The 72,089-nt window shown below is 34.7% G+C and overlaps 1 protein-coding gene across 1 annotated transcript; it reads left to right on the top strand.

Moving 5' to 3' along the window:
- The first annotated feature begins 22,436 nt into the window (after positions 1 to 22,436).
- EMB (embigin) lies at positions 22,437 to 59,735 on the top strand. The gene is made up of 9 exons (XM_039869911.1): positions 22,437 to 22,715; positions 33,195 to 33,284; positions 43,269 to 43,455; positions 43,675 to 43,763; positions 51,911 to 52,038; positions 54,477 to 54,753; positions 55,537 to 55,570; positions 58,608 to 58,662; positions 59,245 to 59,735. The coding sequence occupies exons 1-9, from the start codon at positions 22,634 to 22,636 to the stop codon at positions 59,260 to 59,262; spliced, it is 960 nt and encodes a 319-aa protein (XP_039725845.1). The 5' UTR covers positions 22,437 to 22,633; the 3' UTR covers positions 59,263 to 59,735.
- Positions 59,736 to 72,089: the final 12,354 nt, after the last annotated feature.

Here is a 72,089-nt window from a genome sequence, read left to right as displayed (position 1 = left end):
AGTGATACAGGACAGTGCTTGTGCACTTTGGATGAATGCAGGAAGACCAGGGACCCCAGCTTGTCCTTCAGCCATACTGGTGTTGTAAAGAGGGTGCAAATGAAAATAGAAAGGCTGAGCCTTGATTGTTAAACCAAAAGCTCTTTGTGCACCATCACATGTTTAAACTCACCAGTTAAACACAAATTAAGGCCTTAATCTTAACCCCTCCCCTGCACATACGACTTGTCAAGGTAACTGATACATCAATATCAGAGCACATTAAAAAATCAGAGACTGTCACATCGGTGCTATAAAAGAAAGATAATAGGATTAGTGGACCAGACAGAATAAGGGTCTAAAATAAGTGTGGTCAATATTTTCAGGGAAATGCGATCTTATTTTCAATCAGAATTTAATCAGGCATTTTTGGAGGAACTTAACAATTATATTCAAAATATACATGGAAGAATAAAGATCCATGAATACTTTAGTTATTCTTACTGAAAGAAGAGTGAAGAATGGGGACATCTCCTGCTAGGTATGGCATAGTACAAAGCCATCGTAATAATGATGATGAAAGCAGTCTGGTATTCATCACAGATCGACAGAAGACTACATAATGGAGAGCCCAGGAATATATATACACACACAATTACAATCACATATATGAATCAGTTATATGATAAAGTTGAACTATAAGTTAGTATGAAAAAGATTTTTTGTTACGTGGCATTGAGAAACTGGTACAAATTTAAAAATTAAGTTGGAGATGTACCTCATATCATAAATAAGATATTCCAAATGTGTTAAACATGGTAATGAAAAGAACAAATCCAGAAGAACATATGTGTTACCTTGGGGGTAGTGGAAAATCATATTGATTAAAATTCCAAGAAGGCAAACCATAAAGGAGAGAGAGAGAGAATATATGGATTCCATTACAGAAAGAGCTATTTTAATAAATGGTTGATGAACTGGGAGAAGATGTTTACAATGTGTAAAATAAAATTAAAAAAAGTTTGGCATCTAAAATATGTAATGGATTTCTGAAAATCAACATGAAAAAGACAAAAAAATCCAGTAAAAAAAATTGGCAAAGGAGAATAATTGGCAATTTCCATCCAGAGAAAACTGCAAAGCTGAGAATTCTGTGGAGAGCTGCTTAACTTCCCTTGTAATGAAGATGGGCAAGTCAAATCAACAGTGAGATGCGACTTTATTCCTTTCGGTTTGACAACATGTGGCGAGCTGGATATCAGCAAGTACCCGCACAGAGATGGGAAGGGAAGTGTGAACTTGTATAGTCTTTGTGAAGAGCAAGGTGACCATACAGAGTAGAGAATTAAAACTGTGTAAAACTCATGTCCTAGCAATCTGACTCCTGGGTGTTTCCCAGATAGCTTTCTACACAGATCCATAAGGCAACATATATCAAGACATGTGTACATTATCACATTTTTTAAAGCAAGATATAAGTTACAAGCTTACTGTCCTTATCAAGAGAATGAATAAAAAAGATGATGAAAGCATACTAGTTTTATTAGTGTAGCAGAAAGAAGCAATGAGCTAGCAGAGCATGGATAGATTTTTAAAATAATGTTGACTGAAAAAAAGTAAAAAACAGCCAGATCAATAGAATACAGTCATTTAGTTCAGGGATCCCCAACCCACAGGCCGTGGATCAATATCCGTCAGTGGCCTGTTAGGAACTGGGCTGCACAGCAGAGGTGAGTGGCGGGTGAGTGAGCAAAGCTTTCATCTGGATTTGCAGCCACTTCCCAGCACTAGCATCACCATCTCAACTGCACCTCAGATCATCAGGCATTAGATTCTCATAGGAGCATTGGTCTCTGGTGCCAAACAGGTTGGAGACTGCTGATTTAGTTAATTCAAAATACCTACACTCCCAAAATACAATACAATTTTGCAGAGTATAGGGGAGGAAAACTGGTTTCCCTTTTCTCATCTTAGGTTCATTGGCAGGGGTCCTATGAATTAGAATAACAAAAGATAGATTGATAAGAGGAAAACAAACATTTATTAACATATACGTTGAGTTCAGTAACAAAAGAAAAGGACTTTGAGTTTCTAGGGACACAAATGGTGGGAAGCCAAATATATGTGGAAACTAATGGCAAATGAAGCCTAGTTATAGTAAGGTTTTTTATATAGATTATTCAGGTGCTGTCTTCAGGCCGATAAGGCTATAGAGTTGTCTCCTGTGATTAACTCTTTTTCTTTCTGGCAGAGAGGGAGGAGGGGACATCTTTATAAATTTATATCTTGCTTTCAGGCAAATAGAGGAAAGGCAGAGAACTTGTATCTGTTTCCTTCAGCTCAAAATAATCCTTATGCTAAAGTGACATATTTTGGAGTGGCATATTCTATGACCCTTCAGGTGATTATATGCATTTTAGAACAGATACCCAGCAAAGTGCTTAGGCAGTGAGGTGATGGAGAGGGGAAGGTAATGGAGACAGGACCCAGAGATAAAAGGGAAAAGTAAATATAAAATAGGAGAAGTCATGTATGTGCTGATAATAGTTTTCAAAGTAAAATTAACTTAATTATCTGCAACAAAGTTTTGTTTTTTCTTTGCAATGAAAGTTTTTAAAAGTAAAAATATATGACAGTTCGAAAGAGGATATGGAAGCTCTGACTGGAGATTTTGTTTTTATGTGTAACTTAAATTCACATTGCTATGTTTATAAATATGTAGACTATTATTAATTTATTTTGAAAATCTATGACTGTTGAGGAAGTCCTTTGAATAGGAAATGTCCAAAGAGGCCTTAGATTATGAGTCAATAACAAGATGTTTTGTATAACTGTGGGAAGCTAGAGAGCATGGCAGACACTGTGGCGATGTCTTTTTCGACATGTGATTTCTAAGTCAATATACTGAAATCTGAATTAAAAAAAATATTTTTAGGTATACATTCTTTATTTGCAAATTAAAGAAACCAGAAAAAATAAAACGAACAAAACTTTAAAGTGCCTGATCTACCCTGAAGTTTTTAGAAAGGCCTTTGAAGGCCATTAACTCTTCTCTTGCACATCCTATAGATGCCTCAAAAACACCAAGATTATTTTATTTACATTGAAAACGTTTTTAATTAATAAAAGCATCCAATTTATCTGTCAAAAGTCAACATGAACCAATACAAGAAATTGATTTTAACTTTGTTACTCGTAAGTACTTTCCAACATTTATTAAGCAAATTTAAAAATTAACAAGAGGCAATCAAGGGTAGGAAAAAGAGAAGGAACTAATTCATTAAAAAAAAAAAAAAAAAGCATTTCAGAATCCTTGAGTTTTAAGAGACTTTGTTGGTATTGTCCTGGCCCAGGACAGGCAACTCCAAAATATCACACAATGGCAGATCGATTAATTTGAATCACAGTTATTTGACAAGCAGCAGGTGCCAGAAAGGCACCTTGACCCTCCCTTGTCTCTTTGAATGCAGGAAACAAATCCCCCCTGTGAAAGGCGCCCTCTCAGCTTGAGGAAGGCTGAGAAAGACAAGTTTACCCAGAGCTAAGAGATCCAGAGCCAAAGAGTCTGTATAAAACAACTTGTTGCCTCTTTTCTAATTTACTACCCAAGCCCAAACCTTCCTTAGATTCCTTTTTAATGAGCATTAACTTTTTTTTTTTGTCCTACCAATTGTTCACAATTTTATTGTTTCTTTGTTTAAAAGTATAACATGCTGATTGGTCATCATTTCTCTGAATATCATTCAAGACTCTCCAATACACACGTATTAATATTTTCTCCTGATAATCTGGCCTTACTATTTGTCCAACCATCAAACTTTAAAAAAGATAGAGGAGGGGAATTCTCACCTTCCCTGACAGTACTTTCATTGCATCCCTAGGTCACCAAGAAGAAGAAAGGCTCCTCATCATACAAACATTGGCTACACACACACACACACACACATTGCTCCAAAGATGCCACGTCCCTGTATGTAAAACCATAAACATTTTAAGTGACCACTATTTTGTATCCTCAATGTTTTTAATCTGTGAAGTAGTATTAGTCACATTCAAATAAATGATGACTTCTAAACCACTGAAAGTAAATAAAAAATGAAATCATATTTTTGTTCTTTTATCTCTTTTGGAACTAATAGAGAAAATGGAAACCTTTATTTACCCTTCATCTAGTTTTATAATTCAATAGACACATTCAAGCTGCCCAAGGAAGTATACAATACTTTTAGTTATTGTGCTACTTTTATTATTTTATTAAACTGTAATTTCTCAAAGATCTAAGATTTTATAAATCCTTACGGAGCGTATTTATATTTTTAACCTTTCCTGTTATCTGATTTTTATAACCTTGAAAGAACATATGCTTATGAAGAGATGGTATGCTTACTATACTATGATACAATAGAATCATGAAATATATATATAGTCCATTTCGTAGTTAGCTTGTTCAATTTTATTTGTTAGAAAATTGTCTTAGTTGTCCATTAACTAATTCATTAATCTGTAAAACATTTTTTTATCACTTTACACATATGTAGAAATGTACTGAGCACCGAAAATTAAAAGCATTTGCACGTAAATACACACACACACACACACACACACACACACAATATTCTCTGTCTTTGTAGAGCTTGACGTCTAGAGGGGTTTTTAGACTTTAAATTGAATTTTAATATCTACCTTTCTGTGACATTTTAACTGATCCTCTGCAGCAAACCAAATAAACTTATAACTTTCTACATGAGAGCTCTTCAAAAATCTTAAGAATCACCAGAACCTTCCTTATATAGTTATTATGAGTGCATCTTCATATCACATTTCATTTTCTTCAGTACCCTCTTAAAATGCAATGCCCAGAACTGAATAAGGATATTGTCTACCAATTACAATAAAATTATTAAGTATGAGAAGACAGATGGCATGTAATTTTAAAGTAGCCTGGTATGTCAATAGTATGTCATTATTTAGGCTTTGTAATTTGTCAGTTTGGCTATGCTGAACTACATTTTCCATAATTCCCTTTCTTGTACATTAGGGTAGACCATAGGGAAGATACCTGGGAGATTTGGAGGGCAGAGGAGAAGCAACAGCTCTTTTGTAGCTCACACACATTGTTTCTAATCTGCTGACTCACCTCTTTGGAGTGAAGTAGCAGCTGGGCATGCAACTGCCCTAGCTTGCCCTGGATCTAAGTTCAGCTTCTTTTACTCCCGGGTCAGGTGTGTCTGTTAGCTCAGTGACGAAGGACCCCAGAATTTCTGCAGGTATCCTTGTCACCAAAGTCTGAGGTAACAACAATTGATGTGGATTTCAGTCCATCCTCTTGGGGTTCCAAGCTTGTGTTTATGGGTTCTGACCTTCCCTCGATCTCTCCAACTTTACGTCCATCTTCTCTTCCCACCGGCCTCCCTAGTGGACTTCGTGCTCCAGCATTAGAAGTAGAGGCAGCTGCCTTACTCACAGTGCTTAACCAGCTCCCACAATCACCCAATTCCCTGTAAGAAACTATAGCATTCCTTTGCTTTTCAAAAAGTTTTAATGTATATATTATTTAATTTTGCACATTTCTGAATTTTAAATAAATGGCATAATTTTAGACGGCCATATGTAACGGTGACTCCTAAAAATTACTTACATCTGTATATCTTTTGTTAAAAAATATTTTTTAGATAGGTGTCTTTCATCCCATATTACCTTTTCCCCTTGTTAAATTTGATTACTTTGATGCTGGATCGTCAGCCTAGACCGTTGACATTAGTTTGGGCCTTGGTTCAACTCCCTAGCATATTAGATTCCCCTGTCTCTTTGTTTCTCCTCAGATCTTGCGAAGAATATTTTCTGTTTTTATTCAAATGATAAAAATAGTAAGAGGAGAGGCTCAAAGACAAGGTACAGATACATGCTACTATGAGCCTCACCTCAGAATGGCTTTGTAGTTCAATTTATATGTTGTTTTTCTGTGTTACCAAAGTGTTCTCAGCATCATTCTTGTCACACCTTGCTGTAATTGTTTATTTACTTACCACTCTCAGTAGCTAGACAGTAATATCCTTGTGAGGGGACAAGGCTTAATCCAATTTTGTATTCTTTGTGCAATAACAATTTTGTCATGTATATGAATTTGAAATGATATATGTAAATAAGCACTAAATAATTATTTACTGAATGTACAAGCTTCACTTAGAAGGATAAATAGGAATTCAAGAGATGAATAAGGTACGAAGGGGTGTTTTAAGCAGTGGATGCAATAAAGGAGAAAGGTAAACGGCAAAACTAGGGACAAGCTTGGTACTGCTAAATTTCCTTTAAGGAATTCTTATTATAGAAACATAGGTAGGCAAATAAACCAACCCTCAGACTGGGCCTTTAGCTGAAGCATCTCCAGAAGTTTCAAAAAAATATTACAGGAAAATGATAGTGGGGACCCCTGACAATTGAAAGAAACACTTTTATTTTAAAGGCATGAAATGAGGGCTCTTTTTTGGTCTTATATCTATCTTTGAACAGTTTGGTGTGATTTTTAAATAAGCTGGATTGACCATGGTATTTTTCATTTGAAAAAGAAACTTGGAGCTAAGATATTTGAATATTTGGTTTGTTTTCTTAAGCCAGAATTTTTTTGATATAGAGTTGTTCTTTATTATTTCTTTCTCTCTTTCATCTTACACCAACGGTTTTTGTCCTTGTAAATATGGTTGAAGGGAGAGAGTGGGAGGAGAGGAGGGAAGGAGACAAAAGAGAAGGGAAGAAAGGAGGGAAAAGTTTTGTAGGTTTTCTTCCCAAAGATTCGGATTCAACAGATCTGAATTGGACTATACTGTAAAACTGCATTTTTAGACATTTTCAGAACTGATGATGCTATTCAAGGTTTGAGAACCACCATCTAAGGGATAAGAAATCGAACTGAAAGACAAATGAACACAAAGCCACAAAATATCATCTATAATATGAGTATAGTGTAAGCTCCTGATCATTATTAGAATATTAGTGACACCTACAGTTAGAATTGTGTCAACAAATATCTGTTCTGGTTCTGGATCACATTTTACTGCTGTCTTCCTGGATCATCAGTAAATCAAACACCAATAAATTTTCTGACTTGATCTATGTGCAACAAACTGACCATTTCTTTGAAAAGATGTTGATATCTCATTTTCAGTTTCTCGATACATAGTTTCATCAGCAATAAGAATAATTCTGAGACATTAGAGTTTTTCAATGATATTTCTATTGATCTATTATTTTCTGCATTAATTAGATTATAGGTTTATAAATTCAATAGTCTATATGAGAGAAATATAGCAATAGGAGATGCCTGTAAGAAAAAAAAAATTGTGGAGACTGGGTGGGTGCAGTAGATTATGACAGGAAGAATGTCTCCAAGGAGAAATAAGATGACTCAAAATTAGAAGCTCATCTCATTCAAGTGCATTCTCACATCAGAATCATATGGAATATTATTCTAAATTATTCCATAATGAAATATTGGAGATAGGAGAAGCCTAAGACAAACAACTACACAGAATATGAAGCCATAAAAAACAGTCAAAGCTGACTCGAGTACAATATAGATTAAAGGAGAAATTATATAGTTAGAGTTCTGATTTTTAAACCAACTGAACTACAATTGATTATAATGTTAAAATTGTACTTTGCTGGGGGATATGGAAAAAATTTAATTTTATATTCCAAGTCTATTTATATATAATACAGAACATAGCAACATAGCTATCTGATAAATATTTATAATATTGAAAAGTTAAATATTATAATTTTGATAAAATAGTTTTGCATTTACTCTCCTTGAAATTGATGTTAGATATATAAGGTATGGATCTTACTTCATAGAGAGTAATCAGTAATTGCCTATATTACACACACGTATACTTATTTTTAGTAAAGGTACATACATATATTACACACACAGACACACATAACTATACGTATTTAGGACCAGACTCTAGTTAGAACTTTGGGAAATTTAAATTTTAGAGAAAAATTAGTCTATTTTTGTCAAATAAACAGTAACTCTGAGTGTAGTGATGCTAACTCAGTCATGTACTAAGTCTAATGGAAATGTATATAAAGTTAGAGCATAGTTGAAATTACAGAAGAAAGTAAACTCAATCAAGGAGTTTCTTTAGTAACAGATTGGCAAGAGTCCATCTTCTCTCCTGCCTTTCTCTTTCTTTGTGTATGGAAGATGTTGTCCATCTTCCCATCTATAAAACTGAATGATTAGATAAGGAAAACTGAAAGACATGTCTAGAATTTCAATTCCTTGAGGAGCAATGATACCTGGTCTTAAACTACTCTATTTCAAAGGCTTTTGTGGAAATAGAAAACACAGGTAGTATAAGGCCACTGATGGATACAATTATTATTTAAAAATATTACAGAATTGCAAAGTACTGAAGCTTTTAAATGAGATAGGGGCTAAAAAATATTTGCTATATATTTGTAGATCTGTTTCTGATAATATTTTAAAGTAAAAATGCTTACTTAACTTTAAATATAAAACATTTTCTTTATAGCTTCTAAAATTTTATTATATTATATATTTTTTACTAAAAATAAAATATTCTGTAAAGAAATGATAGTATTTTATGAATAATACATATAATAATCATAAACAAAAGATAAATTTAATCCTGTCAACCTATGAGAAATTTAAATTAGTCTTGCAAAATGCATTCATTTTCAGTTTTGGAGAAAAAGTTGAATAAGTACATGAGAGTGGGTGTGTGTGTGGGTGTGTGTGTGTATCCACATGGGTTTCCAGAATGTACTTTTCTTAGTACTCACTCTCATATATATGACATGAATCATTCATCAGCATATTTAACTCTACTCATAAGTAACTTTTCTTAAGAGATTTCTTTAAGATCTTTTGACTCATATCTATTTGGAAAATAATTCAATATTGAAATATAATATATATTTATTGTATATACATTATAATCCTTTAAAAATTAATTTACTAAGAAATCAGTAATAAATGCTGGGTGAAATCAATACATGTAAACTATCCATCCTCATCTGTCACTTACATGGAAAATGACATAGAGGGGAAGGTAGGGCAACCCTTAGCTCCTTTTCCTTTTAGTCCTTCCTTACTCATCATTAAGCCGAAGGTAGAAAGTGCTGGGAGAAAGTGCTGTGTCAAGCAGCAAAATATGAACAGCTGAATTACTTTTGCGTAGCATTTCCACTTATTTTATAAGAACAAAATACATACGCCTGTATAAGCTATGAAATATGAATTGTGTAATTTTAGGGATTTTCCATACAAGTTAAATGCTCTTATATTTGCATTTAAGCTGGTATTGCACATTATAAAGATGAATGGTAAAATTCTTTCTAGTAATTAAATCGTTTTCTTTACTTAGAACATTATATTGCAAATGAAAAAGATATGACTAGTCAAGAGAAAGACCACAGAAGAAAGGTAAAAACTTAATAGTTTAGTACTTGTAATGGAACTTCCTCTTGCTTTTTGAACGAGAAGTCCCACGTTTGGCTTCTGCACCAGATCATGAAAATTGTAGCGCTATCTCTGCCTAGTTTATTGAGGTCTTGGAGAGGATACCACAGTGGCAGAGGGGTCAGCGACTGTCTTCCAGGTGCTGCAGCACATACTCTGAATATGTCTTGACTCTACCATTGTGGCAACCCTCTCCAGATTCTCCTTGCCAGCTTGTTGGGGCCAACAACCTCAGACCCATATCATTGCCCTGGTTTGCTCTGTTTACTTTCTTAGCCAAAAAAAGGGGCCAGCAATGCTAAAATGTTTTTTCAAACATGCCAAGACAACAGAGCTCTTTTTCTTGGGTTCTGGAGCCCTGCCCAGCAATAAACAGATGGAGAATGTAAGTCAGCCCCTCAAAGGTCTGGAAAATGCCGAGATCCTGCAGTACTTGCTTTGCATCTGGCTCTTCCACAGACCCCATGATCTGAACTTGCTTGTTACTTTTCAGGCTGTTTCTGCGCCAGTGACTTTGCTGATGGTTCTCTGTCCTTTTTATTTCTGGTCCATGTGGTAGCTTATTATAGAAGCCACAAACCGAGATTTGTGGTGTTTAGAGCTTAGCAAAGAAAACGGAGACACTGCAATAGACTCCGTTACCCAGATTTTAAAGACTAAGCCTAATCCATCCAGATATTTACCCAAATGCATCTCATCCCATTTTTTCAAGTGATGCCTTAACTTTTGTATTGATTTGTTGGTGCTCTTTTAATATTAAAATTATTAATCCTTTTTAGATGATGCACTACATATTTTCTTCCAATCTGCTTTTTTTTAATTTTGTGGTGTCTTTCATCATGTATATTCTTTTAAATTTTATGTAATCAAAAATTTCAGTCTTTTTCTGTATTCTTAAAATTTTATGCGTACCAAAGCCCTTTTAATAATCTATCCCCAAAATAATTTTCAAGTTTTTATATGGCTTTTAAACAATTTTGTAGTTTAATCTTTAGAAATCTGACTAATTTATTGCTTAATATGATATGTAGGAGAGGGATCTAAATTTATCTATAAAAATGGATAACATATCATTCTCAAGTTTATTGAATTATCTTTCTCTTTTTCACTATTTTAAAATATATGTGCTGTATGCCAAATATGAATATGTGTCTTTTGTCTCTATTCTTCTTCATTAGATTATTTGTCTTTTCCTGTACTACCACTCTGTAGCTTTGTAGTATATTGTGATAGCTAGTAAGACAAATTCTCTTTTAATTGTCTTCAAAATTTCCTTGGTTACTGTTTTGATTTATACTTCATAGATACTCTTGAATCAACTATTTATGATCAGTTCCTTTTTAAAGTAGAATTTAAATAGAAATTCCACTGAATTTGTAGATTAATTTGAGGAAGTTTGGCATCTTTGCAATGTTGAGTTCTCCCTTTTTTTTTGCACCTCTCCATTGTATTGAGTCTTAGAAATTTTTAACTTTCCCTTCCCGTAGGTTTACACAATTTTAGTTGAGTACGTTCATATAAGTATATCATTATTTTGTTTTTATTGTAGTCTTTGTCATAGGTATTTTCAAATAAATGCTTGTAACCTGTTATTTCTGTAATTAAAAAAAAAGTTTTAACATACATTAGCTTGTACCTGGCCACTTTACTAAATTATCTGTTTCATTCTAATAGTTTTTCTTTTGACTTTCCATAATTTCCTATGTAAAAAATCATAAAAAATGCAACTAATGGGTGGTTTTGTTTCTCTTCCAATATTTATTTCTCTTATTTAATTTTTTGTTTTATCACATTTGTTAGGACTTCCATGTAATGTCATGGTACTTAATTTCAAACAACAGAATAAATCAGAGTCTGGTTAATTTTAACAACAACAAAAAAAATTTTCAAGGGAAAACTAGAGAATCATATTTGGAAAACAGGTTGGTTAAGAAGCCAGAATCAAGTGCAAAATAAATCCATCTGGTGGACATATTAGTGCTGTTGCTATTGAATAGTGGAACCACAGCTTGCTTGACCAGCACCAGGACAGCACTAGACACTGGGAACTTCTACTGGGACTACTATCATCTTGTTCTCTGGGAAACCAGAGTGGCTTCTCATCTGTCTTTGCTTCATTGCATTAATTTCTGACTCAAGATTTTGTGTGAGTATATCTGATTGGCTAAGCCTATGTCATATGCACATTCCATAGTGGCAAGCAAAGTTGGGAAAAAGAGCATTTCTTGACAGTTTCCAGTTCCTCAATTAGTGGGAAGTTTCCAAATCATAAGGATTGGGGTTTAGATGTTGGGCAGAAAAAAAAAGTCACACACATATAAATTCTCATACTCAGTATCAAAACGTACTGAATAATAGCAATGAAAGTGTAATTTATTTTGTTTCTTACTGAATTGAAATTCCTACAGTGTTTTGCTGTTTAATACATTTTTGTTGCTGAAAGAGACCCATAACTATACAAAAGAAGATTCCTGTTAGTCCTAGCTTACTGAAAGTTTTTTGTTGCTATTTTAATGAAAAATGGGTTTTGAGTTTTTATCAAATACCTTTTGAGTATATATAGAGGTAATTGTATATTTTTCCATTAATATATAATAGTAAAATATGTGAGTAAATTTCCTAATGTCGAATTATTCTCATATTTCAAAATACCCTATTTGACCTGCACTTTTATTGCTAAATCAATATTCAATGTTTATATTATTAGGCCTAGGTAAGTATATTTCTCAGCTGCTAATTTTAGCATATTATGAATATTTTTATTTTCCTTCCCTTTTTATTTTTCTCTTTTGTGTGTGTGTCTCCATTGCTATTTCCCTCAACCATCTATCAGAAGCCTCTAAGTACTATTTTCAACAAGGTCAATCCATTCGATTTTTCTAGACCTTCATAGACATTTCCATTATTTTCCTGTAAAGAGTCCTTCTGGAGACTGTCTTTTTCTTCTTTTTCTTTTTCTTTCTTTCTTTTTTTTTTGGTCTGCACTGCTATACTCGGCCTGAAGCACACATTTTTCCTTCATACTTTAATTCTCTTTGCCTTTCTTCTGGCTTCTAACTATTGCTTATGGGCCCCATTTGACCTTTTTGACCTTAATAGACATTTCCATTATTTTCCTGGGAAAAGCCATCCTGGAGACCCCTCCTTTTTCATTTTCTTTTTTCTTTTTTTGGTCTAGGCTGTTTGCACTCTGGGCCTGAAGCACACTCTTTTCCTTCACACTTTGAATTCCCCTTGCCTTTCTTCTGGTTTCTATCTATTGCTTATGGACCCCTCTTCCTCTTATTTATTGCAGAGGAATGGGATGAGAGCCTGGAACAAGTCACGCTACTCCAATTTGAGCTGACTGTGCTCTATACAGGTGCCTGTATATCATCCGACATCATCCTGTTGATTCCTGGTCTCGTATTTTCCCCTTTAATTTGATCTACTCTCTTGATTTTGAGGAGGACTTTCTTCATTAGCTTGCTGAGAAAAATTACGTGAGAGATAAATTTTTTGAGACAGTTCATACTTTAATATGATTTTATTACATCTTCATATTTAATTGGCATGTCAACAGGTCCTAGAATTCTAAGTTGGAAACATTTTCTTTCAGAATTTTGGAGTCATTTTTTCCTGTTAAGAATGTTAAAGCCATTCTATTTACTTACCATATCTTTTTCTCCTTCTAAGAAATCTATAGAATTTTCTCCTTGTTCACAGTGTTCTGAAATTTAACAATGATGTGCCTTGTTATGGGTCTATTCTCGTTCATTTGACTAGGCACTTGGTGTAAGACTTTGGCCTGCATGTCCTTCAGTTTTAGTTAATTTTTGGATTATTTCATTGTTGATTTTCTCCCTCTGTTTTCTCTGTTCTATTTTACTCTTAGTTGGATGTTGGGCCTCCTGCACTAATCATTCAATATTATCTTTTTTCTATCTCCTTACAGCCATCTCTGTCTTTCTGCTCTACATTCTCTGAGATTTTTCGCCTTTATTTTCCAAAACTTCTTTCATTTCTTTAATCGTGTTTTTAAATCAGACCTCCTTTTTCTTTCATAAATGTTCCTTTTCAAAATAGCTTGTTCTTTTTTTCATAGATGCAATATCGTCTTTTAATCTGAGAATTTTTATAATAAACTTCTATAGAAATTTCTTCTCTTTGTATATTTTTTACTTATGTTATATTTTTTATTTTGGTTTCTTTCCCTAGTAAATCTTTTCCTTGGGTGTTTGGTGATCTTTAGTTGTTTATTCCTGTTTAAGATTGTGGGGATTAAAAGTTTATTTTAATCACTCTGAGCATGTGCATACAACTTTTTTTTGACTTTGGGCTTCACTCAAATATTATCTTAAATCATATGTTTTTGGGGACCCTTGTGCTGGTCATATATACCTGAAAATATTTTTTCAATCTCCTATCTGGCAAGTAAAGAATATGGCTCATTCTGTACAGGGTTCTCAGCATTCAGCATTCAGCATGTGTGTTGACACTGATCTTCCTATTTCCAGTAAGTACCCATGTAACCAGCTATATGGGGGCAGACCAACTTTACAGTCATACTGAGCCCTGAGAAAGGCCCCACATTTGGTTTCATTTTTTACTGTAGTCTTCTTGAAATTAGTAATTTTGAACAGTAGGCCTGCATTTTAATTTTGCTCTGGGCCCCTCAAATTACGTATTCAGCCCTGGTACCCAAACCTTCATGTCTGCAGATCCAAGACCACTCTGAGAGTGGGAGGGGACATTTGCCAAAAACGTAATTTATGTGGGAATCTAGGGCTCTATTTATTTCTAAATTGAACTTTATACAATTCTCTAGCACCGTCTTTCTCACTCTTGTCTCTCTTAAAATGTAGCTGTGCCTAAATCTAGCTCTCCATGGACACCATGCTCATAGAATGCTGGCTGCTGATTTTTCTTTACCAACTCCTGCATGTGGTTTGCCACCCAAATCCAGACTGCCTGTTGATAAGCGATCTTTTATTCCTCCACCAAAAAGATTGTTGTTTATCAATAGTGGGGTAAGGTCCTTCTCCTGAATATTAAACTGCATTGTGTGTCCAGTGGAGCACCCTAGCCTTAGCATGACTCTCTGTGTGGTAATTGGATGTACTAGGGGACTTGTACCTTTCTTTCTAGTGATCACGTACCTTTTAAGTTTCTCTAGTAAAATCTGTTCCTTAACCCATTAGAATGACTTGGTAGTATTCTTTCTGAATTCCAGTGTATAACAAGGCACAGCTCCAAATAGATGCATTTTGCACAAAATTGTCTCAAGAAAAATATGTTACTTTTGTGAAATCTATAATGATAATAATAGTAATAACAAAAGTCACTACAACAAACATTCACATATTTTGTTTTATCGTGTGTAATGCTGTTAAAACTTTTATTTTTATCTATATAACATTGGCAGATATATGTTATTTCCCTATTTTATAAGAAAGGAAACTGAAGCTTGGAGTGATTAAGTGCTTATTCTCAAATTCACGAAAAGATGAACTGGTATTGCTCAAAAATAGAAGCCATTTTTTTTTTTTTTTAAAGAATGGTTTATCTGACTATATAACAATTTTTGGTGATAATGTCACAAGACAAAAGGCATACTGGGCAAAGTTATTACTTAAAACTAAATTAAATAGACAGTGACAAGTAATCTAATCAGATTTGGTTTCTTTTGAGGCCTTGTTCCTTGGCCTGTATACAGCCGCCTTCCCTGTGTCCTCTCATGGCCTTTTCTCTGCATGTGTGCTTCCTTGGTGTCTTTTTCTCTCTTATAAGGACTCTATATTGAGATGAGTCATATTAGATTCTGGGACCGCTTGTATGACCTCATTTAACCTTAGTTATCTCTTTAAAGACCCTATCTCCAAATACAGTCATATTCTAAGGTGCTGGGGGTTAAAGCTTCCCAACATATGTGTTTTGGGGGAACACAATTCAGTCTACAACATCTTTGATCTGACAAAGGCATCCTTTTCCTTCCCTATCAACTTACTTCTGGTGGCAAGTGACAATAGGGTATCAAGATTGGTCTTTTACTCTTCACTTGTATATTGAGATGCCCAGAGAGTTAACTCAGTGCTGGCAGAGTCCCACAGCAGGGAATCTGCATACCTTTAAGGCATTTATAAACTGGGTGGCTAGCAACAATCTGTCTCTGTACCAAAGGGACTATAAAACACAAAACTGTAAGTGTATCTTTAATTCAGCTTCCTCATAGCAAGACCCCCAAAATATCACAGCATGCCTTCTGACATTTGGGAAAGTATGATACAAGAGAAGAAATAAATGATCATATTAAGTAGTTCCAGTTAAAAATAGATTAATTTAGCAAATTAAAAAAAAAAAACATGAAAAATTAACATATTACTAGCTCTGTCCCAGGGCCTTAGAATGCATCTGTACAAGACAGGGACCTAATTTTTCTATCTAATGAAACAATCCTCTTTCTGGGATTGGATGGGGTGTCCTCAATTGAAATGAGTATAAGGTGTATTAAATTGGGGGGAACATCTGCTTTTGTTTCAAAGAATAAATATAAAGAAAGGTTGCCCGCCAACAGTGGGGAGTACTGGAGTTGTTATATGGCATATTCAGGACCTCTTATCTTATTTTGAAAACCCTTCTATATTTGAGAAAACTTTTGCATTATGAACCCTGCCTTCTACCATATCGAGATCAGAACTCAAATACTCAGCCTCTCGTGTAGCTAGCACTCAGGCACGTGCCCTAGCCTTTGACACACCCAAGTGAGTGGGAGTGAATAAGATAAGCAGAGTGGCGCTCCCATTTATACTGAGCAGTCTTCCCATTTGGCTGGTTTAAGTGACAGCAGGAATTACGAGAGCAAGTTCCTGATGCATAGGCAGCATCAGGGGTAAAGGCAGTAGTGAGTGTGGGGCGTTGTGTCTCTGGCATTTCATGTTTGTTGGAGGAGGCATCCGTGGTATCTATGCCAGGCTGGTTTACCGTTTGGGGGGCTCCTGGAAGCTTATCCTTGAGTCTGTTTCTTCGACAGTCCTAAATCTTTTATTATCTAATAATCTTTGAGATTTTTTTTTTTTCTGGTTAAACTAGCCAGACTGGATTTTGTTGTTTGCAACATTTGTACGCAACATTTTAACATATAAAAAAATGCTCACCCTGACTTATAATAAAAGAAATACAATTAAATTGTAAATGCATGCCATTTTTTAACTGTCGGTTTAACAAAGATCAAGAATTTGACTAGTTGGCATTTACATAGAGAAACAATTCTGCTCATTGTTGATGAGAATGTAAACTAATATAACTTAAAAGAAAAACAATGGGATAATACCTATCCAAGTTTAAAGCACAAATATCTTTCGACGAAGAAATATTATTTCCACGATTATATTCACCATGTATACTCTTGTATGAACCATTAAAGAAATGTACAATAATATTGATTTTTTTTTTTTTTGTAAATGAAAAGGATCAAAACAATATAAATATAGTCAATTGAGACCTGGTAAATACCTGGCTGAACATCCATAGAAGGAATACTATTTAGCTATTTAAAGGAGAAAGCTCCAACTAGAGGAAGTAGATATTGTTGAAGTAGAAAAGCTTGGTGTGGGACAGTGAGCACAAAATGCCACCATCTGTGTGAAAGGCACAGGCATCCAGAAACATTTTGCCCAGCTTTGAAATATCCCTAGGAGAAGGCAGCAACTGATAACTATTATCGCTGGGAAAGGAGTCTGGGTGGAGAACACTCTAAGAGATGGTTACTTTTCAAAAAATATCCATTTATAGCTTTTGAGTTTCACTTTTTCATTTGTTTCTGCAACAACAGTGTGCTGGGTATTGTGGCACATAGGATGCAAATGTAAACAAGACATTGTTTCAGTATTTAGGGAGCTAAAGGATGAAAATAAAATAGATTACAGCATAATCCACTCAGATTTGGGATAAGGGTGTACATGAGAAGTTGTGGGAGCTAGAGAAGAGACTCTAGCTCCCACAATCAGAGAGAAATTTTTGGAGAAGAGGGCACAGAGAAATTCAAGTGAGGATTAGGTCGTAGAGCTATAGGCAATGATATTCCGAATATTAAAAGAAAAAAAAAAAAGGAAGGAAGGAAGAAGGGAAGGGAAAGACAAAGAGGCCGCCAGATGGGAAGGGGATTGAGGGGCTGGGTGAAAAAGATGAAGGGATTAAGTAGTACAAACTGGTTACAAAATAGTCATAAGGATGTAAAGTACAGCATAAGGAATATAGTTAATAATATTGTAATAACTATGTGTGGTGCCAGGTGGTTATTAGACTTAATGGGGGGATTACTTCATAAATTATATAAATGTCTAATCACTATGCCATACAACTGAAACTAATATAAAACAATACTGAATGTCAACTGTAATTAAAAAATAAAGGCTAAAGACTAGGAAAAAAAAGAAAAATAATCAGAGATAAAGTCAGTGAGGTACACAAGACAGCTGACGTTGGGGGAATTCCAACTATTTATGATGAATATTAAAGTTTGGGTGGGGGAAGATTTTGAAAGGTAAGTTAGAGTTAAATGAGGTCCAGATCATGAAAGGCCTTCAATATTGCATATTATCTTGACAGTAAAGGTGAGTCATTAAATTAGGACATAGAAGGAGAATCCTGTGTGAAGACAGAATGGGAGTTCCAAGGCACAGTGTAAGGCTTTTATTTCAACAAAGGCAGGGTACAGAAAGTCCTAGAACAAAGGAATGCTGCTATTAACTAAAAATCCAAACAACAGTGCTGTAACTAATAGTCATTATTGTTTTACATGGGTGAAGAGGTCAGCATCTCGGGGCTTGCAGAGCAGTTCGGTGATAACACCAGGAATCCACGTTTCTTTTTCTTTTCCTTTCTGCTACTTTTAGAAAAGTTGGCTGGTCGCCACATGATTGCAAAATTGCCACTGTCAATCCTGGCATCAAGGCTATATTCAAGGTAGAAAGAAGGTATCAAAGGGAAGGGGCAAAAATCTTTCCCTCTTTAAAGCTTTTTACCTCTTTGATGAAAGAAGGCCTCCCAGCAGGTTTGCTCTTTCTATCTCATCACCTGTGCTCCTCCTTAGACTTCCCATTGCTACAGGGGATGAGATTATACCCATTGGTTTAGACCAGTTCTGTTTCCTGGGATGTTGTAGAGAACTTCCATCTGAGATCAAGGGATCTCCATACATTGCTTAAAGAATTAAAAAATATATGTGTGTATATACATACATACATACATACATACATACATACATACATGTAAATACACAAATACACATTTACATACAAATGCACTCATAATTTTGTTGGTTTGTGTTTTTTTCTTCCTTCCAGAGGAGAGCAAATGACTGTCAGTTGGTTACAGATACCGATTTAGAAATGATACAACCTTCCAAGTAGCTCTGGAACTTTTTACCCATTGTTCTTAATATCCAGAGATAAATAGAGTATTTTCTTCTTTGTCCTCCCATAGGCAATCCTGAACTTGTTCAAGTACAGAATTATTTTCTTACATGACTAGGAACCCCCTCGCATCAGTTTTCTATTGCTATATAACAAATTCTCACAAACTTAGTTGTTTAACACAAATGTATGGTCTCATGGATTTCGTGGGTCAGAATTCTTGGGTCCGCTGTTCAAATCTCATCAGTCTGCTATCAAGATGTTCGTTGGCCTGTGATCTAATTGGAGGCTTTGGGCTTCCTGCCAAGCTCATTGGTCGTTGGCAGAATTCAGTTCTTTGGGGTTGTAGAACTGATGTGTTCAGCTCCTGGAGGTTGTTCCTTTCATAGGCAGACAGATCACAAAGTTTCTTTCAGACAAACATGAGGACATCTTTCTCACTAGGAATGTTTCTCTCTATTTTAATGGAGTCTTATCAGATGTAATCTAATCAAGGTAGTGACTACCCCATTATGTTCACAAGCCTGCCCACCTTCAAGGGCAACCAGGGCAAATGAGGAGAGAGGTGGGAATCTTGGGAGCCACTGCAGAAACTTGCCTTCCATATCCTATGCATTTGTACTTTTGGGTTTTTATTTGTTTATTTTTTACTACTTGTCAGTAGCAAATTCTCATCTTTATTTTTAGTACTTTATATAGTCCTGTCTGATAAAATGTTTTTCTCCAATAAAATTTTTAAATTAAATATTATTTTCAATAAGCAATACCCCACAACCATATTCTCATTCTTGCTTTTGCACCCTTCCAAGACTGTCACACACTTTTCAATGACAACGTGTATCTTAAAAGAAAAAGAAAAATAAAACTTTTATAGCATCATTTTATAAACATGAGTTTATAAGAAAAAACATGAATTTATAAACATGAGTTTATACTAATTTTCTAATAAGTAAAAACAGAGTACACGAAAAGTACTATTTTAAGACACTGCAGGAAATATAAAGAATTATAGAACTATTAGCAGGTACTGAAAAGAGTTGTGATATAATTGGGAAAGAAGATAGAATAACATAACAAATTGAATGCCAATAAAATATTTAAATGGAAATTCAAGCCAAGAATGAAGGCCGTCACAAGTTCGTAAATTATTAATTATCGAATTAATCCTAGAGACAGTATGAGTTCAGAGGAGAGTGGGTTATTTATTGTGGTGACTCAGACTACCCCCAAATTTAGTGGTTTAAAACAAGAGTGTTATACCTCACAATTGAGTGGGCCAAGAGGTCAGGCATGGCTCAGGGAGACAATTCCTCTGTTCCAAGGGGCATCAGCTGGGATCACTGAGGTACTCATCTGGGGCCTGGCTTTGTTCCACATGGCATCTCATTATTCTGGGGCATCTCACACCATAGTAGTCATATTTCTTTCCTGGCAGTTGTTTTGTAAGAATAAGAGAAAGGAAATGGGCACTCTTGTGGTCTGGATCCAGAAACTCACACAGTTTTACAGAACCCATCCAGTTGGAGGAGAAGAAACATAGGACTCGCGATGCACTCTATGATGAGAAGAATGTCAAAGCATTTGTGGCCATATTTAATTCACCACAGAGGCAAAAGTCAATTTGGACCAGAAAGTTCAGAAAAACAGCCATACAGGGAAGTTATTATACCAACTGGTTTGGAACGATGTGGAGTATTTGAAAAAAGTCGAGTGGCTATAAGGCTAAATGTATCAATATCTAAATATAAATAGTAACAATGGGGGAAAGGCCTTCAAAATGCTTAGTGAAACAAGAATTATATTTCTTTCTTAACTTGTTTTACTCTAGCAACAAAAGTGACAGTGAGAGTTTGCCTCAACTTGGGCAAGTAATTTTTTCCTGTTTATAAACAGGCTAATTCAATTGAAAAGATAATTTTCCTATCGATGAGGTCAGTTTATTTGAAGAAAGGTAAACTTGAGATTAAAGATTTTATAAGACTAATTGGGGAAGATCAGTCAAAGTCCAGTTTGTTATGAGAAGTGCTTACCGTTAAGACTCTCCGAAAGGCACCAGGAAACGTTTGTGCTTAGTTCTCGGACAGAATATAGGGCAGCAACACAGGGATGCGACTTAACAGCCAAAGGTCAGGCAATTTGGGTTTAGCATGGTGGGCTAAGGTCTCGAGAGGGTCGTAATGAAAAATGTTGAGTTTTTCAGGGTCTCTCATAAGACTTTGTTGAGGAAGACTTAATTATTATAACCATAATTTTCTGAGAACAGGAAGCTTTTCTTAGATTTGTAGTTATAGATGAATAGCTCTCTAATTACTATGTGCATGAGTGTGCATGTGAGCTCCTTGCAGTACATGCAGTCTATTTTGAACATAATGTCTGGCATTTGGTAGATATTTACTATTGGTTAATGAATTGTATTACTCATATTCTCTCAACACCAATTTAAATAATCTACTTCTTTTCCACAGTTTTGCCTACATAATACACTGGAAACAGAATATCTTAGTGATACATACCAATCAAAAATTAACCATTCCTGCCTGAAGCGAGCATAGTTCTGCTTAGTACTTCAATTTTTAAAATTCGTATGTAACATTTTCTTTTAATCCTCTTTTTTAGGACACAAATGTATTTAGAATTTATGAATTTTGAACCTGATGTCCGAGAAATAAAGGAAGTGAAAACAAAGCTCATGAGAAATATTTTTAAAAAATATTTAACGTGTTATAACATCCTAGGGAATCATCAAATCTTGCTATTCTTTTATGTTATAATGGAGATTCTTCCTCTCTGATAAAACAATAGCTTTTAGTTGTTTTATTTTATTTGGTCGGCTGCACTGAAAATTCCAAGCTACAGCACTGCTGTGTACCGAGTAGCATTGTAAACCACGTTCAAGTTTGATGCAGGTCAACAGGTTTGTGCAGTTTACGTAGCAGCTGTATTTGGTAGTTTTTGTTTCCTGAGCTCTAGGTGGCTCCTCAAGACCTGTAAAGCTAAGCAAACAAAAGGAAAAGAAAAACAGACATACTGTAGGGCCTTGGGACTCTGAAATCTTAATCTGGAGAGAACCGGTTAAGTCTTCGGAGACCAAAGCGTAAGATTCGTGCGATTGGTACTTGGTACGCAGAACAAAGATTAGTCCAGGATGCAGGGCAGCTGGATAGCGCCTTTCGCCAGTGCAATTTTAAGTCTCCTTAATAACCCAGGGATGAACCGGGTGTGTGTGTGGGGAGGAGGGTAGGGGGGACAGAAAAGTGTTCTGCACCCTCTCATCTGTCCCAACAAAGTAAATAAGTAAATCCTGCTTCAAATGAACTGCAAAGGGTAATCTGCAGACATAGACATATAAATAATATATAATATAATACGAAATATAATATAACATATATAGTTTCAACCGTTCCCTCAGGAGATGAGTTAGACATCACCTAACCCCATGTCTTTAGCGAGCTCCCTTCCAGACCCGTCAGAGCCCAGATGAGGGAGGGTGGGCAGGACAAGGCTTGGAGGTGGCCGCCGCACATCCGGGCGCGCCTGCAGCCGGCAACGCGCTGCATAATTGATGGGGAGCCGGGCGCAGCTCTGGGGCGGCCTCTGGAGCAGTGAGAGCGTCTCGGGGGAGGAGGGTAGGGCGGCCGGGCCCCTCCCACTCCTTTTCTCGCATGTCGCGTCCCCGGGACTGGCATCCCACTAGTGTGCGCTGGGACTCCAGGTACCCACCGCGGTGCGCCGAGAGACAGGCCTTGTTGAGGGTCGCGGCTGACCTGCCGGCACCATGCGCACTCTCCCGGGGCTGCTTATCCTCCCGTGCCTCTTGGCCGCTGCACGCCCGAGCTTGGCAGACGGCCATCCCCCAGGTGTGACGGGTGCAGGACCGAGGAGGGGGCGGAGGGCGCGCAGGAAGGGGTGCGGAGCTCTGGTCCCCGCGGCGGAGGGCTTGGCGAGCGCGCCTAGGCAAGGGTGTTGGGGAGAAGCGGGAGGGAGAATGCCGGCAACGGCAGGTTGAGAGAGCAGCGGCCGCCTCCTCCCATTGGCCACGCTTGGGTTATCTAAACCCGACGAGAGGACTCGGGCAGTTCGGGTTCCTCCGCTCTGGGTTCTGAATTATACACCAACAGTGCCCCGGAGTCGGGGACGCTGGTAGTAGGGCCGTGTCTGGGTGTTCCTAGGAAGAGGGCGATGGGTGTGAGGGTGCGTGCGGGCGCAGGCAGCGACTGGCCTCAGCGAAAGCGGCCGTATTGTGAAACCCACATTCTCCCAGGCCAACTCCCTTCACTCGAATTGATTGTAAGGCTTAAATACCACCTACTTGCTTCCAGGTGGGTGTATTAACTTTAAGGCTGTGAAACTACGGCGTAAAAACAACACAACAACCAAACAAAGCCCCATAACTCATTGGATTGATTGTGTGTGTGTCTTTTATACCATGGTCTTTGACGATGAAGTTTTTTATGGTTGTTTTGTTAGACACTTTGAAAGAGGTATTTGTATGCAAAAAATTTGCCGTTTAATAATTACCTGTTTATAATTATTTTTTATGTTGAAAGTATTCCAGCTAACCTATTTTCTTTTTTTTTCTAACCTATTTTCTAATGCACATTCCTGTGTTATAAATTTCAGTGTTAGCAGCCATTTAGGATAACAGATTGCCTTTCAAGTTGGCAAATATTGCCCAACGGTTAACTAAAATTGGGATATTATTCTACACAAGATTTTCAACTTTTCATAGGAATTCATTTTTATGAGCTTATAGCATGTAGATATTTCATAATATACTATAAAGATAGAAAGATAATCAAAGGATACAATTATTTATTTTTAAAAAATGTCCTTTAAAAGGCCTGTTTGTTCACAAAACATTTGGGTCGCTTCAGTTTCTAAATTTCCCACATCTCTTTTTTATTCATACCACTTATAAAGAACTGTCAAGGGCGTCTTTCCCCTTCAGGCCATCTTTGATTTTTCTATCCCTAAATTCACTCACCATTCACCTCAGAATATTGCAGTTCTGAGGACCAGTGCATTCTGGATTAGTCCTAGAACTTTGGTTTTCGATTTAGCTATATGTTAGAATTGCCAGGTATTTAAAAATACTTTCTGGGTCCTGCCCTCAATAATTCTGATTCAGTTGGCCTGAGATTCAGCCTGGACATCGAAAGTTTTTAAAATCCCCTGTGATTTTAATCATGTGAATTATGTGATCCTAAGCAAGTTGAAAACCACTACTTTAAAATGACATGGCCTAGAGTACACTGTTGGGTAGATATTTACTCTTGGCTTCAGGGAGTCAAGTTTAAATTGACATTCAGAGTAAACTTCTAAAGAGAAAAAAGTAAGCAATAAATGAAAGTGGAATAAATTAGCAAATAAAATTGTAATTAAATGGGGTGATGTATGTATATATGGCAAATGTCTGTGTTTGTATGTAGTGTAAGTCCTGTCCTTTTAGCTTCTCTTAAACCAAAATTATGGAATAATGTGCCACATAAAAGGCATGAAGTTAGCATCTAATTTCAGGTAGAATTAAAAATTGTCAGGCAGGCAACCTTATCTTGTTTTATAGATTCTGTATTGATCTTGAGATTCAGTTTCCTCTTTGCTAAAGGACATTGTGATGTTTATTGCTATATATATATATTATCTAGGTGCTTCGAACTTAGAGATGTTCTATAGACCTAAAATTTTTGGCCAAATTTTAATAATAAAAGTGGTTATAATTTTTCATATTTACTTATAACAACTACGTGTATTGCATCATCGGCATTGCATTATGCAGTTTATAGCCATATGGGTTAGTTTTTATTGACCCTGACTTTGAGATGAGGAAATTGTAACTCAGGGAGGTTAAATAAATACCTAAGTACACATAATTAAGTAGTAGAGTAGGAAATTAAGCATCGTTCAATTCAACTCCAAAGCCAATCTTCCTAAACACAATACTCAGTTCTCTCTCTGAGATAACTGAGTATGTTTATGAAAGTTTGGAGCCACCAACAGAGAGCACAGTGTGTGAATCTAAATGCTCGATTTGAACTGAAGGACGTGTTGACACAGTGTGAGTCCTGGAGTCCAGTTAGGCATAGGGAGGGACTCAACTCTTTTAGACCATTTCAATTAAATAAGAAATGTAAAATCTTTGTAAGAAGAAATATGACTTAAATGGGAATATTCAAACATTGTTATTACTATTACATGGAACAAATTGAGAGAATGGGTCATGTTTACATTTTGAAAAATGTTTGCAGGGGAGTCATTTGAAATGATCATTTTTAACTTCTAGAATTATATGCTTCCTTTCTATATGCCCCACCTCCCTGCTCCAGAGCAACTGCCTAGTAATAAATATTTATTGGAATAGATATAGTTCAAGCTCCTAGATGGGCCTGACACTGTGTTAGTCTATATTTAAGCAGAAAACTTTAGCAGTTTTTACCTTTCACGGTGTTTAAAACATTTAAAGGAACAGATTAACTATAAGCCTATCTTTAATAGAGTTGTATCTGATGCATCAAAATACATCATATATAAGCATTTTTAAAGAATTAGTTTAACTGTCTCTTTCTCTTCCTGGCTTCTGTCCCTCTCTTTCATCTCTTTTCCTTTCCTTCCAAGAACGGGCCTATAGCCATGAAGTGGAGACATGCAGGGAGGCATCCTCCCTTGGTGGAGGGCAGTAGCCAGGGGGGTCTGAACCAGAGAATTAGAGGTTGAACCTGGTCAGGAAGGTGTCCAGGTAGGAGAGTGGCCCTGTGTCGACAGTTAGAGCCCGAGCACAGTGAGGTAGGTGTTCCTGCAGAGAAGTGGTCTGGTGCTGGGCTTCAGAGCTGAGCAGACTGATAAGGTCTTCTGTGCAGGCGCAGATCGACACGTGTCATCTGATCCTGATCAGGGATGCAGGAGAGCACAGAGTACTGGAGCCTGAGAGAGGAAGACACCATTGGGGCCAGGTGTGGCAGCGGCAATGGGAACTTAGTTATATATGGAGGGACTGATCAAATAAGTAAAGCTAGTAAGTAAGGGTAATAAGATCCAGATTTTTCACTAGAAAAGAAGGAAATAAAGAACAATTAGAATGAACCTCATGGTGTTAGATCGTAATTTGTAGCATTAGTGTGAATTCATGACTTTAAACATATATCTCATTCTTATGTCTACATCTATGTAAATAGAGATATAGATTTAAATTTGTGTATGTGTTACCATATGTATAATGTATGTGTCATATTTATATACATATATATCATATCCACCATATTTAATGTTATATGCGTGTGTGAATGAATAGAGATGTGTGTATTTTTGACTCTGTCTACTGAGATGAAGCAGTGATTTCCCAGTAGTAATAACCATACTTAGCACCAAAATCTTAATTTGAAACAGCAGTCTTTACTGATATTAACTAGGACTTCTTGGAGAAATGGCTCATTTCAGGACTAGGGTAGGGTAAGTATAAAATAAGCCTGGAACATCATTGTTTCTTGTGCCAGAAACAATGAAGTGCTCAAAGAACGATAGGTCATGTCAAAAGGATACAGGAGCCAGAGTGAAGGACTCCCATTAGACAAACCTGGGACAAAATAATAATAATACTAATGGACCAGAATCTATTAGGATCCACTGAATAATGCCCATTGAATAATATAGGTACTCACGAGTATCTACTGAATAAAATAGGTACTCACAAGTATCTACTGATATAAATTAAAATTTTAATGAGGCACAGAATATTACATAGTTTCAAAGAAACTTTACACAAAATTCTTACTAATGAAAATGGAAAAAGAATAACTACAGTGGAGAAGCCTTCCAAATATCACTTTAATGAAGTAAAGTGAAAATTATCAGTAAAGAGAAAAAATAAAAATTGTGTGCCATCTGATAGGATGCAATGAGAAAGACACAGTCACCTCTGTACTATTCCTACCAAAGATGTCTACTCTGAATCTGATCATCTTACAACATAACTATCCTGGGACCTTCACAAGTATCGAGGTCATAAAAGTCAGGAGAGACTAAAGTCTTCCAGAGTGAAGGAGAAGAGAGGGACATGGCAGCTAATGGCAACATATGATTCTGAGTTGGAACCTTTTGTTAAAAAGTACATTTCAACAAAAGGACTTTTGTTAAAACTTAGATGAGGTATGGGATGAGATGGTAATGCATAAATGCTTAGTTCCCTATTGTAAGGGCAGTAGTGGGATAATTTGGGGATACGTCCTTTGTAGTAAATGTACATTAATGTTTCAGAGAGAAATGGGGTCATCAGGTCAGCAACTTATTCTCAAATAGTTCAGGGAGAAAATTCTTTATTCTGTATCGGAGACTTTTCTGTTAGTTCAAGATTTTTTGAAAAGAAGCAAAGTGAATTTCAACTCCTTTTGAGAAAGTCTGAGTTAACATGGACGTTAAAGCACAGGGGATAGTTGAGAAATGGTCATGAGTATAAATATTTAGGTAGCATTTTCCAAAAGAGTATTTGTTCTCAAACAGTAACATTATGTGTCAAGGTTATGTGTCCTAAACTGTAATCTCTTAAAGTTACTTTTGTATGGCTGGCCTCCCATATTTCACAATAATATGTGAACCATAGAAACAAACAAGTTAGGAGATACAAGTGCATATAGAAGAAAAAAAAATCTCATGTTTTGTTAAAAATAAACTCTATTCCTAATAAGACATAGTCAGTATTCACACATAACAAGATCTCTCAAATAATATTTTTAGTACAGAAATAATAGATATTATCTTTAAAAATGATGTTATTCTTTTAATTGAAAATTACATTTTTTGGCATTTTTAAAGTTTGTTGTTATATCATTATTAATGTATATCTACTCCCAAGACAGAATCTTTTTTTATAGCCTTATAATTACATAGTTCTGAGTGCCTGAAAGGGAATTTAGATGTACTATTTGATTGATCTGGAAGCCTAAAATGCTTTTGTGAAGTAGCCGAGAGTCTGAAGTGAGCTAATAGCTGTAACTGGTTTCCTGGTGTGCATTTCAAAACCCATTCAGCAATTGGTTCTTCTTCGTAAAAGGTCCTCAGAATAGCAGCCTGACAGGAAGATGTGGCTGGTGAAGAAGGGTAGCAAGAAATGTCCATGCTTTAAAATATCTGCACCTAAACTATGTAGAACAGGACCTCAGGACCACAAGGTCATTGGAGATTATTAAAAATCATCAAGTTGACGAATCATAGTTGATGAGGATGTACCTGTTTTGAAATTAGGATTTCTCAATCTTGGCATTATTGACGTTTTAGGTTGGATAATTCTCTGTTGTGGGGAGCTGTCATTTTAAGATGTTTAGCAGCATCCTGGCCTCTACTTGTGTAGTGAATGAGCAGTGTCCCACAAAAAGAAATGTTCACGTCCTCCTCGCCCTTGGTATCTGTAAAAGTCTTTGCAGATGTAATCAAAGTAAAATGAGATTATACTGGATTGAGATAGACCCTTAACTCAATAACTGTAGTCTCTATGAAAGAAAGAAAGAGATTTGGATATGGCAACACACATACACAGAAGGAAGGTGAATCATATAAAAACAGAGCAAAGAGACTGGAGTGATGCAGCTACAAGCCAAAGAACACCAAAACTGCTGGCACCTGACAGAAGCTAGGGAGAGGCAAGGAAGGATTCTTCCCTAGACCCTTCAGAGGAGCAAAGCCCTCAACCTTAATTTCAGGCTTCTAGCCTCCAAAACTATGAGACAATAAACTTCTGTTGTTTTAAGCCATCATATGTCTGGTAATTTGTTACGGTAGCCTTAGGAAACTAATATAACCTACTGGATACTAGTAACCTTCCCCAACTTTGACAACCAGAAAGTCTTCAGACATTGCTAAATGTCCCCTGGCAGGGCAAAATCATCCCCAGTTGAGAACTACTGAATACAATTAAAGTCTTATCAAAGAATAAACTAGTGAGTGAAACAATTTAAGAACTTATTATCCTTAGAGCAGAAATCCTAGTCAAACTTTTGGATTTTTATTTTTTAAGAGTTTTATTTGGCATAGTTTGCACTGTTAAAATATCTTAATGACCCTTACAGAGGTAGTTCGAAACATAAGTCTCCATACTGTGCTTCAAAATATATTTTATTGTAAAAGTCATATTTTAAAGATCAATTTGTTTATATTCCTATATTACCAGGTTTGAAAAATATTTTTACAAGGCTGTGTAAAAGTGCACATTGCTTTTGTCATTAGGCTTTTTAGTTGTTCTTTTTTTTTTAACTAGTCTGAAAATGGCCTTCTTGTCCAATAGTTCCCATATTATGAAAAAAAAAATGAGTTCCCTGTCAGGACTGTTTTCTGTCCCTGACTTAGAAAGTCTAACTTATAAATGTCCCCATTAAGAATTTATTTTCTTGCCAAATCTTCTTTTCTTTTTTTTACAAGTTCTCTTTGGAGTATAGTGTCTTATTCCCCCTTTTCTTCTTTCTACTATTGCAGTTATGGACAGGGCATAGGAATAATATATTCATAAGCAGTATATATAGAACCCGGAAGTAGAATTCTAAATGTATTGTTTATAAGCAATATTAGTAATTAGATATTTTAATGCCATAGTTCAGCCATATTATGACTTAAATGGCTTTTACAATTTGTCATGGTCATATGTAGTTGGTTCCACAAGGAAATATACTTTGAGTTCCAAAACTCTGTTTTATACATAGTATATATTGTCCATTCCTAGGTTATAGTGTTCTGTAATTGGGTTTCACATTTATATGGCTGTATATCAGAATGCTAAAATTAAGATTTATTAGAATAATTTTAATTATGCATATTGATAGCAATCAATACATTATGTGAATGAAATAATGATATTTATCTAGATAACAGTTTTTTCTTACACCTTTCTTAAATGAAATTTAGACCCTTCCAAGATTTTAAAATATAATAAAGAAAATTTGGGGGAGCAATTTAGAGGAAATGCTTATTCTTAAATGGAGATATAGTAGAACTTCTTTTCTGATTTAAATAAAAGCAAATCTGAAAACCTAATGCGATTTTCTACTGTTACTCTTTCTTTCCTTCCTAATTTATTTCAATGAAACAAGGTCCCAAAATTAAACATGTGAAAATATTACCTTGATATCTTAAGGAGAAATTATAAAACGTTCATTTCATTTGAAAATGTCAACAGCATAACATAATAAGTCCCTCTAGCAATGTCTATTTTTAAATATAATGTATGAAAGCTATTTAAGTAGATGCCATTTGCTATTTCACATGAAATAATAATAGGTGAAAATTAAGATATTATTCAGTTCTTTGATGCAAACCTACACACCCCATCTTCCCTGCAGAGGGAGAAAAACAAACCTTTTAATCTCTGGAACAACTATTAGATGTTACTCTTTTATGTTGGCATTTTTGCCACTACCTGCGAAGGAATGCCACATGGAATGTGTCCAGCAATGATTAAGAAAGGGGTGAGTATGATAAGTTGAGGAATGCATGTTATGATCTTGGCACCATCACTCAAAATTATGCAGCTTTCCTTCCTTTCTTCATGGAATGAAACCCCAAATAACATGTCAATGGCAGAACTTGGATTCGGATACAAAATCTCTGCCTCTCCATTTTGTATTTTTATGACTCAGTCTAATCCTTTCAGGGAAGTATTTAAACCACATCTGCCTGAATTTCCTGCCAATTTCCTTTAAACACCAATGTCAGCTGAATCAGCCTCCCGCCAGCTGTCCTCCTACTGAAAGCAATAAGGTTTACATTCTCACTTTTTTAATTAAAAAATATCTTGGCCAAACAAAGAACTACTCACTCTTACTATTCTAACACCTTCTGTAGACTGCCCTGCTTTTGCACTCAGGATGTTTGTATACATTGCCTCTTTAAGTTACTCTTCCCGAGGCAAAAATCACAACAGTTATACATGTTCGTTTGCACTTGGGGTGCAAGTTTGGTGGAATCTGGAACTTGAGCAAGATAAGATGAATGTTTTAGAGGGAATATGATGTTAGGCTACAGCTGGTAGCTGCTTTATGGATGTCTGATTATATTTTTAATATACGAACTGGCAATTGGAAGTGGTCACAACTGCTAGTGTATTCTGCAACTACCCACACTTCCCTACTCTTGAAGCTTGTTTCTTTTCCTCTTTCTTCTGTTCTTTCAACTTTTATAAGCTTAGATTTTTTCTGAGGCCAAGCTCAGATCTCTTTTCTCTCCTGTTCTAATGCAGGACCTAGGTGGCCCCTTTCATCCAGGTCCTGATGAGGTGTAATGGGAAAATAACTCCAGGCTCAGCTCATTTCCTTGGCATCATCTCCACCTCCATTCTACTTCTAGTCTCTTAGAGATGTAGATGAGGCTTCATAATCTAGCTCACACGCCAACTTCTGTAAAATACACAGGCCAGTTACTGTCACTACTATGAATGAGTGCTACTCGAAAATTCTGATGACTCACAATCACAAATTGTGGGCCCAAACTGATATTATGTATGATTCATGTAGCCCTGTAGGAACTGAGTTTACTCAGCTTCGCACTCTTCATCAGCATCAGGCATGTGCAAGGTGCTCTGTACATTCACTTATTTAAGTGAAATAAGAAGAATGACAGAATTTTTTCAGCTTATGTCACTCTTTTATTGTTGCTAAAGGGGTGAATAAATTAATAATAATAATAATAATAATAATAATAATAATAATAATAAATAATGATGCCAGATCCTTTGAAAAGATTATGGGCTTGTTTCAGAGATAAGCAGTGTGGTGAGAACTCTCAAGGTTGCATTCTATCCTGCAGTAGGCTAGGCCAAGAAAGCAAAGGAAGGAAAGGTATCAAAGTTTATGTGCAAGCTTCACTGAACAGGTGATATTATAAAACAGCTCCTTTTTTCCTTCCTTCCTTCCTTCCTTCCTTCCCATCTTGACCCTCCCAGGTTCCCATCTATAAGTAAATAGCATTTGCCTTGATCTTCATGAGATATTTTCTTTTTTAATACAATCTCCAAATGAACTATGCCCAAGAAGGGAAAAAAATAATTTTCATTAGGAAAAAAAATGTTGATAAAAACCTTTTTGGGCAGTGTGTGTGTGTGTGTGTGTGTGTGTGTGTTGTTGGGGAAAACAGAGAGAAAGAATGTACATTAGATGTAGGTGGAGGAAAAGTTTTGTATTGCTTATAGCATAGTGAGAAACTCGGGGCATATTTTCTTGTGTACTCACTGTCAGAGCTTAGTATAGGTAGTATAACTTCAGTATTAATTTGTTAAAAGATTATTTTAAGGGAGAATGCATTCCACCTTCCAAAGCTGAATTAGAAATTATTAAGCCTCTGGAACACAACTTATTGGGAATTAAGCTCTTCTAGGCAGATTTTTTTATTAGGCAAAATTGTAAAAGCTATATGTAAGCTGAAGCGACAAAAGCAATCACTAACTTTGATAACATTTTTCATACAAAGAAGAAAAGGAAATAACTGGAAATCTAATCTTACACTAAGAATAACTTCTTGAGTAGAATATAAAAAATAAAATAAAAAATGAATAAAAAAATGAAATAATTTAAATTGAACAAAGTTTAAAGAGCGCAGCCAAATTGACGACAATAAACCTTTTTTCCTTCCTTGACTTGTTCGACAGAATGGGGATAGTTTTCATGGTAGCTAAGGTCTGGGGCCCTAAAGTCAAAGAAACAGTAGCAGCCAGTGTAAGAAAAAGCAGTTTTGAGATGAATGAGAGAAGTGGAAATGCAAACCTTGTTTCTTTGATAAACGTTTTCAGAAGAAGATGTAAGTGACAGGAAAACCATTAAGTCAGTTTGGTAGAGGACGCCTTGTACTGTAACCATAGCTGGAAAAGGATTAGCAGCACAAACTCGCACGGTGCGTCCATTTTATCTTGTGTCCTCTGCTGCCCAGTGCTCTCTATTTTATTCCTTTTTTTATGCCCTTTATTCTTGTCTCTCTGTCCCTCTTTGTTCTCTCATCTTCTCTCTGCCTCATCATACTTTTCTTTTTTCTGCCACTCTAAATTTCTCAGTGTCTTCATTTATGTTTTATAAAGAAACTATAAATTGTAGGATAAGAAAATAAGTTTTTTTTTAAAGCTACCTAATGTAAATCGATAGGGATTTTTCAGTAAAAGAAAATAGGAAAACTTTGAAATTTAGTCTCATTTAATAACCTAATAGCTTTCTGAATATCTGTGCAGCATATAAGACCTAGTCAATTAGATCTTCCTAAAAACATTATTTTTCATTAATAGTATACAATAACATTTTAGCTGTCGTAAACTAGCTTTTAGATAGGATAGTCCTTTAATCTTCATAAGAATATGTAATCACATGTTCTCTTTCTTACAGTTTCACCTTTTATGAGTCTACCTGTCCGAGAAGAAATGCTGGGGAAATACTCTAACCTTTCCTTGGAGAGTCATAACATATCACTGACTGGTAAATGTATATTTCAAATAATATAATACCAACCTAAGTTTTTATTTTATCAAGCCACTGCATTTTGACTCATGAAGTACTAATCCCTGCTTATGGTCTGGGAGAAACACACCAGTCCCTTGTATAATTTTAGTATATATATAATATATATAGTACCTTCTACTACATAACATAGAATGTGAAAGTCTAATGCCCTGAGGATGGTGTGCAGGGAGGTGGTAGCTAGTCTAGACATGGGAGGGCTAAGAAAGGCTCTCTAGCAAAGGGACACTTGGGAAGAGGCGAGGGCTTATTTTGAATTGCAGATACTCTTATTTTTTTTATCAGTTTTTGCTGGAGCATCCATTCAAATCACTCTGCATTGAGAGAACTCATGTACCTAGTGGAAGATCTTCAGGCAGATAAATTAAAGATGCCGTCAATGAGTCAAAGACAGTGCTGCAGAAAAACAAGAACTCTGAAATAAAACTCAGCTCTGCTTTCTCTTTTCTCAGTTTTGGATTTGTGTTTCAAAAGTAATCTTAGAGTTCTTTAAAAGACTAGGAGTAGCTTTACTAGCAGTATTAAAGGTTTAATTAGCACATAACATATTTCAAACCTGTTATTAAGACAATAACAAGTTTTATGCAACTACATGTCCAGGTCTTTAACTGCCCTCTTATCTGAGGAACTGTTTCTGTATTTGTTTAATATGAATAAAAGGTGTGCTTTTTCTTCCCCAATCTGATACCAAGGGAATGTTTGCATTGAGCTTCTCAGCAGAACATTTTTGTGACATTGTGCCACTCCTGTTTGTCCCCATTTTAGTATTTGAAATTTATTTATTCTTACTTGTAAAATTTAATTACAACGCTCCTGTGCTGTTACCTGTTCTTTTACTTTTTTGCATGTGCCAGTTGTTGCTTTACTCTGTCAGGATGAAACGTTTAAGAGAGATTCACGTGAAAACAGAAGTTTGCAAATCCTTTGACCAGCCTGGTGATGTTGGCAGCAGCACACACCCTCATTCACCCAGAACAGTTGGAGCCTGGTGGGGAAAAAGGGTCAGGTGCCCAGGGCGAGAGCAAGAAATGAACTTTTTAGTGTATGCCAAGCTGGTTATTTACTTACTGAACCTGTTTGGAGGGCTTACCTCCTAACTGCTCTCTTATTCTAAGACTGCTATTGAAACCGGTACTCCTACTGCTCTGAGGAGATTGGGGGTGCACAGTTGTCACTGCTTCCTTACCTTTGGCTCAGCCTGATCAAACTTCAGTCAGGCTCTTCTCTTCTTTCCAGGCCCCTGAACTTCGACTTGCCCCAAGTCCGACCACAGCCTAATCATACTGTCTGCTTCCACTCACTAGTTTGCCCAGTTCCTTCTCGAGAGTTCCTGCTAGCCTGCTGACCCCTCCCTATGAAAGGCCTATTTCTGTTTGATTTTGTGATGCCTGCAGATCCAAGGTCTGGAACATTTTCTCTAATGCAATAATTTTTGAATGAAGTTTTTCGTTATTGAAGTCCAGGTTTGTTATTAGCTGACAAAAGAGAGATTTGACATTAATTTTGTAACACTGGATCTTTTATCTGTGACCTAGATGGTTGCATTTTCATGTATGTCGTTGTTCTGCTTGCCTTCTCATCAAAAAGTTTGGTTTAAGAATCTGCCTTTACTGAAACATAGAATTTAAATGTGAAGATGTATTTGTGATTGTTAGGAACCATTGGCTTTCTTCTCATTGCTATCACTAATATTTTTAACTCACTTTATGAATAGAATGTTTTCATATTGTCATATCATTATTTATTTGACTTCTGCCAGTACTGATTATAAAACCACTCAAGTACATCTGTAAATGACACAACATTTCTATGATGTTATTTATTATTTTCTCTTTCCTCCTGGCCATTTTAGGAGTTGATTTCTCTTTTAGGATAAAATGTTTCTTGTAGAGATATTGAAATGTAATACATTAGTTGGAAATTTTGGGCCAACATTATAACATTGGCCTAGTTCTTAGCACATTTAACTTACTCAAAGATGCTTGAGACTGGGAAACACAGGATCCTGTGCCTGGGAGAAGGAAAAACATGACCTTTGATTCATGAAATCCTGGTTGTTTATTATTTTATGTTTCCAAAATGTTGCTAATTACTTAACAGACACATGGTATTGACTATGTACCATGTACAGTCCCGCATCCCTTAGGGACTGGGATCAGATCTGAGAAATGCCTGGTCAGGCAATATTATCATTGTATAAACATCATAGAGTGCACTTACACACACCTAGATGGTATACCCTACTGCACACCTAAGCTATATAGTATACCACCTTTGTATACGCAGTCTGTCGTTGAGTGAAAAGTCTTTATGCGGTTTGTGACTGACTATATATTTCTAAATAAAAATTAATTTAATCCTCATAACAACCGTACACAAGGAGTATTATTATTTGTGAGTGAACTGACCAAGGTTACAGCCGGTAAGCTGAAGCTCAGTTTTGAACTCAGTGTGGCACTAAGGGTCATGTTGTTAACCATTATATTATGCAGGCTTTCTTAATGCCCAATTACTAATTCTTTCAACAGCATCATTAAAACAATTATACCTATTTTAAGAAAATCTACATTAGCCTGAAGGTAAAAAGTTTCAAAGACAATGAAAACGAAACTATTTTAACTGCCTTATTTCTAAATAGGTTTATGTTAGAAATTGCATTTGCTGAGATAGTGAATATATTGTGAGCGTATAATTGACTTGACTAAGAATAAAAGTCTTTTTTTCCTTTTTCCTGATATCACTGGATTTTTAAAACTAATCTTCTGAGAATGGACTATTTTTATATTGCTGTACTGTTTCCCATTGTCAATATTTGGAATTCATTGTTTGTGTTACAGCAATTAGGGTGTTTCTTTATTGTTATTTTAATTTTTTTCACTTCCTCTGCATATCATAGCGTTTGGTATCTTGATCAGTGTGTTATAGTTTAACCAAAGAGATTAAAATCAAAACATCCACTGGCAGTTTTTTTGACCACCCTGGTGATGTTGGTATAGGCTATCTCCAGTGGCACATTTTATTTACTATGTTGAGATGTGAGCAGCTGGCTTGACATGGTCCTAGTAAGGGATAGAGGTAGACAAAGCAGTCATTGGAGGTACAGATATGTAGATTAAGGTACGGAGTAAACTTTGGGAAGACTAGTCAAGGTCAAGAAAGGTTGCCGCATTGCCTAAGAGCCAGCCAGGGTTAGGGCTGTTCAGACTCCAGGGCTAGGTGCCTGGTCTATAAAATTGAGAAAAAGAACAGAAGTGAGACTCGTTTACATTTGGCTGCTCAGATACTATGTTGCCGAGAAGATCCTCAAAGGACTCCAACAAGGGGCAGGCGTTTATGATGTTTCTCAGAGGCAGACTGCCAGTCCTCAAGCCTTACGTGAAGACTGTTGGTGTACAGAGGAAAAAAAGGGAATCCTAACATTCACAGAGAATGAGAGAAAGAGAAGACAGAAGACAGATCCACCATAGTAACACAAGTGGCAATAGCTGCAAGCAACTTTTGCTTTTCACCAGGATTTCTGATTAGCAGAAATATTGAAATTTTGATCTGGATAAATCTTTGTTTTAGGGAGGAGGAGTGTTTGGGGGTATTGCAGGATGTTTAGCAGCATCCCTGGTCTCTACCCACTAGGTGTGAGTAGCATGCACAAAGTTGTGACAACTGAAAACACTTTCAGATATTGCCTCATGTCTGCCCATGGCGGCGGGGGTGGGGGGAGGGGGGCAAAAATACCCCCAGTTAAGAACCACTGCTCTACACATTAAAAAGAGGAGCTGTGTAACTGCCCCCAAGCCTGTCACCATGGGAAGACAATGATTTAATAATCACATGGTAGTTAACATTTAATAAAGAATCTCACTAAAATGTTAGAAGATGGTGTTGATAACAGGCATGGGACCTCCCCTAATTGGTTATAATCCCATCATTTTCCTTCCCTCCTGCTGAGTTCCAGTCCTCTCAGTCTTTGAGAATGAAGTCAAAGCTACATCTTCAATAAGGTACATTCAAAAAAGGACTATTTCTGTTTCACTGATATATATTTAGCATATTTTATTAATTTTTAATTGCATAAGTAAAAATGGGTTCATTAAAAATGTTGAAACATTATTTTATTTCCAGCAATATAGTAAATCAGAGAATCTGAAAATCCTCCTCACACCTAGAAAATCTAGAATATAGCAAATGTTCTTATAAATACACAGCTAAGTACACAAAAAAAGTAAAGACAATTGCCACTAATCGAATCTGGTAACCAAGGAATCAGAACTGTAAACTGAAGTCATGTTAGATTTCCTTGTTTGTTGCCAAGGCTCTTGAGTTTTAAGAGCCACAGATGTAAGAACAAAGCCTTGAATCTAGGCAAGGAGGGGAGTTGGAACTGAAAACTCCCAGAAAGCTGATCCTTCCTAAGCTTTAAATACAGTGAAAGGTTTGACCTAGGGGGAAAAAATTAGCTGACCAGCACAGGTGATGAGAAGTTAGATTCTTGGTCTTGGCTTTCTGCATCAAAAACAAAAACTCCTCTGAGTATTCAGAGACAAGAATCTGCCCTCAGCAAGGTTTAGATCTCAAATTTACATTACCTGCATTATGCAGGAGCTTCCAAGTACTGCAGTAGGTGTGATGCTTCTGCAGGAAAGCAAATGAAAAACATCTATGAATGGTCGCCTACCCTGGGTATGCAATCTCTACTGAGGAACAGATCACAAGACAGCCACGTAAAAAACAATGAAGCAGCCCTGAACACAGAGTGAGCTAAGGAGCAGTAGGATTCGACAGTCCAGAACTTCAGATTGTAGAAATATTAGGTAAGGACATAAAAGGAGAAATATTAAAACATGAGAAAAGAATAGCCTGCTATCAAAGAAATAAAAATAAAAAGACAAAGCATGTTTGAAAAGTAACCGAATAGAATTTCTGGGGATGAAAACTTGCCAGAGGAAGTCAAAGCCCCTTTGCCCACCCACCACTTCTGTCTCTGCTCTTTCTCCTTTCTAGCCCTCTCTCTCTCTCCCTTGTTCAATGTGTGTATGTTCGTATGTATCCTTAGAGATTATGTAGTATTATATAATATTGTTCTGTATTCTTTAATATTAGTGGTATAGACATATACACATTGTTCTGAAAAATGCATTTTGTTATTTAACATTAGTTCTTGGAGATCTAGGCACTTCACATGGAACTAGCTTGTTTCCTTTGCTTGTGTACACAGTATAAATATACCAACTTACTTAGACATTTTCTCTTAATGGACTCTAGTTTAATTTTTTTTCTATTGTAAACCATGCAGCAATGAACATTTGTACATATCTCTCTCTGGGTATAACTGCATATTCTCCTGGATTAATACTACAAAGTAGAACTGCTGAGTTAGAATTTCTGTGCATTTTTATTTTAATAGATTGCAAATTGCCCTCCGAAGTAGTCTGACAATTTACCCCTTCCTTCTACTTGCATATCTGAGTATAATTTTTTCTATATCTTGACTAGCACTTAATATTAACCTTTTTGTCTTTGCAATATGAGTGTGAAAAGCTACATCATTGGTTTTTTTTTTTTAATTTGCATTTTGGAATTGGACATACTTATATATGTATGTATGTTTGTTAATATCCTTTCTTATAGAAATATTTTCATAGGAGTTTTTCACCCTCCAGTTTTTAACCTATTTGAAATATACTTTTATGTATTGTGTGTGACAGAGCACTAACTTTAGTCTTGTTATTTTTATATACATAGCTAATGTCTCAACAACCTTTATTGAATAGTTCTTTTTCCTATGGCTTTGAAATACCACCCTAATCATATTTCAAATTTCCATATATTATTCTGTTTATTGTTTCAATGTTTTTCAAACATTTTCTAGTGCTAGGTAAAGTAAGAAGTAAATTTATCCTGTAACCTGACACGCCACCCATGCATGCACATATGCAAAACAGAATGTTCATCAAGCAACAGCTAGTGTAATAAGTGTGTTACACTCTGATTATTTTTCTTTTCTTCCAATACATTAAAAAAAAAATCTGGTGGTAACTACTAAATTGACTTCCTGACCCACAAATAATTTCCAACTTGTAATATGAAAAATTCTTCCTATTTTGTTTCATTAGTTTCCTAGAGTTTTCCAGCAACATTAAAATAAATATAATTTTGAAACATTTGATACAGCTTTATGTCTTTGCTTTTTTTTTTTTTTAAATGGGTTTTTGTATTTTCTGGACTTTTAGATTTTTTTCCTGGACATATAGATTTTTCTGGGGTAAGGTTCCACAAAAAATACTTTTCTAAGATTTTGACTGACTTTCCACTGAATCTGTAAATTAATTTGGGGGATAATTAATGTTTTTATGATATTGACTGCCAGCTGTGATTTAGATCTCATTTGATTTAGGTTTTCTATTATGGTTAATTTTTCTTTTTAAAAATATTTTTAAAATTAAAATTATATAGATTTAAGGTGTACATGTTTAACATGGTTTTATATATATAGTGAATTGATACATGTATATATAGTGAATCTTACTACAGTCAAGCTAATTAACATATCATCATCTCTCATAGTTAATTTTTTGTGTTCGTCTAAGGTACTAAGTTTCAGTTATGCAAGATGAGCAAGTTCTAGAGATCTGTACAACATGTGCTTATTGATAAGAATATTGTATTGTACACTTAAAAATTTGTTAAGACAGTAGAACTCAGGTTGTATTCCTACCACAATTAAAAAAAAAAAGAAAAAAGATACTTTATTTGCAAATGAGAGGTATCTAATCAAGGCAGCTAAATAATTTGAGTTTTGCTTTAGAAGGATAACGTTGGTGTTGTTATAGAAAATATGTGGAGAAAGAGAAACCATTGCCAAGAGAAGTTAGGAGGTCATTGTCTGGTCTTGGTGAAAGATAACGAAGGCATAAGGGTGGGAAAAGTTTTCCTTCACCCTCTTAGGGCCCCTGACTGGGTCTGAAAATTAAACTGATAAAGACAGATTAACAGGAGAAAATTTTATATGCTTTACATAACACAGGATCCTTCATAAAGAAATGAAGACCCAAATAAACAGTTAACCTGAATATGTTTATGCTAGGTTTGATGAAGAGGGGACAGCTGTGGAGGAATACAATAGGTCAGAGTATGAGATTAGTGTAATAAACTGGGGGAAGCTTAGCAAGGCCTCTTTATTAGAATTCTCTGTGTCCCTTTGGTTTGTGGGGATAAGGATGCTCTTTTCCTCCAAGTGTGGGGAAGCACCCTTCACCTGAGGGTTTTATGACCTGTTTCAGGGAAGAAGGGATGGGGTGGGGTCAGAGTGACCTTTTTGCTTCTGCCGTTTTCTCAAATTCCTTCAGCTTAAATATTCAATATACTAAGGTGCCATATTTTGGGGGTAGTGTGACCTGAACCCATCAAAGGCCTATAGTAAGGAGGTTTGGAGACAACTGGGCAAACTGGTTTGACATTTCAGAGCGAGAATAAACTGAATTCTACCATATGTGATTCAGTGTTATAAGTCACAGGGGAAGAGAAGGCTAATGCATCTCCCTTGGATATACTGAGTTTGAAGTACCTATGGGATATCTAGGTTTAGATGCTCAGTAGACACCTAGAAGTATATGGGCCTGGGGATCAAGAAGTAAGTCTTGAAAGGAGCCAAGAGGTTTGCAAATAAAGGGTATTAGAGATAATCACTGGGAGTGTGAAATTGAAAAGAGGCCAGAGAGCAGATCTCAAGGGACATCAACATTTTCAGGTAGTTGGAAAAGTTGATGAGGCTAGCAAAATGTTAGATTATGAAACAGGATAAAAGTAAAGAGAATTTCAAGAAGTAGGTAGTATCTGGCAGTATCTTATATTTTGGAGACATCAAATAAAACACGAGCTCTGGAAAGAGGTTGTCAGGTTAAACAATTAGGCAACTTTTAACCTAAGAGGAAGCACTTTCTGTAATGTGGTTGGTAAAATACCAGAGTATGCTACATTGAAATGAGAATGTGGGTGAAGAGAAGACTGTGTGTAGAGAACTCCTTCATGAAATTGACCAATGAAGCAAATTTCTTTGACAGAGAGATAGGACTACCTTTTTAAGGGCACTTTTTTTTTAAGAGCTAAAAGTGAATTTATAAAAAAACAAGCTCAGGACCAAATGTAGTAAATCTTGAAACATTTTCTCCTGTAACTATTATACCTAGTGTTATTTCTGGCATGTAGCAGATGCTCAGAAAATATGACAAAGTGTGTAAATCCTTTTAGTTTTACTGACTCAATTTCCCTATATAATTGAATCTTGTTAAGGTCTTACTATACCTTCTTACTATAAGAAGGTATTCTTCTTCTTCTTTCTTTTTGAGCATAAAATCGAATTCAGTAATTTTGCAATCACATGAGCAGTTATTTCAAGCATGTGCTCACAAAGCACTTCACTCTAGTTGTACTTAACTGTTTGCAAACTTTGTATCTGGTCTTTGCTTAAGGAAGCATTTTTATAAAGTTTTAAAGGTAATTAAAAGTGATGCTATTTTATTTAAGTTCTCTTTTCCCCTTTGTATATTTTGGCTCTGCATTCTAATTTTAATGCCATACTGTTGAGCACAAGATTGAGAAATGTGTTTTTTCAGTGTAGTCCCCTTTCCTGAATACAACCCTTTCCTTCCCCTTAAGAGTAACCATCACTATGCTGATTTTTATATAGTCCCTTCCTTGCTTTTTAAAATTATTTTATTACCCAGATGTACATTCTCAATACTATACTTTACTTTTACTTTTTTTTTTTAAAGGCATGTTTTTAATGTATCAGCATTTTTAGACTTATCTCTCTTTTCTAATTAATCTGTTGAAAAAAAAACCAGATCATTTATTTTATAGCGTTTTTCTCACAATCTGGATTTTGTTGATTACTTTCATGGGGTGTAGTTTTAACATGTTTTCCCTTTCCTCTGCATTTCCTAGTAATTGGATCTAGACCTTAGTCAGTTTCAGGAATTCTTGCCCCTTTAATACCAGATCACTTCCTAGGTAGTGGGGTGTTCCTCCTCGAGAGACACACATCATTTTTGAGATGATTGTAGCAATTGATGCAAAATGCCTAGATCCATGATTCATTAAAGGTTGCAACATCATTGCATTACATTTGTTCACTCATTTGCCGAAATTCTATAAAGAGAAGGTTTTCCTTCTCTATTATTTGGTTACCAGTAGTACATTTAGTATAGGGAGAGCAGTGTACTTGCTTGATATTTTTTTTGTTTACCGCTGTTCAAAATAAAAAAAAAAAAAGTTGGCTTTATGTATCCTTCATAAGTGAAATATTTATATCTCTACATACTTATATATAGTTATATATAGATATACCACCTCATGGCTTTGTACTGGTATTTCAAGTTCAGTGAAAATTTAATACTACAGGGTGTTTATTTAAAATTCTTTTGTCTTAGATCTGTATCTTTACCCAATTCCTCCAAGTTCTTAAGTAGTAAGAAGACTCATACAAACCCACATTTTACACAAATCATTCTTGTTAATAACTACCAATATGATTACTGAAAAGAGTTAAAACAGTCACTCCATTCTCTCCCTAGTTTTTGTTTGTTTGTTTTTACAATTGTACTGTTTCCTACACTGTCAGAGCATATGGCACTACTTTATATGGTTCTCTTTCCCCTATATTCTTGTCAGCTAGATATTTTGAGATTAAGATCACAGACTGAGGCTTTTGTGATTCTGTTAGTGTTTTAACAAGACTTTTCTTTATCTGTGCCTATGAAAGAGAATAAATAATAAAGGAAACCGAATCTATGTTGACAGAGAAATAATTCTTGAAAGGAATGTTACATTAAGAAACTGTCAGTAGAATGCTATTGTTGATGATTTAAATTGTTTTATATTTTGTATTTCCCCTAAGGGTAACTTTTACATCTTTTTTTTTTTTTTTTTTTTTTTTGTGGCTAATAGAACATTCCAGTGTTCCAGTGGAAAAAAATATCACTTTGCAAAGACCTTCTAATATAGAACTCACATGCCAGTTCACAACATTTGGGGATCTGAATTCAGTAAATGTGACTTGGAGAAAAGGTGATGAACTACTTGAGACTAATTATCTCATCAACGCAACTGGAAGCATCCTGTATACCCAATACGTGTGAGTATACCTGTACGGCTAGATGAAGTTACTAGTTAAATTCTAAATATTTTTGCTGACTGGCATTCTTCTTTTTTTTTTTTTTTTTGCTGTCACTTGAATGTTATGCTAATATTTTAATTTGTATATTTACAGATTTTTTTTCTATTTTTAAATTTCTATTAATTCATTAAGAGTTTTGAGAACTAAGCCTATATTAATAACTTAAATTATTTTTAGGTTCACCATCATTAATAGCAAACAAATGGGAAGTTATTCTTGTTTCTTTCAAGAGGAAAAGGAACAAAGGGGAACATTTAATTTCAAAGGTCAGTACTAATAACTGATACTAGTAACTTCAGCATTCTATTCTTAGAATTCTAAATCTCCAAATTTTAAAATTATTTTTATAATAGTAGACATAATGCAGTTGAAAGAAAACGATATGTTTTCCATTGAATCATAAGTGGCAACTTAGAAAAAAATGTTTTCTAGTGTCTTCCCAGTGGTAGAATTTGTATTTCCCAATCAACTCCCACTCCTGCCTCCCTTCCTTAGTCTAAAACACAGAATTTAGTTTGAAAGACCAGGCTGCCATGTTACTTGCAAATCATAGCAGTTTCTTCTATGTAGGTATGTATGTATGTACGTTTGTATCATCTATCCCTCTAAACTCAGAGCTTTTATAATAGTCCTCTAGTTGTCTGAGTTATTGCATTCCTAGACTGTGAGAATATGCTTTGGTATTCTGTGTCAGTGGCTCCAGGACTTGGGGTTTTAGGGATATATAAAACTTAAAAATAATATGGAGATGCACAAAAGATTGCTTTTGATCTCATCAAGTAAGGACAAACCCCAGAATATAATCCATAGCTCTCCTTTGTGTGAACAACAACAAAAAAAATCAAAGTATTTTACTCTTAAAATCATTAAACCAAAACTTTAAAGGTCTCAATCTCATAATAAAGACTAGTCATTCAAGTTAGATAATTACCTTCATGAAAAACCCATATTCTGTGATAGATAAGTGAAACACAGTGTCCATGTTGGTATTTGGGAAATGTGGTCTGTTGCCATATTAAATGTTTTGGGCTTTGCTTCACAGTACTTTCCCAGAGTACATGAGAAATCATTTTCTACTTTTCTTAAAAATTGTGAACTCTAGCTAGCTGCTCTGGCAAAAAATATGGATACTGTCCCCAAGACCCCGTCAATAGCAGAATGGCCTGCTTCATCATTGCCATGGTTTAAGACGATTTGCTCCTATATCCTTCCCTATATTCCCTCTACACTCACAGATTCATTTCCTTCATGTCGTTTTGTAAATGTTCCTTCTCAGGAAATGTAATTCTTGTGTTTATGTCATTTCGTCTGTGCAGAGGCAGAAACTATTATCATCCTCTGGTTATTCTGATCATATGCATTCTCTCTTAACTTTCTTTCCTCCATTTGCCTAATTTAACTTAGTGAAGGATAGATATACTATACATTTCTTTCCTTTTATTCCTTTCCTTCTTTCCTTTTTTCTTTTTCCTTTCCCTTCTTTTTCTCTCTCTCCCTCCATCCCTACTCCAATCCCTCCCTCTTTTTCTTCTTTCCTTCCTTCACAGTGAGCTAAAAAGATAGTAAACATATGCACACACATGTGTGTACACACAGACATACACAATCCTAGTAAACATTTTATCAAGTGTCCTTTAACTATCTAAGGAAGGCCTATAGGTCTTAAGGAAATACTCAGCAAATCTAGATGCTTAAAGTGGTTTCAGGAGATTCAACTTTAAAATTGCTTTTTCTCTCCTTCTAAATGGCTGTTTTCTAGAAATATGTACTAGTTATGCCTTTTTAAAGTTTAAATATTGATTAAATTACATTATTCTTATTAGCTCTCTTATAATAAATTACTTAAACTATTATTTGGAAATGATCATTCTTCTAATGTGAACATTAACAGGAGCATTTTACTTTTCAATATACCAATAAACTTAATATCGGGCAGTCTTGGAGAAGGCTTCCTTCTTTCGTATCTATTTTGAGATAACTAGGCTGATGCTAACTGGTGTCAGGAACACCTACATGTGAAATCGAATGCCTGAGGAATGCAAAGAACCACTGAATATTTACTTTTTTTTTCTTTTTATAGTTTTCTTGAAGCAGTTTGGTTCAGTATATCAGTTTTTAATGCCCACTTAACATTAATGTAACTTTTAAGTATGTACTATATTTTAAAGATATTTATAAAATTAATAAGTTGGGCCCTTCCAGATCTTTTTTTGGTAAGAAAATAATTCTCTGTAATTAATCTAAATTGAATATTATTTGGAAAAATAATTTCATTTGATTACAATTTAAAGATGTTTGGCATATGGAGAAAACATATTACAGTTATATAACTAGAGCTGTAAGCCTTATAAAATGGTATACATTTTAATCAATATTCTATCATACTCTTTCTCTATGTGGGCTGCTTATGGTTTTTCCTAAGAAGAAGGATTATTTTTCCCTAAGCAGCACTACAGTTTAGTGTGGATGAAAAGTCTGTTTTATCCTCTATTTTAAGTTGAGCCAAAAAAAAAAAAAAAATTCTGGTATTGACTACATGCGTCAACTATAGTGCGTGAGATTGAGTTCTTAGAACAATTCATCAGCAAAGTTTCTGCTTCGGCTTTTATGGGAACTGGTTGATTTATTATTACAAGATTGTTAAAGGGCATCCACATCACTGATTAGTACGATGCAAAAAATTCTGCTGACTTTGTGTGTTTGGTTGTTGATGCCAGTGACAGGAAAGATAGCAAAAGTCACTGGAAGCTTGCAACTGTGTAATATGTTGGTGTTACTTTTCACACAAGAAAGATGAGTGATGGTCTACAATGTTTCTTGGTAGTGGGAGGGGAGTGATATTCTGAGGTAGTTGGTGAAAACTTCACTATCTGTTAAAATCTCTTAGCAGAAAGATGCAGAAATTTGGTTGATAAAGGACAAATAATAGGACATGGAACTTTTGGGAAATCATGGTGAGATTTTGACAGTACCAAGCTACTTGGCCCAGCCATCTGTCTTTACTGTGAAGTACCCAAGGAGTCAAAATATGGAAATGTAGCATAATAGAATCAGTTAGAACTTCAGCTTCAAAACTGTGTTGAAGTTAGCTGTCTTTGACAATATGGAAGAATCTTTTCTCTAATTTGGAAATATGTAAATATCCCTTAGCCAAAAGTCACACAAGCTGATTTTTTCTAGCCTGTGGATATGCAGATAGAAATCTCCAATCTTACAACTCCACAAAATTTTCACTTTCATTGGCTAGATCCTAGACACCATTTTCCTAGACGCTAGTCTGAATCAGCAATTTTATCATCTTCAAAAGTGGATTCTTCCAATTCTAAGGCTCTCATGTGGCCTACTTTATGCAAAGTTCCAAAAGGTCAACAGGACACATTAGAATACTATATCACTATCCTCCTAGTCATAAATATTTCCAAACATAAGCAGCAGCCCAGAACTGTGACCTCTGGAGCAGGTCAAACAAATTTATGTTCCCTGAACATAGTACATTTTATAATTTAGATCGACACTGCCATATTAAGAATAGCAGAGGAGTGGTTAATGTCATCTTGGCCATTAATCTAAGGGATAGTAAAAAAAAAAAAATAAGAGAGAGAGAAATGAAAAGGAAATAGAATTTGGTTTTGTTTCTTTCTGGCATCACTTTCATTGTCTCTGTTATCTGCCGTCTATTCCCTGATTTTAACATTTAATTGAGATGGTTTAATAGTGTGGCAATGTGTCCCTCACCCAAATCTCAAAAAATACCCAAGATTTTCTTAAAAAATCCCTTTCAGCCAGCCGTTATGCTTCCCAGGCCTTTGCCTCTTAGAGGCTTACTGAGGAAGAGTTTATCTATCTTCTGTCATGTTTTCCGCCAAAATGTTGCTTCTCATCCACTTTTGAGTCTTAGTCTTGTGAGTAAATTTCAGTATTTCGATCATATTTCAACACATATTTTCCTGCTAACGCACGACCCTAATTTATTTCCAGGAAGACGTATGCTGAGACTGAGAAATAGGATAGACACCTGGGAGATCAACAGACTGGGAAAACAGACACTGTGCCCTGGACTAGTGCGTGACGCAACCAGTCTCGGAGTCTGCCTTCAAGGCAGAGTTTGTGTTAAGGCGAGACTAGCTTGGCTCTAGGAGTAACTGCATCACAGCTGCATTGTTAAAAATGCAGTGCCAAATATGTACAAGTCGTACCTCTCCAGGTGGTACTCAGGTGTGGCTCTGCTCCATCTGAGGTCTGGAAGGAACCTTGTGGCTTGAGAAAAGAATTCCTATTTTAGCCATGCTCAGATCTCTGCTTATTCTGCAGGTCTTTAGTTGCGGCCTAAAGTGTGGTTGACTTTTCCAAATGGGACTTTATCTCTCAGGTGCTTCTGTATTCTCATACTTCATTTAATAATACGACTACACTAGGTGTTGGGTATATTGGAATGAAGTGTGATCAGAAAGTGGTATTGAGCTGATAGACTCACAGTGCTTTGTCAGGAGACCCAAGAATAACTTCGTTCTCACTTGGTCCAATCATTCTTCCTCACAACAAAATCTCCAATATGGAAATATACACAAAAAGGAGACACCAAAGCAAAGTCATATTTATTATTATTATTGGCCAGCTTTGGCCACAAATCTTGCTGAAACCCTTGGGAGGTTTGACCACATAGATAGCATCTTTTTCCTTAATTAGGTCTTACTAAACAAAACAGGGTCATCTATTCCTTCACAGTCTAAGCTCAATTTGGTAGTTACTACTCTAGACAGGAAGATAGACCCTCTTGATCCAGAAAAAAACATCACGATGAACATGAAGGGTTATTTATACTTCCAAATTCCCATTCCTAGAAAATGGGGCCCAATCAGTGCCCTGCAGCATGACTAATCTAGGACAATCCTCTCTAGGACTGGAAAACTGGAGGGTTGAATGAGAGGAGGGAATTTATATTGAGGTCATTAGGGACGTAAGTCACCAGGGACAACTGCCCAGCCTTCTGTTACCACCACCTCCAATGTCTAGTGAGGAAACTGGCTCTATCATAAGAAAAACAAAACAGAATAAAATATTTCATGGTTCAGCCCAATTTAAGCCTTTAACATTTTAACATTTAAACTTATCATCTTGTTTATACAATACAGTTGTTATATTAATATCAGGACAGAGAGTCAACTCATTCTCTTGGATCCTGGAGTTGCTTCCAATTTTCTTATATTGCTTATTTTCCTCCATTAGAGTGTTATCTGGGTCTATAAATGAGCCCTGAAGGAGTAGCTGCAGACTGGGGAAACTGAACCAAACAAAAGTAGCTTCACCTAACGGGGCAGAACACTTGTGTGAGAGTGTTTTGTACTGGTGTTAGCCTATCCATGATCAATGTTGTAGCTGTACCAGCCCTTGTGGTTCTTATTGTGATTGCAAGATGTCCTTCAGCAATCATGGAACTCTGCAAAGATACAGATATATTACTTACTCACAAGACCTGGAGATTACATGACATTTTTTTCTGGATCAGGATTGAAGTCGGGATGATGGGGAGGAAGAGGGGAGAGAGGGCTCGCTCTTTAGCTCTTGTGTCAAAGTATTATTTGTTGTATTTAATGGTTTTCTTGTTAAAACCAGTATGTGGTGAGTGGGCCATTTCCTTTTTATTCTTAGGTTTCAGGATACTATATAAAGTTATTATTCCATGTATTCTTTCTGTTCCATATATTACATATATCTGAAAACGAAATTTTCTTTTTATGTTTTTAACCAATTTTATTTCTTGTTATGGTAAGGAGCAGTAATTAGGCACCCTGATTTAAAATTTTCTAATTTGTACTTAAATTGTAATCCTTCAGACAAAAAAATATCTTATTCAACTGTTTTAGTCAATCACGTGAATGTGTGTTTTAAGTAGTAGAAATTGTTTTACAGCTTCACTGAGAAGTGGTTTAAAGGATGGATTGGTGCCATCACCAGCATCTCAAAGCTACTATTTCTTCATTCTTCTGGGCCTTGTCTCCTATGAATTCATCTATTTTTCATCATTTTTTTTCTTTTAATCTCCTTTCTCAAATGAGTTAAGTGGTCTATAAAGAACTCAGTTTGGAGCCTTTTCCTTGTTTGGGGTTGTTTTTACACATTCTTAGGGTTCTGAGATGAATTCAGATGGATTTCCAGCTCTCTTTTTTATCTAGGTTCCATTTCTTCTATTTCATGGTTCCACATGGCCAGTTGGCCCAGTCATTCTTGCATGTGACAAGAGAACCTATCCTAGTAAGCTGGCTAATGACCACTATGTAGAAAAGCCATGAGCATTACAAATGGCTCAATTAAGAAAAGTAGTATCAGTACATGATCACAACAAAAGTTTGAATGTTTTTGATGTTCATAATACAGTGTCTGTGTATTATGTTCTCATACTTAATCCCGGCAACACTATAGGATAGGTATAACCTACCTTTGTACTCAGTACTAGTAACACTAAAGCTGTATTTCTAATTCAAATATTTCTTGGACTCAAATCTTATCTTTGTTACATCATTGTCACACCATGATGTCTCTCAAACACTCATGACCCGACTTTTGAAATGGACACATATTAACCACTTGTCCCTTAATGTCTCTCAGCCTAATGTTGACCAATAGCGAGTATGTGGCACTAGTAGCCTCTCAAAAGGAGTGCTCAGAATACCTTCTGGCAAGGTCAGCTCACCAATTTCTTCTGGCTGGGTGGCTTTAGTCAAGCTGGTCACATGTACTCATCTCTCTCTTCCTTCAGGAGCACCCTAGTGGTACCTTACTAGGTTTTCATAAACTATCAATGGGGCGATTATAAATTGGTGATTCACGTCTTTGGCTAATATAAAATTGTGGGCCATTCAGTTTCATCAAAACATGCTCTCTTGGTTTTGGAAAGTATGAGAACCACTGACATAGATTGCTCTGTCATCCTTCTTATGATCACTTGAAGCATTTATGCTTTTGTGGGTGACATACCTTCCTCTTACTTGCATCTCTATATTATTAGCAGGGCCTCACTCGACACTCTGTTGGTCAGCAGTCCTGATGAAGGAGAGAGTGATAGGTATAATTATATTGAGGCCTACTTTAGACAATAAGGAAAAAGGACTTCTCACATTCATCATTGTAACAGTAATCACCTAAAGACAGAACCCATAACAAAATACTATCCGCCAACTCTATTTTACCACTTCTCTGGTGGTTGTACAAGTAGGACTTCTTTTTTTAGCTATTACTAATTATTTTCTACTTCCTCATCTTTATAATTCATACATCCAGTCAATGCCTAATTATCTTCAGGTAGTAAAAAGCCAAGAGCACCTGGAAAATATATTTAATCTAGAAACCTAATTATGGTAATTAAAATTGATCTTTCCATTCTCCACTCTGATCTTACCAATAATAAAATCTAAAAAGAGGATAAGAAGTAAATATCAAACAATATCTATAAAATTTGTCAGCATAGTATTCAAAATTTAGGCATAATTTCATACATTCTCTCTCTGTTGGTAAACCAAACAACAACAAAGGATAAACAAAACACAACACAAAACACGAAACCTGCTAAAATTAGTAAAAGAGAAAAATGAAAAGTAATCTTTGTTGATCGGTCTACATCTCCGTTGTAACTATACCTTCTACAATATATACTTTGAGGACAGTATAAAGGAACTGGTTTCACTATGGAAGCTATTGGTTGTTTTTTTTTTTTATGTTGCTTATGTTCTTTATGTTTTAATTTATTGACTAAGTTATTCACATCCTTAAAACCTAATTTTTCTAAATTCAGACCTCATTTTTATTCTGTTACTAATGGTATCTGCTTCAAAACCTTCTTAGTAATTTTATTATAATGAATTTTTTTTTTTTTACGAAACCACATGAAACTTTTTTAAATCTCATTTTCATTCCTACTGTTTTTCTATTAATTTTCCTATGTTCCTTTCTCATGTTCCTACTTCTCCAACTCTTTGATGGCTTTTATTAATCTGTATCAACTAAAGAATTTATATCTTGAAAATTCTGTCTCCACTCAAATGCCATCTAAGGTAAAACTTTGAAAAAAATTGTTTTAAAATAACTTAGGTGGGAAGAAATAGTCTTGAAATATAAAGTTTCTTTCTTATCCAAAGCAAGTAACAGTTTATTACAATACTTGTGTTGTTATTAGGCTCAATAACAGATGATCATTCTTCTAACTTTACTTTACCAATAATTATATTGAGCTATCTACTACTATTATTGTTAGTACTATACATCCTAACTACTACAAAGTAGTTTCATTTTATATAGAACTAAAACTATATAAAATCATAATTAATGAGAAAATGAAAGAAAAAATTGTGTTGAACTTGAATACATCCCCCCTATTCAAAATCTTTCAGTAATATACATTTCTCTAAATTTTTCTTAGTCCCTGAACTTCATGGAAAAAACAAACCATTGATCACTTATGTGGGGGATTCAACTGTCTTGATATGTAAATGTCAAGATTGTTTCCCTTTAAACTGGACCTGGTACTTTAGTAATGGGAGTGTACAGGTAAGATTATATTTCTTTGATGTGAAGAAAACAAAAACTTTTATATCATAAATAATAAGATTATAATAGACTCAGAATTCCTAGGACTCTTTATACTTCTGTTATCTTATTCTTTAGTATGTATTCATAAAGAAAGAATCATGATTAATGGAATTATCATTTGATGTTTTTAACATATTACATTATATATCTGAAGATACTCAATGTTCCATTAGCTGGTACTTTGTTTTTTAGATTTAGCTATTTATTTAAATTCATTGAGAAGAAGTTGAAATTCGTTTTTAGTTGGTGAGTTTAGAAATAACCCTAATAACAACAACAACAAAAGATTCATTTTTTTCCTATCATTTCATGAAAACTGGAAAAAAAAGCAGTCTTCGTTTCCTGCTTCTGCCTCTGGAAACATTTTGTGATAGAATGCAACATGTCACTATTTGAGAAAAAAAAAATGAAAATTTGGTAATTTAAACTTATGTATTAGGTTCTTTCAGTAAGTGTCGTTGGCCTCTTTTGGCCTTCCAGAGACTTAAAGGAAGCCAAATACTTAAAATTCCTATTAAGGAATTAATGACTATTCAAAAGCTGATATTAAGAAAAACATGAGTATTCAAGAAATCATTTCTGGCTGTCTTTCTTCCTCCCAAATAGCCTCTGATAGCAGGGAAATTTAAGAAATTGTCCTTTAGGGCAATCCCCCAGCCACAGATCATAACCGGCCTCTTAGGAACCATACAGTAGGAGGTGAGCAGCAGGCTAATGAGCAAAACTTCATCTGTATTTGCAGCCACTCCCCAGCACTAGCATCACTGCCTCAACTCCATTTTAGGTTATCAGGCATTAGATTCTCATAAGAGCATCGGTACATGATGCCAAAAAGGTTGGGGACTGCTTCTTTAGGGGACACCCTTCTATTGCCTTGGTGCTAATGATCATTGAAATTAAAGTCCTGTAAAAGCAAGCTGTAATTCTAGAAAGAACAATATGAGTGAGAATGCAGATCTACAATGAAATATTGAATTAGTTCTTTAACAAAATTGATGCCATCATAGACCGTTGAAGGTGGACAGAGGAATGACTTAAAAGGAAGAGTGACTGATTCTGTGATTTTTCAAAGAAATAGCTCAAAATCACTTAGGAGTACACTTAAACCATTAATATTTCTGCTTATCTTCTTATTGATGATTAGGAAAGGCAATTATTTTGTGTACGTAAATATTTTTTAAAAACATAAATTTGTAAAAAGTATATCAATTACAGTATTTGAAATACATAGTCTAATTTACTTATATATGCTAGACAAAAATACTCTAAATCTAATTATATTAAACTTTTAGAATGTAGTCTCTAATTCTATTCGTTATAATAATTTTCTTTTAATTTGACCCTAAGTATTAGGATGTCAGAACAAAGTGCAGGGAAGAGCATGCAGGTCAAAACTTTAGGTCAAGTGTTTTTTCAAAATGTAGACTAACCATCTGCATCAGAATCACTTAGGATGCCTATTAATCATGCAGTATTTTGATTTATCAGCTCCGAGTTAGAAAGGGTACATTTGTAACAAGCATTACATGCAATGCTGTGTACAAGGAGCCATGCTGCTATAATTCTTTAGGCAAATGATAAACTCGGAGTTCTTCATCAGATAACCTCTGGGAACATTTGTGTGCAGATTAGCATTTACTGAGCAGTGCAGTTGAGTGATACAGCAGTGAAGGCATCAAATGACTTGAGAATAAAATTTAATTTAAATGGATTAAATAAATAAGCCCTCAACTAGCTTACTATGGTTCTTAAGAGGTTGGGGAAAATCCACTGAATCTCAGAAGCCAGCTTACCTGAGAGAGAGAAATTCAGATATGAAAATACAGAAGGTGGTCAGACCACCACATGTACCAGGCTCACTGGGGATTTCTACTATTCCTTTTATATCAGCTTTAAAGGCCTGAGGATTTCATCTTCAATTCTAGTCAGAGGAACTCCCAATATCAGGACCCAGTGACCTTCTTTTATTGGAATGATCAGATTTAATAGCTTCATTAATTGAATAGTTGATTTAATATATGCTTGTGCTTGTGAAAGAGGAAGTTCTTGAACAGCTAGTCAGGAATTAGAATGTGAAACCCAGATGTCTGAAATTTTTCTGTATTTTTAATTCTCATATAATATTTATTCACAATGACCTACGTGCTGTAGTTTCAAACATTCAGTGTTACGTAAAGGAAAGTATACTTTTCCTTTGTTTGCGACCTCTGGAAGATCAAACTCTAATAAGACTTGAGCTCTGTTACAGATAACTTTTCACAAATTTTAATATGCCTTTTTCTGGCAAGTAGTTTTCTTGGCACTATCTTATAGCTTTTGCTGAAAACTAGATCATTTAGGACATGTATCTTTTATGTAATATGATAAAAATGGATTTTAATGTCTCCTTATATTAGGTTCCTCTTGATGTTCAAATGAATGATAAATATGTGATCACTGGAGCAAATGCTAATGAAACAAGGCTCAGGATAATGGATCTTTCAGAAGAAGATCAGGGATCTTACTGGTGCCATGCAATATTCCAATTAGGGGAAAGTGAAAGTCACATTGAACTTGTCGTGCTGAGTTATCTGGTGCCCCTCAAACCATTTCTTGCAATAACTGCTGAGGTTGTTTTTTTAGTGGCTATTATTCTGCTTTGTGAAGTGTACACTCAAAGGAAGAAGAACCCAGGTAGGATTTATTTTTTCAGATAACATTCGCATGTTATGACTTCATACATTATAAGGGCCTTAACATTTTTTGGGAAAAAAATCTAGTTTTTGTTATTTGGAGTGATATTTATGTTAATATCAATGGTGACAATGAGCTATGAGCTTGTATTAATCATGGTCTTCCTGTTTCAACTTACTAAAATATTAAATATATCTCCCACTCCACTTTTCTTTGGTATTACTGGTACCTATATACCAATTAGTTGATATGTGTTTGACACTAGAATACTGGAAAATTCTGTTGTAGCTTGAAAGATTTCAAAGACAGTTATCATTTCACTTAGATAACTCATTTAAAAATATTTTATAAAATATTCGGGAGTTCTCAAAAGAGAGACATTGTCCTGTCAATTTCCCAGTTTTGTAGTCTGTACCTGATGGTTTACGGGTCGAGAAACCAATGGTTCCTTTAAGAAAATTTATCTTAAATTCTGTATACTTTCTTGATTCCGTACTAAATTTTAATAACTTAAGTAATTTTGTAATTAATCAGACAATCCTGTTCTTAAAAATTCTAGGTACTAGACTATGCTTGATTGAAATTGTAGGTAAGGTCTGGAGATCAGGAAAAGAGGAGGACCTGATAGAGGTGCCACTGTCTCACATAGCATGCCTCTCTTTCGTTCCAAAGAGGGGAAATCATACAGTGCTTTCTTAACTCAGGAGAAAAGCTGAACTGAACATATATGCTCCATAAGAATAATAAACCAATCTTAATATTTATATTCTTCTTTTGTTACAGCCGATGGGAAAGAATTTGAACAAATTGAACAGCTGTAAGTATTATTTTTTTATGGATTAATTTTCACTTGAGTAAGATACAGTTAAAAAAGAAATAGAAAAAAATGTTTAATTAGGGGGTAATCACAAGAGTATGGTATGTATGTGTTATTTTTTCTATACATGTATATGTTATGGGAAGCATCTGGAGTTTGCCTACCTGTGTTGGAATCCCTCACCATCACATACTACCTTCACCATTCTGTGCTTCAGTTTTCTCCTTAAAAAATGGGTTTAATGATAGTACTTATGACATAAGTCTGTTGTATTACATGATATTATCTATGTAAAAATGCTTAGTATGGGCTTTGATGTACAAAAAGTGTTTAATAACCATAAGGAAGTATTATTTGTGTAAAGCACTGATTCTCAACCCTGGCCATATTTTTGATCATTTAGGATGCTCCTTAAAAATACAGTTGCTCAGACTTTCCTGGATCTATGGATCAGAATCTCTGATCCAAAGGATTGGTGCCTGGGCATCTGTATTTCTTTAAAATGTCTATCACTGATTCTGATTCCCTCCCATATTCCAAATCGCTGGTCTAGAGTTCAACTAGTCCTTATTTTTGAAAGCACACAAATTATGTCTCTAGATCTCTTATAACCCTCTCACCTTTGTTCAGAGTTGAGTATGAGAAAGGCTGGGAGGGAGATTACCGGGATTGTAATTTGGTTTGGAGAAGCTGAGAGTTGCTAGCTCCTTCAAATCAGAGAACTGAGTGTGGAGTCCAGATATGGAAGTGGCCAAGACTGAGATTAATATCTGAGTAAGATTTAATTTATAACTGGAAGTTTTTGACTCTTACTCCTTTTCATCTTTTTCATCCATCCCTCCACCCCTCTGCCAACCTTATCTTTGTTCTCTGTATCTATGAATCTTTCGTTCTTTTTTTTTAGATTCCACAATAAGTGAAATCATTTGGTATTTGTTTTTCTCTGACTTATCTCACTTAACATAAAACCCTCTAGATCTGTAAATAAGCTATGGGGATGTAATGTATAGCATAAGGAAAATAGTCAACAATGTCATGATAACTTTGTATGGTGATTGATGGTTACTAGACCTATTGTGGTGATAACATTGTAAGGTATACAAATGTTAAATCACTGTGTTGTATACCTGAGATTAATATAATATTGTATGTCAATGATACTTCAAAAAAAAAAATCTGAGAAACAGAGTGAATGACTGGGGATCAGGAAAATGAGACCAGATTAAAGCAGCCAAGAAAAGCCTAGGAAATTGGAGGCCTGAGCAACTTTTACCAATCAAACATGGTACTTAAAGTTTAACTTTATCAGCCAATAGGAGCTGTGAGGTGTGAGTGCTGTAGCCACAGTTAAAAAGCAGGACTGGGACATACCGTTCTCACCCAGATATTTGTAGACATTATTCAAAATAGTTATTTTTACTCAATTCATATATGGAAAATAAAATAAGTCAACATGATATAAACTTCTAAATTAAGAGCATAAAATAATTATACCAGGAGTCCCATAACTCCGCTAGGGAAAAAGCAGTATTAGAATCACTGATTCTCACAGTTGGGAAAGAATTAATTACACCTTTCTGGACAACTTGGATATCTTATTTATATTGATTTAAACTTTTTATCTTTCTGGTTCTCATGTATAGAGTCTCATGTATAGAGTCTGGTTCTCACGTATAGAGGCCATATAAAATCCATTACAGTCATTTAGATATTTGAAACAGCTACAACCTTGCCCGATTCTTCTAGTCTACCAGTTCGGTCTCCCAGTGTTTCTAGCCATCCCCTTGCAGTCACATTTGAGGTTGCTCCAGTCCCAGTGCATTCTGGCTTTAAGACACACTCTGAAAGGACGGTGCTAGAACAATATAGAGCAATTCTTAATATTATCAATTCTTAATGATTTAATTTTCATTTATGTAGCCTACCCTGTCTAAAAAAATATTTTTTTGTAGAATACCTTAGGAGCAATGTCAAACTGATTTAATCTCCAAGATAAAGAATTAACTTTTAGTTTTTGAAAATTGGAATATTGTACATCATTTTCTCCATCCTAGACTGCTCCACAGAGATCACGGTCAGTGTTTCAGTTCTCATCTTTAGGCTATATCAGTATCTTTAGATTTCGTACAGGTATCAAGGGCACTATAAATCATTTACGCCAACCTTTTAGCAATACTCTTTCAGAATTTTTAGTTAGATTAATTTTTCCTGACAGAGAGTAAGCATTATTTATCAAGACATTTTATATGTAATATTTATATATGTGTTTAGATATCAGCGACTCATAGTTTCTTGGTGAAAATAATTCTTAAAAATAGTACTAAATGTATAACATGAAAACAAGCTAGTCACTTCAAATAGTTCGAGGAGCTCCCTCATTATCTATCTGATCCACTCATATATTTAATCTATACAATCTCTCCTACCTACCCCATCCCCAAATCTTGACATAGTTGGTTAGGTGGTTGAATTTATTCTCTGGTGTTAATAACTTAATAACTTAAAGCTGCCCATAAGACCTAGAAGGGCATTCATTATACATCCTCGTTATCTAGTTTAGTCTCTTTAATTTTAAGGATCTGAAGCCCAGGTTTGTATTCTTGCTCTGTTGCACATTAGGTAGATAAAGAATCATGTTTAGTCTCTAATTCAGTGTAAATACATGTCAAATTACAGCACTTGCATCTCACATATTGGCTGAGCTCCCAACTGGCTATGATTTTGCATGTGTCAAAACAACGCACAAGTTATAGTCATATACCCAAGCCCCTACACATGCTGAGGGAGAAGCAATTCTCCCTCTGCATAAAATAAACAGGGCTTTGCCACTGTAATTTGTGATGAGAGTTTCTTTCCTAGCAATGGCATTAAAAAAAAAAAAAGAACATTACAAATAAAACCGTTTTAGGAAAAATGAATTCTGTCTATATTGCCCTTTTACGTTAATCTGATAGCCATGATATATTACAGATGGTGTACTGACTTAATATTATGCAATGTAAACATATAGTTATTTTCTTTATTGTTTTCCATACAGGAAATCAGATGATAGCAATGGTATAGAAAATAATGGCCCCAGGCACAGAAAAAATGTAAGTAACTTCCAAATGGTATTCCAAATAAAAGGTAAAATCTACTATACACAGGCTCTCTATTAATCCAGCTAATTTTTTTTTTACTTTCATAAAAGATCTAATCAATCACTATGTGCTTGCATATGCTGTTTACAAAATTATTGGAGAGAAATATAGTTATACATAAATAAATGACATCATTTTTTTTCACCAGAGAACAGGTAGCAACCAATCTAAAAGAAAATCTATTGCACTGCCTATATATATTTTTTCTTTTGTCATCATAGACTAGTTTCTTTTACAACTTTTCATGTAGTCTTATTTTTTTCTTCTCTCAATTTTTCTGGATTCTCCTATTTTATTCTTATATAGTTCATATATTTGGTCCATATTCACTTATTTTCTTTACTGATTGGAATCAAAATTTTCCTAGTTCATCAGCATTTTTTTCCTGTGTATTTAGAATAGGAACTGTGGTTTTAGCAGTCATTTGGGTCACCCCTTCTCAGCAAGTTTTGTTTTGCTAAAGTGATAATAAGTCATTATAGAATAACCAGGAATAAACATGGTAATTATATTTCACTGTTTTATTTAACTCAGGAACCTGTGGGCAAATGAATGAGAAACATCAAGTCAAGAGTCGTGGGAAGATGTACAAAGAGTTGGTATTTCTGCTTTGTTTATGCTTCCTGTTAAGAACATCTGAGTTTTTATTTTTAAAATAATAAAAAGTATGCAACACACTCAGCAGTAGCTTCCTAAGTAATATATGCTATCTCAGATCAAAAGATATATTTTAATTCTGTAATTATTTTACATTAAAGCAAGTAAATTGTATTAAATATGTTCTGTGAGCTATAACCCAGGGTAATTAATTTCATCTTGGTCCTCAAGGGACACACAGAACAGATACCAGCAAAACCAGTTAATAATTCATAGAGCTAATGTCACTCAAGACCTATTTATAACCAAAGAAGTCATTAAAAAGGAAGCCTTTTCCATTTGTCTTAAAACGTTTTTTTCCCTAACTATGCTTACTTTGTATAGAAGTATTTGTAATAATTTTCATGTAAAGTTCATCCTTCTGTCATACTGAATCAGTTACAATATTGATGTTATAGGGTGCAGGTCTGTACAGTCATAATGTGGCACTGCTATAAGGATGCTTCTGTGGTTCATGGTTCCTGATATCTTTGACTTGATACCCAGTTTCCCATTGTCCACAGCTAGGTAAATATCTAAAAATGCATTATTAGCACTTTCCAATATTCCTTTGTCTGAAATCCAGAAGTACAAAAGTATTTCTATATTGTTGTAAACGCCTTGGACTTTTCTTTAAAAATAGAATACTTAGTTTCTATTGCATATATAACTGAAATATTATAAAATCACTCTCACCAAATCTAATGAAATCTGAATAGACATGAAAAGCTGTCAGTGGATTTGAATGGAATATTAAAATTATACTGCAGAATACTGGATTGCGTTGAAGACAATGATATGAAACCTGCTGAGGGTCCTTGGTGGTGGTGAGTCCAGCGTCCCACTGCTTACAGTTCATCAGGGTTCAGAACAATCAGAAACAAAGAGGGAAGTTTGGGGTAGTGGCACACAATTCTTGGTGACTAGGGGATTATAATTTGGAGAAGAAGAGTTCAATGATTAAAAAAATGCTTTATGGAAATTTATACAATGCGCTAGGTGATAAAATTATAATAAAATTCTGGTAGTGAAATTTATAATTTATATAGAATACTAACTAATGTTAAAAATATTACTAGTATGAATAAGCTGCTCATTATTTTGTTGTAGCAGTATTTTTGTAAAGCATGTTAACCATACATACAAGTTTTGTTGAACTAGAATATACCCCTTAAGTAATGGCAGATTTCATTTTATTCTTGGTCTCAGAGCCATAAGCCAGGCGTTTGTTTTGGTTTAATTCATTATTAATTTAATAAAATTATCTTGGGTAATATCTACATGATGACAGAGAACTAATCAATTCACTTGTATAATTTAAACAATTTGGATTTAGTGAAAAATTAGGCCAGTTATTTGACTAAATCCAATTCAAAACTGTGTATCTGTGCCTGGGTATATACAAAACCAAAAACAATTTGTAGCTAATGTGCAGTATTTATAGTTCCTTTCGCTACTACTATTTAGGCTAAAATACTTTCAAGCAAGAAAAATTGCTGCCCCGAGGTAAAATAATCTGAAATAATTATATAGTAAATTGAATTTTTAAGTGGCAGTGTTTGCTATTTTTCCTAGCAAAGATAATTTATTTCAGTAATTTTATGTAGAAAAAGTACTCAGAAAATTAAAGTTAAATTTTGGTTTTCAGAGTCTCTCTGGAGGACTTCTGGAAAATTACTTCACCACTGTTAGATTAAAAATGAAATGTTTCCATTAACTAACCTCATGGAGATGATAAATGGATTAATTGATAATGACCAATTATAAACTGACTGAAAATCCTAAGTGAGCAGAAAAGCTGTAGGAAAACCACTGCACATTTATGTATTAGATGCTGTGGAAAATTCTATTACTCTTTCCAGCTAACAGGTTTTTTCAGCATATGTCTTAAACTTCCCAGATACTTTCATATTAGTTTATATTCTAATGTACATCTCCCTTTGCATCTTTCTTTTTTTCTTCAGCTTCTAGTTACTCAGGCCAAAACCTAAGACTCGTGATATTTTCTTCTTCTCTATTAACTAAAATGTATTAATCACGAATCTCTCTTCCTTTGACCTTCCTGATAGCTCATTAATCCACCCATTGCTTCCTCCACCTCACCCTGTCCAGCTGCAACAGCTAAAGTCTTGATTTTCCTACCTCGGTCTCATCTTCTATTAATCTATTTTTTTTTTTTTTGATTGCTGCCTAAATCATCTTTCTAAAACACAAATCTCACTATGTAATTTAGTGTGGCAGCTTCATGTCAAACCTCAGCAAGCTCACTTTTGCCATTTCTTAACACTGCAGTTTTCCAAACATCTCTAATGTCTTGACATAGTTTAGGCACATAGGGGATGCTGTTCCTGCACTCCTTCCCACGGACTAATTCAAGTTTAGCTTTCAAGACTGTAATCTGATGTCAGATCCCTCATACCAAAGGGAGTGTGCACCATCTTATGTGTCAAATAACTACCATTTCTTTGTAGTTATCACCTTGAATTATAAATATACATTTATTTTTCTCCTCCCTGGATTCTGCTTTTTATTTGTGTCTTATACCTCTCACAGAGAGAATACCTTAGAGAAGTCAGGAAATGTGTGTTGAATGAATAAATGTCTAAGTAAGATCAATCAAATTTCATAAATTTGTTCTTATTTTTAGAACAATCTAAATTGTGACATCAGAATTAAAATATTTAAACAGAGGTAAGCAAGCTTTTATACTTTCATTTTTGCTTCTATTATTTTTGAAAAACACACAGTAATAAAATTAAAAAATTCTGCCAGATGTCAATAATACATAGCTAGTGAACAAAGAAAGTTCTGATTCTTAAACTATTACACAGAGTATGTTGCTTTCAACTTGTTTAAATTCCTATTGTCCTTTATTTTTCGAGGACAGTAAAAATATTAATTTTATACTTTCTTTTAGTAAGATAATGTGTAGACTTTAATTAAATATAAAGAATACATTCCTTTGCATGGTACTGTTGGCGAGTGTTGACATTTGTGCCCACTCTGACAAATTTCTCATTCTTCCTCCCCACCGAGACCTTGTAGTACCTTACAATATATTAGAATCCAATTCAAAATTTTATCTTAAAAGAAACTTTTTTTATGAAGCTTCAATTGTTTGGTTTCGATCACTGAAAGTTTGTCTTTAATCAAATTCATCAAAAGAAAAAGATGTGAGTTCTGCACTTATTCCCTGGTCTTCATCTTTGAGGCATTTAAATGAATTTATGCAAAGTGATCTACTGCATATTATACTTTATAGAAAATGAATCTTTTTTTTAATTGAACAAGACTATGCAATGAATTAGGGACTTACTCCCTATTAGCATTGTTAATCTTTAGGTGGGAGTAAATTCAAGTATATGTTCCAGTATTAATTAAAAGGCACAGTGACCTAATTATAGCATGTTAATAATATGTATTGGACTAATATATATTGAATAAATGAAAAACACATAAATGAATCGATTATTTTGAAATCTTTAATTATACATACTTATGTAATATCTACTTTGATTTTGATTAACTGTGAATTTATCCTACTCTAGTATTGATAAAAAAACTGGAACTCTCTATGTACATTTCCCTCACATGATATTTAGGAATATTTTTGCACAGCATCCAGAAGGTCAATACCATGACCTGTTTGTCAAGTGAGTCTTTATTGAGGATATAAAATATTATTAAATAATAATAAATGACATTTCTTGAGTGCTTAGCATGTGACAGGCACTGTGCTAAATGCTTTGAAATGTGTTATTTCATCCCCACATAATCTTATTCTATAGGAACTATTATCATCTACTTTTATATAGATGAGGACACTGAAGCTTAGAGAGATTAAGTGTTTGGGGCTGGGGTTGAAATCTAAGAAGTCTTCCTCAGGAGTCTAGGTTTAACAACCACATTGAGGAGCTTTGGCTTGTTACTTACATGCTTCTTAGAAAATAAGGCTATTTTCTATCAACTATTTTTTTTTTTCTTAATGTCACTCTTTTAGATGGTCTAAAGTTAAATAACAAGTTCCATAATCTTATTCTTAAGGTTTCTAGGACCTGTGCTATGGCATACTTGTTGACCTGAAACTGTGCTGGGAATCAGTACAGTTGCTTGTTTGGGGAGTCTTCCCCAATTCCTAATTTTACTTCTCCATAGTTAATGTTACCATAAAATGTATGGCCCAAACACGGAGAACAAAAGGAGGTGCTATTATAATTTACCAGGACAACAGACAGGAAAGGGACCGCATGGCCACATTTTTAGTCCTCAGGAAAGAGCTAAATATTTTATGGATGCTCTGGCCAAGGCATAGCAGTAAGGACAGCAGCAAGTTTGAATGATAAACATAAATTCACTTTCAGGGAAAGAACTATCTTTGGCAAATGTCGCGTCAGCTCACTGTAGAGAAGTGCCTATGAGATAATTTAGTAGCTTAAAGATTACTTTACAAGAATAATAAAAATTTATTTGCATTCAAAAGTATGATTCATAAATTGTAAGAGAAGCAGGGAAAGAAAGTTCTGCTTTTGATGGCCTGTGAAATGAACTTGAAAATTCTTTGGGCTTGTTTATTTTCATAATTAATGTGTCTTAATAATAATATCTATGCAAGTCTCAATGAATCAAGAATGCCTAATTATGCCTTTACAATAAAATTTACTTATGAAATCAGTGATTGCTCATGAATAATGTCATCGAAATCACTTTTAATCACTTGTTTCACCTGTAACATCTATATTTCTTACTCTCTCATTTCCCAAGTGGGAAAATGCTAGGGAAACTTGTTTAGGATATTGGTTAAAATCTATATATTATTTTGGTATGTTATCTATTATCTTTAAGAATTTCTGTTCATAAAAAGCGATTTTGTTATTTAATTTGTAATTTACTTAATTTAATTATCACAAATTATTTTTCTAAAGTTCATTTGATAAACAAATGAAAATATGAGACTTATTACATAGGTAATTAACTATGCTATTTAAGGCTACAAAAATATCATAAAATATGTTTTTATTAACTGCTTATCTCTTGATAGAAATTTGACCATAAATTACTGTTTTTTAAAATCAAGAATTATGAATTTATTATAACAGATTTCCTAATTATAATTTTTTTTAGTATCTGTGTCTAAATTCTCATTAATGCCTTTCTATATTATGTAAATAGCACAGAAAATGTATTGCGAGGTTTTAAAAAACTTTTTTGTTGCATATAACTCAAAGGATATATCTAACGTGCAAATAAAATCAATAAATTTACTCAGAATTAAAAATTAAAGTATTAGAAAATGTATTTTTAGTTAAAAAAATTTAATAATGGTTTAAAGGTGAATTTAAAGGAACCTGGTAATAGAAAATACTAATTTTTTCTTTGCTTATACTCAGGAAGTTTAAGTTTTGTTAAACAATTCATCCTTCTCAAGTGCAACAAAAAAGTATGCCTCGAACTGAGACTCTGTATTTTGACATATGACATAGGAAGTTAGAAAGGAATTTTTAAAACATACCAAATATATCTGGAAAATTAAAGGACAACTATCATCTTTATATGAATAAACATTTAAAATGAAGTTAAGTATTGAACTTATTTGCTTGTTTTCTTGGGTAAATTTTTCTAAAAATTTCAATGTTATTTTAAATTGATTCAGCAAAAATGTTTCCAAAGTCTGTATTCTATGACAATGTCTACTGCTACAAAAGAGAATCAATATTTCAATTTTAATGATTCCAACAGTCAAGGAAAAAGAAAAAAAATATTAGGGAGGCTAATAGAATATTTCACTATGTATCATATTTGATTCTTACTTTAATTAAAATAATTAAATATATATGAAAATGATTAATAATTAACAAAGAAATGTTTGTGTTGTAAAGCATGTGAGGCCAATTTAAAAGCTCTGAGTAATTGTATTTGGGCAATGACCAGATAAAAACAATGATTAGGGAGATCCACTTCTAGAAAGATGGAGTAGATGTAGTCCTTCTCCTAAGTACAGCTAACAACCTTGGGCCTTATAAAGCAAACAGTAAACAATGCGAAAAGGTGAAGAGAAGAATGTAGACCAGCTAGAGACTTCAGAACATGAGGTACAACATACCAGTGAGATTCCTGATTTTTCTTTTTGCCTTATATATCCCAGACTAGATGCTAGAGAAGTCAACAGCCTAGGAATACCAAAGAGTACAGATAAAGAAAGCTCCCCCCAAAGCCTGCTCTGTAGCCAAAGAAACAGAAAAAGAGAAATCTTGCAAGACAGAAAAACATTTAGATAATAACTATTGTATTTCAGCCAGAAACCACTACTGTGGCCCGACCCCCACAACCAGGAGCAAAGGCTGAGTGGGGAGCTGACACTTTCAATCCAGCTGGTGGTAATGAGATACCCTTCCCACTCTTAGTGAAGCCTGAATTCCCATTCCTGCCCTGGAGAAGCAAGGTACACTCTTCCTCTGGAGTGTCAATGTAGGCAAAATAAATCGGCAGACTCATAATACAATTATTATAAAAATCACAGTTAGATTTTTTCTAAAGACTCATAATACAATTATAAAAATCACAGTTAGATTTTTTTAAAAGATAAAAGCAAGATTACTCTAAAATTTATCTGAAAATAAAAAAAATATATAGTAACTGAAACAATTTTGAAAAATCAGAATAAAGTTGGAGGAATTGTTTCATTTACTTTCATGATTTATTATACAGTTACCTTAATTCAGACTATGTGGTATGTGCAGAAGGACAGATATACAGAGCAATGAAACAGGAAAGAACTCAGAAATAGCTCCACACAAGCACAGCCAAAGTCTTTTCAACAAATGTTGCTGGAGGAACTAGATATCCAAAAAGATGAACCTCATCTTAAACCTCACATATTTTATAAAAATTACCTCAAAATGGATCACAAATTTAATTATAAAGCTCTAAACTATAAATCTTTCACACCCATGTTTATAGCAGCACTATTTGCAACAGTCAGGATGTGGAAGCAACCTAAGTGTCCATTAACAAATGAAGCGATAAACAAAATGTAGTATATTCATACAATGGAATAATATTCAGCTTTCAAAAAAAAAAGATAATCCTGTCACATGCTGCAACATGGATAAACCTTGAGGACATTATGCTAAATAAAATAAGCCAGTCGCAAAAAGACAACCACTGTATGATTCATCTTCTGTGAGGTATCTAAAGTAGCCAAATCCATAAAAATCAATTATAATGGTGGTTAACCCAGGGCTGGGAGTGGGGAATGAAAGTTATTGTTTTGTGGCTATAGCATTTCAGTCCTGCAAGTTGAAAAAGTTATGGAGATCTGTTTTACAACAATGTAAATACATTTAACACTCTTGAACTGTATCCTTAAAAATAGTTAAAATGGTAAATTTTATGTGTGTGTTTTTATAACCATGATAAAAAAGTGATAGGCTAAAAAAATTATTTATAAATCCTTTAGAAGAAAAATAGGAGAAAATCTTTGGGACCTAGGGCTTGGTATATAGACATGATATCAAAAGAATAATACATTAAATTAAAAAATTGATAAATTCTAATTCATTAAAATGAAAAACTTTTAATCTTCAAAAGACTGTCATAAGAGGATGAAAAGATAAATTACACACCAGGAGAAAATGTTTGCAAACCACATATCTGATAAAGAACCAATATTTAGAATATATAAAGAACCTCAAAAACTCAACAATAACAACAAAACAAATAATCTAACTAGAAAATGAGCAAAAGACACAAAGAAACATTTCACCAACAAGGACATATGGGTGGCAAATAAGCACACACAAAGATGCTCAACTTTACTAGTCATTAAGGAAATGCAAACTAAGATTACAATGAGCAATCAGTACATACATATGAGAACAGCTAAAATAAAGCATACCGACAATACCAAATGCTGTCGAGGATTCACAGAAACAAGATCTCTTGCATGTTACTTGTGGAAATATATAGACACTCTGAGAGGAAATATAGCAGCTTTTAAAAATAATAAATGTATACTTTCCATATAACCCAGCAATCACATTTCTAGAGATTTCAGAGAAATGAAAATTTATGTCCACATAAAAAAACTACATAATACATAGCAGCTTCAATTATAATAGCAAGATCTAGAAGCAGCCAAATCTAAGTGGCCTAATCTAAGCAGTCTTAGATTAGGCGACTATTTAAACAAACTAGGCTACATTCATACCATGGGATATTACTCAGCAATAAAAAGGAACAAACTATTGACACATGCAATGACTGTGATGAATTTTAAAGACATTATACTGAGTGAAAACAGTCCATCTCAAAAAGCATAATTCCATTTATATGACATTCTTATGTTCAAGATTATAGAGATGGAGAACAAATCAGTGTTTTAGGGGTTATAATGCTAGGAGGAAGAAGGTATGACTGTGACTATAAAAAGATAACATTAAAGAGATTTTCGCGATGACAGGTTTTGTATCTTAGCAGTTATATGAATCTACATATGTGATAAACGTCACAGACCTATAAATACACATTATACCAATGTCGATTTCCTTCATTTGTTATTGTACTATCATTACTTCAGATGTAACCATTGGGGGAAACGGGATTATGGGTAAATGCAACTTCTCTGTTCTATCTTTGCAATTTCCTGTGAATCTATAATTTTTTCAAAATAAGGTGTTTAAAAAATGTTTGAATCAATTGAATAGTCTGAGTTAAATGATTATAATTATAAAATAATATGGTAGAGATTTTTTTACTTTTTAATTACTGATTCAGGTAGAAAGTCAACCTAAAATGCAAAGAATAGAGATGGTTACAAGCCCATGAATTCAGATTATAACATCTTATCACATAGTCTTTGCCAAGAAAAAAAAAATTTTATTCTTAAACAATACATGTTTATAAGTTTCTCCCTATCATTGAATAATTGACAATATTTATGTATAAACTTAAAATCATCTGAGCATAAGAATCTTTATTTTGTGCTCTGTAGTTATATGAGATGGAAATTATTTATATGAAAACTCTCATTTTACCTAACCATAGCTTCAAAGGTCACAACTTTATCCTGACAAAAGAGGTTGTTTTATTTTGGAAATAAATCCAAAATCAAAGCTGAATCAAACCTTGCACATTTATAAAAATATATAGGCACACACAAAATATCAGAGTAAATATTCATATTCACACCACCTTGTCATAATTATATTTACTCAACGAATTATATATTTGTTTCTTTGAATATGGGTTCTAGAACCATTATAGTAGCTACCATTTGGAGCAGGAGATAAAAGTGATCGATGGGGTTCACAGTGATTTGCTGTGGCAGGAGTTTGTGGCTAGAGATAGCATTCAGCAGCACATGCTTTCAAGTGAGATTGACATCTCTCTCCGATGACACCACGAGCCAACCTATCTGCTCTTCTAGGTCAGGAAGCTCAGAGGCATAAGTCTATGCTTCAAGGAATGGTCTATGCTTTTAAAAATTCTCCCAAAATTCAGAAAATCATGATTAAATTATACTCTAATTCTGCTTAGTGATGCCCTGAGGTTCCTGAGTTGGGGCAAACAAAAACCTTAATTAAAGATAAAATAAGGTAGTTTAAAGCAGTATAAAAATAAGTATATATTATCTAAAGAGAAAAGTTTTTTTCAAATTATAGAAGTACACAAAGAGATGACAGGAACAATACCAATCTATTTATATGAAGGAAATCACAATTAAGAAAAATAATACTCAGCTATGAAAATTAGATTTCTGTTCTCACACCTATTAAGTAGTGACTTGCTATTTTTTAATATTATTTTCAGCTTCACAATTAACAGTTAAAGCACAGTTTGAGTTCTTGATCCAAAAACTTACCTATTACAGTCAGCTGTAGAAAGAAATGATGATGTTCCCTTATGAAATGAAACAGACATTTCATTTGGGGCTCTTAATCTGATTTTAAACCATGTGAAATCTGTCATCCTTACTTTTCTGTTGTAATCATAGGAATTTTCCAAAATACTAATTCCTTTGTATTTGAGTCCCTACCATTGTGCACACAGACTAAATGGAACCAATTACTTTAATAATATGTTTCAGAAAAGCAATCAGTATCCATAGGATTGAGTTTAAGCTGGAAGCTTCTCAGAGTTATTAAAAGACAGGAGCTGAAAAGCCTGACTTAAGAAAGAACGTTGACAAATGAATGAACTATGACACAGTTGAATTTTTACAAAATCCTGGGCCCTGGCAAAATGTTTTATATTCATGAGCTTTGTATGGCTGAGATCATAAATAAGAATTTACATGTTCATTGTCTATCAATTTTTCTTTGATACCACACATAATAGGATGTGTTGGTTTACTAAATTATATCTGGCAAAATTGTTGCTAACTAGTATCTGGTGAAGGACAAAGCTAGACCTCAGCCAGGATCTTCCTTTGTTTTAGCTTCAGAAAACCCAAGAAGTTACATTTGGGGAGAGAAGTTAAAGTATTTAGAAAGATCATAATTTGAAGCTAGCTTATTTTCTTAGAATTAAGTCACAGTGGGGCTGAGAGAAAAGGACCCTTTTATTCCCATGTCTCTTCTCAGACTATTTGCTACCCCAAATCCTAGTTTTGTACATTTTGAAAGACAAGAATTGAAAAAAAAATGTGGAAATGAACTTCTTAAACTTAAATTGTACAGAGCAGTCTTTTTACTTTATTTCATCTCATCTATGACAATATGCGAAGTTTTGCAATAAGGGTATACTGAAATTTTCCTTGCCCTTTTTTTTTTTTTTAGCATTTGTTTGTAAAAGGCCCTTAGCACCAATTAAGATTGAGTTAACATTGTTATGACAGATATTTTATACATGTTATTTCATTCAAATCATGGGAAAGACTATAAATGCTGTTAGAACAAGACTTCCACAAGCAATTATTGGTAGCCTCTGGGAATACATGATTAAAGGAAGCGGTTCCTAAAGAATTTACAGGCAGTGCTGAGTAAAACAACAACAATAAAACAATTTTTACTACAAGGTGAAAAATGCTTTCTTCTTTGGTGAATAATTTCTGGAATATAAATAGAAAAGAGCATATAAAAGAGATCTTACCTAGGTCGCCTTCATTAAAATGGGATGACTTCCCCATAGACTTTAGTACAGAAATGAATACCTTCTCAAATTCTAATTTTAACAATTCCTGACAGTTTTTCAGAGTCTTGGCTCTTATGTGTCATGTCTCTCTGATTTTTCCCTCCAATCTCCTTTTTATGCTGTGATGCTTCTGCCTCAGCTGTACGGCCTGAGTTAATTGTCATTATGCCATTTGCCATTATGACAAAATAAATTTTGGGCACAGACCTACTCAGGATGAGACTAGCAGTCTGAATATTGGAAGAAGCCTCCTGCTTTCTCTTTGACTGCTTTATCCTAAAATATGGAATATTTCCTTCTCTTAATTCCTATGACATAGAGAACATTTATCTAGATGTTCCTGAAGGTTTGACCACATTGGAAAGAAATATAGCATAGGAAATAGTTTACAATTATTACACGGTTGCAGTCCTATACTATGGAGTTGTTACCAGGCTCCCTTTCTGTTTAAATCCAGGCTGCTCCACCAATGGGAGAAGTCCCAGGGTCTCATTCTCAGAGTCCCTGCTGCATGTCCAATGCTTAGAGAAAAAGAAAGCTTTTAACACTTCTTACCCTGAGGTGCACCTCTGGAGGCTGGTTTTCTTCCCCAGGATTGACAGCTTTCCAGTGTGATTGACTGTAGGAATGCTCACTGAGAGAAAATTCTACTCCCGTCCATAAAGCAATCATTGTCAAATAATCTCAGAGTAATGGGAGATCAATATATCTTCAGAATTTTGAATTGGAGAATGTTAAATAATACTTTGTTGTGTCAAAAAGTCCGGTTCAGAATGGGATACACCAAATGCATTTCCATTTTGGTCTCTTCTTAGCAAATTTTTTTAAAAAATCTAAATTTATGGTCTAATCTCATGTAGATTCTTCCTATTTCCTGTGTGTAAAAATGAAATCAACAATGTAAATCACCAAGTGGCACTTTGAAAATGCTTGAAGATTCTTTTACCAAATTTACTATTCAAAAAAGTGATCAGTATCATATCAATTTACCACCCTAACTATTTGGGGTATAATAGATAGAATATATACTTCATGATAGTATAAGAACAGTAGCTGGGCAAGTACATGTATAATCAATTATTCATGCATTCATACATACATGTTATGCAATCGTGCTTGGACTGGCTCTTCGTCTGGGAGATAGGGTGAAAACAAAATTGAAGTGCTTACCTCAAGGAACTTATCTTCTAGTGGAAAAGACAGATACACAAAAAGGCAAATAAAATATATAATATCTTAACTGGGATTGATAAACTCTATAAAAAAAATAAAGCAGACAAAGAAAGACAAACTTGTTTAGATATAGTGATTAGATATAGTGATTAGAAGGCTTTTCTGGAGGAGGTCCAAGTAGATATAGTGATTAGAAGGCTTTTCTGGAGGAGGTCCAGAAAAGATATAGTGATTAGAAGGCTTTTCTGGAGGAGGTCCAAGTAGAGACCAGACTAAAGTTGTGTATATCTAGGGAAAGAACTTAACAGGCTGAGGGATAGAAGGAACAGAGACCCTAGTTAATAATGTGTTTGATGTGTCCAAGAAGGAGCGAGAAGTCTAGTATAGCTGAAGGAAGGGGAAGGTAGGAAATAAGGGCTAAAATTAGCCAAGGAACATGT

This window comes from Pteropus medius, unplaced genomic scaffold, assembly GCF_902729225.1.
Source record: "Pteropus medius unplaced genomic scaffold, Ma_sr-lr_union100, whole genome shotgun sequence".
NCBI classification, from domain to species: domain Eukaryota; kingdom Metazoa; phylum Chordata; class Mammalia; order Chiroptera; family Pteropodidae; genus Pteropus; species Pteropus medius.
The sequence above is the reverse complement of the archived record's forward strand: the minus strand, read 5'-3'. Positions and strand labels throughout refer to the sequence as shown.

Excerpts from the sequence above, each read along its gene's own strand:
- EMB (XM_039869911.1), top strand. The coding sequence starts at position 22,634 with ATGCGCACTCTCCCGGGGCTGCTTATCCTCCCGTGCCTCTTGGCCGCT. Across the intron at positions 43,764-51,910 it reads GGGAACATTTAATTTCAAAG|TCCCTGAACTTCATGGAAAA; the intron begins GTCAGTACTAAT and ends AATTTTTCTTAG. Across the intron at positions 55,571-58,607 it reads TTTGAACAAATTGAACAGCT|GAAATCAGATGATAGCAATG; the intron begins GTAAGTATTATT and ends TTTTCCATACAG.